Source organism: Rhinoraja longicauda, chromosome 3, assembly GCF_053455715.1.
Source record: "Rhinoraja longicauda isolate Sanriku21f chromosome 3, sRhiLon1.1, whole genome shotgun sequence".
Taxonomy (NCBI): Eukaryota; Metazoa; Chordata; class Chondrichthyes; order Rajiformes; family Arhynchobatidae; genus Rhinoraja; species Rhinoraja longicauda.
The window spans coordinates 82,284,411-82,356,499 of NC_135955.1; positions in this window are offsets into that span (position 1 = coordinate 82,284,411).

Genomic DNA, 72,089 nt, shown 5'->3' on the forward strand with positions numbered 1-72,089 from the left:
TGTAGGCGTTCTCTTTGACGAATGTACTACATGCGTGGAAATTTCTTTTAAGAAGGCCGAGCGTTCTATTTGCTTTGTTAGACACTTGACCAATATGCGCGCCCAAATTAAATCTTTGCATAATTCGACTCCTAGATATGGGTGATGGTCGACAGCAAGTAACGTATGGCTACCCATGTTGTATTCCAATAAAAGTGGTTTAGTCTTGTGTGAAACATGCATGGTATGACATTTGGTTGTATTGAATGAAATCTGCCAGGTTTCCCCCCACTCACAGAGAGCATCCAGATCCTTTTGTAGGGACAAGCTGTCTTCTGGTGCTTTAATCTCGCTATAAATGGCCTGTTTCCTTTATCATCGTTACTTTTTTGCATATCTTTCATTCATTGTTCTTTTTCTCTCCACATCATCATCTATATCTCTCGTTTTTCTTATCCCTAACCAGTCTGAAGAAGGGTCTCGACCCAAAACGTCATCCATTCCCTCTCTCCAGAGATGCTGCCTGTCCCGCCGAGTTACTCCAGCTTTTTGTGTCTGTCTATGACAGTGAACTACCTGGAGGCCTCTGGATAGCGTGGTGTGGTTAAAAGGCAGGCAAAACGCATTGTGACATCTCTTGTTATATGAAGCCCAGGACATCTTGAACCTTGTTAATGACAGAGTTTTGTGGCAGGGAGCTGCACACAATTAGGCTCCGGATCCTGTGTAGTGCTACTCTTAAGTATCTATTTATTACACTATATTGGAGTTTAATCAGCACTAAAAATTAATCCATTCAGCATTAATGAATAAAATCTTTTCTCGTGATACCTAAACTAGAATCAGATGACTTTCAATTCATGGACAATGATATAAGACTGTGGAGGAAAGATTACCTTCGCCATGGTGGCAAACTGTGGGTTGGATTGCTCACCTGTTTTAGAACATGCCTTTTGGACATATCGTCATTGTCATGCATTTACCTTCCAAGTAATGAAGATAACAAGGTCTTCCTGCTTATCTGTCATTATCTGATTTCACGGTACATTACCACCGAAAACGGTGGTCATAATGCTGTTTGTCAAGCCTGTGTGTTGACTTCAAGAGTCAAGGCCTTTGCAACAGAGTTGATATGGTTTTATTGAAAACAAACCTTTCATATTTATGCAGCTGCAGACTTACGTTTGCTTAAAGGGCAAGATTATTGAAAGAGTTGAAAAACATTTTTGCAGGCAGGACAATCTTATTTGATTTAAAAATAGCTGGTCATACAAAAGTGTAACGAATTCATAACCCCTCTGGATTCCAGATACAATATTTAATTTGCCTTTGCTGTCACAGTAAAACTACCTTCCAAAATTATGTTTTGCATCATTTTGACGATCTTGAGGACTTCAAATGAACATTTTGCCTCAGTAGGATTAGTTATATCCTTTATGGGGTTTAAATTATTTGCTGTGACTTAGACACAATAGAATTAATAGTGACAATGAGAAAGTTTTGTCTGTATGCACTTTTACGCATAGTAAGTGGAAGTGAAAGTAATGCTTACAGTAAGTAAGCAGAACAAGCAGAATTGACCCAAACCACAAAAATAAACCAGGTTGCATTTTGGTTCACACACAGTTTTTACAACCATATTGGAAAAAAATGTCAAAGGGGTAGTTTTTCACTTTGTTGGATATCATAAAATGGAAATAATATCAGGAAAAGTAGGTATCATCAGTTGCCTTACCAATGTGAGCAAAGCTGAGAATCTCCTAATAGTCAGAGATTTTCATATCTGATTCCTAAGTATCATTGACATTTAAGAGATTGGCAAATGGCTAATGTTAGTTGCTTGCTATGAATGACTGGCTACAATTATCACAGGCAATGTTTGAAGCAAACACTGAACCAGATGAAATTTTTCAGTTTGCCGCTTAATAGCCTTTTAATTTATGTTACTGGTTTGGAACAACTAATTAGTTTAAAAAAAAAGAGATTTATCTACACTTTGCAGTTCAGTAATTATATTTCAAAAGTTCCACATTTTAATCAATTCAAGACTACCATTTATAACCAACTGGCATCTAAATGAATAACCATAAAACTGTTGGACAGGTAATACGGAGCCTTTGGTTTCTGATATTATCTATCTATATATTACTGAAGCTCTCGGTTTGTTTGTGTGTTTATGTGTGTACCATGCCCTCTACACAGCCAAAACGGTACACGATAACGCAGCAATTTTAGGCCCACCTTACTCACCTTTGTCCTGGGATTCAAATGAATGTTTTTTTTTTTAAATTCCACGTTTTAATCTTTCAAAATCACTTTTTATGTTAAAAAAATCACTTTGCTATCTCTCTCTGGCAGTCACCCGCATATGATGTCACAATGGGAAGTCCGAGTCTGCGCCTACCATGCGCCGTCACCTGCATATGATGTCACAATGGGAACCCAATGCATCCATGCCTCCCGCCGCCATGCTGACTGCTGGGAGTTGTAGTCGCCGCCCGGCCCCAGCGGTTGCAGCTCGGAGGGGGGAGGAACCCGCGCAAGTGACGGGAGTGCCGGCCAAAGGGGGGGTGGGGCGATGAGAGCTTCAGGGGAGGGGGGAGGACGGGGGAGAGGAGGCGGGGAGGGAGGGGATGGAGTGGGTGAGGGGGATGAAGGATGGAGTGGGGGGAAGGAGGGGGAATGGAGTGGGTGAGTAGGGGGGGAGATGGAGTGGGTAGGGGGGAGGGGTGATGGAGTGGGTGATGGTGGGGGGGTGGAGGGGGTGAGGAGGGACTGAGAGGGTGAGGGGGGAGGGGGGATGGAGTGGGTGAGGGGGGAAATGAGGGGGAGGAGGGATGGAGTGGGTGACTGGGGGAGAGGGAGAGTGGAATGGAGTGGATGGAGAGGGAGGGAGGGGGATGGAGTGGGGGGATGGAATGGGTGAGGGGGGATGGATTGGGTTAGTTGGTGGGGGAAGGGGATGGATTGGGTGAGTGGAGGGATGGGGAACGGAGTGGGTGATGGGGGGATGGAGTGGGTGAGTGGGGGGGGCTGGAGTGGGTGAATTGGAGGGGGAGGGGGAGTGGGGGGGAAGGGGTGGGGAAGGGTGAGGGGGATTGGAGGTGGGGAAGGGTGGGGGGAGGGGATGGGTGGGGGTGGGGGAGGGGAAGGATGGGGATGGGGAGGCTGGGGGTGGGGGGATTGGAGGGGGAGGAGGAGGGGAAGGGTGGGGGTGGGGGAGTGGTGGTGGGGGGAGCGGGGGTTGGGGGAGAGGAGGGGAGGAGGGAGGGGAAGGGTGGGGTGGGGGGCAGTGGGGTTGGGGAGAGGAGACGAGTGGGAAATGGGGATGGGGGAGTGGGGGTAGCTGAGGGGAGAAGCGAGGGGGGGTTGGGTGTGGGGGGGGGTTAGGGGAGGAGGAGTGGGCGGAAGGGAGGGGGTGGGGGTGTGTGGTGGAGGGAGGAGAGGGGAAGTGGGAGTGGGGGGGAGGGGAGAGGGAGTGAGGGAGGGGAGGGTGCTAGACCAATGCAGGAGATGCTTTGGGTCCACGGCTCGCTCTGGCGGCATGGGGCCGAGGTGAGTGGCACCCTCTCCCCTTCCCTGTCTCCCCTCACCACCCCCCCCCCCCCCCACGCCCCTGGGGGACACTCCCTGCCCAGCAACGGGCTTCGTCAGCTGGAGAGGGTTGCTGGGCCCGCAGGATCGTCAGTTGAAGGAGGGTTGCCCCAGGAGAGGCCCGCAGGAGAGATTTGGACCACACAGGGCCACCCACTCTAGTTCATATATAAAATTCCAGAAACTAGCAAAAGGACGATATTCTATATATTTTAAATACCCATGTACTGCAGGATAATCTGCCGTTTACTTTGAAAAACATGGAGCTCGTCATAAATCTCCGCACAAGTGTCCAGAAGCTGCTGCACTTGGGCCGGGATTTCATATCACAAGCATTCTACTAATGACATGATTTATGCTCCATTCCTGGACCTCGACTTTAAGCCAGAGTCTTGAATGTTAAGTGAATCACAGGAGAGCGCTGCTGAGGAAGAAGATCAGCATGATGGGACAGGTGCTGGAGTTTAGTTCAATAATAATAATACATTTAATTTATATAGCGCTTTTCAGGAAACTCAAAGACGCTTTACAGAGCAACAAGACATAAAAACAAACAAACAAACAAAAGATTTGTCCAGACGGATGGTTTAGTTTAGAGATACAGCGCGGAAACAGGCACTTCGGCCTACCAAGTCCGCGCCAACCAGGGATCCCCGCACTCCAACACTCGGGACAATTTGTTTACACATACACCAAGCCAATTAATCTACAAACCTGTACATCTTTGGAGTGTGGGAGGAAACCGAAGATCTCGGTGAAAACCCACGTGGTCATGGGGAGAACGCATAAACTCCAGACAGACAGCACCCGTCGTTGGGATCGAACCCAGGTCTCTGGTGCTGCAAGCACTGTAAGGCAGCAACTCTACTGCTGCGCCACCCTGCTCCCTGTTAATTTAATTTTAGTTTAGTTTATTATTGTCACATGCACTGAGGAACAGTGAAAGCTTTTATCGTGTGCTATCCAGTCAAACGAAGGCTGTCCATGATTGCAATCAAGCCATCCACAGTATACAGATAAAGGATAAAGGGTACAACAGATAAAGGGAGAGGCCATGTTGTGGTATTTATGACCTTGTTGAATGGTGTTGCTAATGCAAGGGGTGATTGGCCTGTTCCGATTTCTGTTTCTCATTTATTTACAATAAAATAATCTTCAATTAAATGTCCTTTTAATGCTGTCATTCGATTAAAGATTATTTTGTTCCGCGTCACCCGCGGGCACCATCGACTCCGTCGGCCGTGGGCTCTGACCCGTGAGGCTCCGGCCTCAGCTTCTCCGCAGCCCGCCGGGAGGCATCTGCTGCCGTGGCACACTGGGAGGTAGATAGGGGATGTAGGTTGGCTTGGGCCAGTTGGGCTGAAGGGCCAGTTTCCATGCTATATGACTCTTCATGAGAGAGAATAGAAACATAGAAACATAGAAAATAGGTGCAGGAGTAGGCCATTCGGCCCTTCGAGCCTGCACCGCCATTCAATATGATCATGGCTGATCATCCAGCTCAGTAACCTGTACCTGCCTTCTCTCCATACCCCCTGATCCCTTTAGCCACAAGGGCCACATGTAACTCCCTCTTAAATATAGCCAATGAACTGGCCTCAACTACCTTCTGTGGCAGAGAATTCCACTCACCACTCTCTGTGTGAAGAAATGTTTTCTCATCTCGGTCCTAAAAGACTTCCCCCATATCCTTAAGCTGTGACCCCTGGTTCTGGACTTCCCCAACATCGGGAACAATCTTCCCGCATCTAGCCTCTCCAACCCCTTAAGAATTTTATATGTTTCAATAAGATCCCCCCTCAGTCTTCTAAATTCCAGCGAGTATAAGCCTAGTCTATCCAGTCTTTCTTCATATGAAAGTCCTGCCATCCCAGGGATCAATCTGGCGAACCTTCTCTGTACTCCCTCTAAGGCTAGAATGTCTTTCCTCAGATTAGGAGACCAAAACTGTACACAATACTCCAGGTGCGGTCTCACCAAGGCCCTGTACAACTGCAGCAGAACCTCCCTGCTCCTATACTCAAATCCTCTTGCTATGAATGCTAACATACCATTCGCTTTCTTCACTGCCTGCTGCACCTGTACGCTTGCTTTCAATGACTGGTGCACCATGACACCCAGGTCACGTTGCATCTCCCCTTTTCCTAATTGGCCACCATTCAGGTAATACTCTGCTTTCCTGTTCTTGCCGCCAAAGTGGATAGCCTCACATTTATCCACATTATATTGCATCTGCCATGCATTTGCCCACTCGCCTAATCTATCCAAGTCACTCTGCAGCCTCCTAGCATCCTCCTCGCAGCTAACACTGCCACCCAGCTTTGTGTCATCCGCAAACTTAGAGATATTGCATTCAATTCCCTCATCCAAATCATTAATATATATTGTAAATAACTGGGGTCCCAGCACTGAGCCTTGCGGTACCCCACTAGTCACTGCCTGCCATTCCGAAAAGGACCCGTTTATTCCTACTCTTTGCTTCCTGTCCGCCAACCAATTCTCTATCCACCTCAACACTGAACCCCCAATACCGTGTGCTTTAAGTTTGTACCCCAATCTCCTATGTGGGACCTTGTCGAAGGCCTTCTGAAAGTCCAGATATAACACATCGACTGGTTCTCCCTTATCCACTCTACTAGTTACATCCTCGAAAAATTCTATAAGATTCGTCAGGCATGATTTGCCTTTCATAAATCCTTATTAACTTATCTTATGAGAAGAACAAAGTAAGGTATTAACAGAAATATATTAGTTCATTTATTTTCTCACCAAAAGCCTTTTTAACAAAAGGGAAATGCATCTTTGTCTACTTTGTTGATTGTAAGTTGTCTTGGGAGTACGATCTTTCTTGGTACCATTCTTTCATCCACAGTAATTAAAAAAATAAATTCAGAATTCTTTCACTCCTCAATAAAATGAAAAGCTGTGCAGCACACTGCTAATCTGTAATGAGATCTAATACCGTGGAAGAATAATGGAAGCCCTGTTATAAAATGGGACCCATTGCTCTCTTCTCCTGTTATGTTCAGTCTCCTGAGGTAACCACAGCATTTATGTCAGCATTGCCAATACTTTTGAGAAATCCAATCATATGAAAATAGGTGTTTACTATCATAACTGTGTTTTATCAAAGAAAACAAATTTGCCATTTAATTGCTCATTTAGAAGGATGAGAGGGCATCATTTAAAAACATATCAAATTCTTTAGGGATTGGACAGGCGCGATGCAGCAAAAATGTTCCCGATGTTGGGGGAGTCCAGAACCAGGGGTCACAGTTTAAGAATAAGGGATAGGCCATTTAGGACTGAGATGAGGAAAAACATTTTCACCCAGAGAGTTGTGATGCTGTGGAATTCTCTGCAACAGAAGGCAGTGGAGGCCTGCTCAGCCTGCATGATTGAATGGCGGAGTAGGCTTGATGGGCCGAATGGCCTAATTCTACTCCTAAATGCTCATTTAAATGCTAATTTAAATCAGTTAATCTAAAATATTTGTTGAATTTCAAGACTTCTGCTGTCATCAGAATTTTAAAAACTTTATTTATGCAGGGCAGCTACTGCAAATTAAATATTTTCATGTCTCATAGTTTTGCTGATGTATTTCTGCAATCTATATAATTAATAAAATGCAACATGTTGCTGCACCAACAGATCTGTTGAGGCCGTAATACCACAAAGTGAAACACACTCAAAAGCATAATGCGTCCATAGCCTAGTCTGAAAAAGGGTCATAAGATCATAAGTGATAGGAGTAGAATTAGGCCATTCGGCCCATCAAGTCTACTCCGCCATTCAATCATGCAGGCTGGGCAGGCCTCCACTGCCTTCTGTGGCAGAGAATTCCACAGCTTCACAACTCTCTGGGTGAAAATGTTTTTCATCTCAGTCCTAAATTTCCTACCCCTTATTCTTAAACTGTGACCCCTGATTCTGGACTCCCCCAACATCGGGAACATTTTTGCTGCATCGCGTCTGTCCAATCCCTTAAGAATTTTATATGTTTTTAAATGATCCCCTTTCACCCTTCTAAATTCCAGTGAATATATTAACCTGGTGAACCTAGGGTGCACTCCCTCAATAGCAAGAATGTCCTTCATCAAACTAAGAGACCAAAACTGCACACAATACTCCAGGTGTGGTCTCACCAGGACCCTGTACAACTGCAGTGGGAGCTCCTTGCTCCTATACTCAAAGATAAGATCATAAGCGATAGGAGCAGAATTAGGTCATTCGGCCCATTGTCTACTCTGCCATTCAATCATAGCTGATCTATCTCTCCCTCTTAACCCCATTCTCCTGACTTCTCCTCATAACCTATGACACCCGTACTAATCAATGTTAGTTGTCAAAATGCACCTCAGGAGTGGTTCTCACCCCAAAACTATGCATCGTCCTCAGCCCCAGGATCTCGTCCATGCCATGCCCAGACAGGAGCTGGCGTGTACTCACCATCCTGTCTTCCCCTGTCTTGAACTGGAATCCACAGACCCAAGAGACTGCCTGTGGAGGAACAGAAGATGTGAATTGAAGAGTGGAGAAATAATGCCAAAGTTGTCTCCATAATTGTAATGCTGGGATGTTGTCACACCATGTTCTGCCTTCTGGTATTTTTCCCTTTGCAATACCTGTTGTAATTTTGTGTGTGAGGGAAGGAACTGCAGATGTTGGTTTACACTGAAGGTAGACAACGGCAGATGCTGGTTTACACTATTGGTGGTTTACAATTTTGTATGGCTTTATTTTGCTTATGTAAAGTATGTGTTAATTGGAAAGCATGCATACAAATCTTTTCACTGTATCTCAGTACATGTGACAATAATAAATCAATACCAATACTGTCTACAGCCCTGGTAGCTATTTGTTGGAGGCGATGCAAAGAGCTTTGTAAGGGAGATATTAAAATACAAACTTATAATTATCAGGACAGAGTGAACAGGCTGGATCTCTTCTTTTCTTCAATGAAACGCTTTTAAAATTCATGAAATGATTTGATAAAGAGAGCACTGTGAATATATTTATTCACAAAATGCTGGAGTAACTCAGCAGGTCAGGCAGCATCTCGGGAGAGAAGGAATGGGTGACGTTTCGGGTCGAGACCCGTCTGAAGAAGGGTCTCGACCCGAAACGTCACCCATTCCTTCTCTCCCGAGATGCTGCCTGACCTGCTGAGTTACTCCAGCATTTTGTGAATAAATCGATTTGTACCAGCATCTGCAGTTATTTTCTTATACGCACTGTGAATATATTTCTACTTGTGGGAAAGAGTAAAACACGAAGCTATCAATATAACATAGGCGTCGAAAAGTCAAATAAGGAATTTGGAAGGAACTCACGGTCATTACCCGGAGAGTGATGAGAATGTGAAACTTACGACTGCAGGGACTTGCTGTGGCAGGAGACAAAATAAACATTTGGAGGAAGAGGAAATCGAGGATCATGCTGATAGCTAGATAAGAAAAGATGCGAGATTATACATTGGTGACCACAGATGGTCTGTTCACTGTCTTTCATGTTCAGTTTAGTTTAGTGATACAGCGTGGAAACTGGCCCTTCAGCCCACCAAATCCGCGCTGACCATCGATCCCCCGTACACTAGTTCTATTCCACACACTAGGGACAATTTACAGAAATCAATTAAGCTGCAAACCTGCATGTCTTTGGAATGTGGGAGGAAACATGAGCACCGGATGAAAACCCATTTGGTCACAGGGAGAAGGTGAAAACTCCGTACAGACAGCGCATGTGGTCAGGATCAAACCCGGGTCTTTGGCGCCGTAAGGCAGCAACTCAATCGCTTTGCCACTGTGCTGCCACTGTAAAAAAACACCAAAAAACACTGTAATATTCTGACTCAGGATGTGGATTGCAAATAGTATAACAGATTTAAGACGACTACAATATGTTCAGCACAATAAAGAGTGGTAGAGATATTGTTTACAATTATTTACTTGTGACTGATGAATGTGGGTTATGATAGAAGAAGGTAGAAAATAAAATCAGAAGTACTTCTGTAAGCGCCATAAATCCATTCTGGAAGGGAGGAGAAAACATATGAAGTTAATTGAAACTAATGTGGAAGATGTTGAATGAAATGAACCTATTTATCTTTGAGAGACATACATAAACAACCAAGCCGTGGATTGAACTGTGCCCAATCTCTGCGAGAATTCTTCTCAGAATCAATCTGTGAAGACATTTTGTTAGAAACATCAAGCCTTTTCAAACCAAGCAGGCAGGCATCGATCTTTCAACTCCGCGATAGATAGCAACAAAAGTTAACTTATGCATGCACGGGTGATGAGCAGAGAAAGATCACCCCAGGTGACATTGCACATAACTCACTCCAGAATTGTCACTGAACAATTGTAAATGTTTTTAATGCTCAGTTCACACATCTCCTTTATCACCGAGCTCAAGTATTCGAAATAAAAAACATTCTGCCCCATGACGTTTTAGATTGTTTTTTCAAGTATTCCACATAAATCCTAATAATTGTATTCACATAAGAGGACAATGGAAATAATGCTTCTTCTAGGCTCGATGCCTTCACTGCTGCAACCTACAGAAGCTGTTAATATGTTAAAATATAAGTTAGCAAGACATTATTTCCTCTGGGCATTTCTTGAGATACATTCGACAAGGCCTGCTGAAGCACATGGTTTGGCCTGCTGAAGCACATGGTTTTGCTGGCTAATTTACCACCCCTTCTCATTCCCATGTCAATCTTTCTGTCCTCAGCCTCCTCTACTGCCAGAGTTTGTCTACACACAAACAAGAAGAGGAACAGCACCTCATATTCCACTTGGGTAGCCCACAACCCAATGGCATGAATACTGGATTCTTTTCTTCCAAATGAACCCCCCCCCCAATCTCCCTTCTCATCCACCCTTGTTTTCCCCCACTACCCACATCTCCCTGTCCATTTCTCCACCTCCTTGTGCTCATTTCCCACTCCTCACTACTCTTGTTTCCCATTTTCCTTTTATCCTCCCTCTTTCCAGTCTTTCTACCCATATCCCTCCCACTGGCTTTATATTTCACCCCTCCTCCTACTTCCATTTGTCTCCATTTCACCTCTCACCTTTATTACTATCTCCACCCATCTACTGATCACCCCTCCTCCACTGTTTCCACCTGTCACTCGCCAGGTTTTGCCTCACCCCACCACTCTTTACCAGCTTTCTCCCCCTCTACTCCATCAATCTGAAGGATACAGGGCTGAAATGTCACCTGTCCATTTCTCTTCACAGATAGATGCTGCCTGACCCACTGAGTTCCTCCAGCACTATGTTTTTTACTCAAGGTGCCAGCATTTGCAGTCTTTTGTGTCTCAATTGTTTCCTTTAATCCTTTTTACATAATAAAGAGGGGAAACAAAAAATCAAAAAACAATTCCAGTTTTAATGTGCCACGAAATTGTAAACAACTTCACCCTTGTTTTTTAAATGGATGCTTATTTTCAATTTTTCATACGGTGTTGTCATATTTTTATTAGTATGTTGCGGTGCTAACTTTTTCAAATATACAATGTTTAAGTCTTTGGTGATGTTACATGATTGAACAAGACTATCTCCTCACCTCTGCAATCCTCCTCATGACTTACAAAGCCCTCCATAACCTGGCCCCATCCTACCTGACTGACCTCCTCCACAGACACACTCCCACCCGTACCCTCCGCTCTGCTGATGCAAACCTCCTGTACCCCCCATCCGGACCAAACTCAGATCCTGGGGGGACAGGGCTTTCTCCATCGCTGCTCCCACCCTCTGGAACTCACTACCTCAGACCATCAGAGACTCCTCCTCACTCACCACATTCAAAACATCACTGAAGTCTCACCTGTTCAACACTGCCTTCAACCACTGACCGTCACCTCACCTTATTTTTCCTTTTCTGTTCGTTTACTTATTTATTTATTTATTTTCTATGTTTTAGTAAACCCTGTAAAGCGTCTTTGAGTGTTTAGAAAAGCGCTATACAAATGTAATGCATTATTATTATTATTATTATTAACACTCTTCCCCTTAATCCAGTCGGTCTGTCCTAAAGAGCTATTCCAATTTTCTTAAAATACAGTTTATAATTCCTCATGCTTTATTACCTGCAAAAGGTGTTTCATACATCTAAATCAGCCGTTTGCACAAGAAAATCAATTGGGTAAAGAGAATTATTGTGCAGCATACACGTTAACCATACTAGAATAAGAGCACTAATAGCAAACATTCATTAATTCAATAAGGAGCTTTAATTGATATCAAACACCCAGTGAGTATCTTAATTAGGCTGCAGATGGTAATGTGCCAAATTGCATTCAATATACATGTTGGAAATGTAACTGAATTACCATACTAAAAAGTCCAGCGATAAGGTCACCCAGTTGATAAAAGTAAATTGCAACTAAATACGGTGAAATAATTTTGGGGAATTGAATTGTGAGCAAACATAGTACCAGAATACTTGATTACGGTGGAAATGCTTCTGCAAGCAAGATTTGTAATTGTCCCTGTTCCTCACCATACTTTGCACAGGAACAATGAGAAATTGAAAGATGCATTAGGAGCACATTCCTGGTTTCCACATGCACTTCTGGTTATCAGGCCACTTTGGTTTTAGATGATCTGGGACAGGATCACACAGCCAGCCTCTCAGCCTTAGGTATTATTTTCCATGTCATAGTTAAAATAAGTTGATTTCAAATGCTCAGTAAATTAAAGACCTTAGAGGGCGGCATGGTGGCGCAGCGGTAGAGTTGCTGCCTTACAGCGAATGCAGTGCCGGAGACTCAGGTTCGATCCTGACTACGGGCGCCGTCTGTATGGAGTTCTCCCCGTGACCTGCGTGGGTTTTCTCCGAGATCTTCGGTTTCCTCCCACACTCCAAAGACGTACAGGTATGTAGGTTAATTGACTGGGTAAATGTAAAAATTGTCCCTAGTGTGTGTAGGATAGTGTTAATGTGTGGGGATCGCTGAGCGGCACGGACTCGGTGGGCTGAAGGGCCTGTTTCCGCGCTGTATCTCTCTCTAAAAAATCTAAAATGGCAGAACATCCACTGCCAACTTATTTTGCACCCATTTTGTTTGAGGCATCTAAATGGAGTAAACTTGAAACTTAGTTCCCTTTTCTTAAATCGGGGGTGAGAAGCCCATAGGACAAGCATGTGCAGCGATTTTTTGAAATTGTGCCTTTAATTATAGATTGTTTGCTGATTAATGTCACCATGAAAACCCTCTGGCCTCTGGATGCTTACATGTTCTAGGCACTGATGAATTCACCACAGATTCAGGAGATGAGATATGCATGTACTGAAATGTCAATCCCGTTTTACTTTTTAAACAAAAACCAAAGGACAATGTGCAAAGACAAGTTAATCAGTGTAATAGAATTTCTTGGCTTTAAAATAATTGTTAAGCAACAACAATATTGTGTATTTTGTAGATAGACATAATGTACCAAACTGAAGAAGGGACTCAACCGGAAACGTCACCCATTCCCCCTCTCCAGAGATGTTGCCTGAGTCACTCCAGCATTTTGTGTCTATCTTCGGTTTAAACCAGCATCTGCAGTTCCTTCCAACACATTGTGTATTTTGTAATTGATTTTATATTTTTAATTTCTCAATCAAATTCTCAATTAAATTATGTATTAATATATAAATGGAAGACTAATTTTAAATCATCTTGATTAGTCTGTTGTTTATGTTGAACAAGAAATGCAAGCCTCACGCACAATTGATGATTCACTGACGACAGAGAGAAACCATTTATGGATGAGACAGATCTGTGAATTGCATAATACCTTTTCTTAGTGGGTGGACTTCAAAGATCGCAGCTACCAACCTTGAAAAGGCAAGACAGCAAGTGAAAGGCAGTTCACTTGATCACAAGGACACAATAGTACCTTCTGTGCTTATAATGATCATCATTAAGACTGAATAAAATATAAATAAATTTTAAAGCATAAATTATTTAATTATGGGAGCAAATGAGGATTATGAACAGAATGGGCGACAGAGGACAGTGAAATATGATTTTAATTTCCACCCACGAGACAGGCCATAATTCACTTGCAACTCTGTCACTTGTGAATTATCAGGCTGCTTCACTCTTGGAAATAAAAATCATATTTCACTGACTTTCATCTTGTATCCTCTATATAAAAGGAACACGGGGGGTTGTTTATCTGTCTTGCTCGAGCCCTGTATTTCCAGTACTCCATGGCTTAATGGTCTGCTGTTAAGCAGCAAGGACTGTTATGTGAAGATAAAGGTGGCACAATTCATGGTAGCAGTTTGAAAAAAAAATCAGAAGTATATTCAGCATAAAGTTCTGTGCATTGAAGGCAGAAATTTGAATTAAGCTTTCATTTGAATGAGATACCAAAGAAGATCCCCGCGTGGCAGAAGCAAAAGATTCAGCAAAAGAGCATTTGTGTTCCTGCATAAAGATGAACTTCACAAAAACGTCTTTAATAACTGGGGATGTTCTCAGACCAATAGAGTCATCAAAGGAGGCAACACCATCAGTGCAAATGTTGACAGCCCATGACATAGAATAGCATGTGAATTAACCCCAAATAGATAATCCACAGGGCAGAAAATAATTTTTGTTTTGTCTAAAACTTCTCAGATGGTGTTGTTGAGAAGAATAGCACCAATAGCAGATACTGCAAAAACAAATGTAAAAACAAGGAACTGCAGATTCGGGTTTATCATAAAAAGAGACACAGAGTGCCGGAGTAACACAACGGGTCAGGCAGCATCTCTGGAGAACATGGATAGCTGACATTTCAGGTCGGGAATAAATCTTAGACACAAAATGCTGGTGTAACTCAGCGGGACAGGCAGCATCTATGGAGAGAAGGAATGGGTGACATTTCGGGTCAGGTCTGGTCAGGACATTTTGAATCCGAAGAAGGAACTCGCCCCGAATTTGCTGCCTGAGTTACTCCATCATTTTGTGTCTATCTTCAGTTTAAACCAGCATCTGCAGTTCCTTCGTACATTGGAATAAATCTTGTCAGGTCTGGCAGTTTCCTTTCCAGAGATGCTGCCTGATCCGTGGAGTTACTCTAGTACCTTTTGTCTTTCTTCGTAATCCAGTATCTGCAGTTCCTTTTCTCCATTGTTCTCAATAAACTATAAGGACACAAATTGCTGGAGTAACCCAGCAAGTCAGGCAGCATCTGTGGAGAACATGGATAGGTGACGATTTGGATCAGGATCCTTCTTCAGGCTGATTGTGGTGGGTGGGCGACTGGTCAGGACGAAGCCTGGAAAGTGCTAGATGTTCTTTACCTCCCCACATTATCGTCTATATCTCTTATTTCCCGTTCCCGTGACTTTCATTCTGAAGAAGGGTTTCGAATCGAAACGTCACCCATTCCTTCTCTTCAGAGATGCTTCCTGTCCAGCTGAGTTACTCCAGCATTTAGTGTCTATAAGTAATACATGGATACAGATAAGGGGGTGTTTGATAGTCAAACGGTTGGACAAAGTAGTATTGGAAAATACCAACGTTGTGGGATAAGGTTAGATGAGTTGCAAATTAGTTAAGTATTAGAAACCTGACAGTCAGAGACAAAAGGAAATAGTTGAATGATTCTAGTGATTCTTGATTAGTAAGGATGTCAAGGGCCATGGGGAGATGGCAGGAGAATGGGGTTAAGAGCTCAAGATAGATCAGTCACGTTTGGATGGCAGGGTAGACTGCCTTCTCCCCATAACCCCTGACACCCTTACTAACAAAGAACCTGTCAATCTCTGCCTTAAAAATATCCAATGACTTGGCCTCCACAACCTTCTGTGACAATGAATTCCACAGATTCACCACCATAGTTATCAACAATATTTTCCCATCACTACATAAACAGAATCTCGTGTTTTGATTTTATAACCAACCAACTTCTAATTTTCTAATTAGCTACAAAGTATAAAATCATAGTTTAAAATCAACACGTTAAAACTTTGAACATCTAGTTTTTTAAGTTTTTAGATTGACTAGTTTGCTGTACTGGCATTAAAAAAACAGTGTCCTTGTTAGATTACATCTGCTCTACCTTTCCCCATGCACTTAATTTATTTGTATTCATTGGTAGCCTCTTATGTCTTCCTCACAATCTACTGCCCTGCCTATCTCTGTGCTATCAGCAAATGTATTAACCATATCTTCAATACCCTTACCCAAATCATTTATGTAAATTGTAAACGTTTGATGCCCCATCACAAATCCCTGTTGCACAGCAAACAGAAAAACACTCATTTGTGTTGACTCTATTTACCTGTTAGCCAGCCAATTGTCTATCCATGTTATCTCCCACACCATGCACCTTTATTTTCTCCAGTAGACTTTGATGTCGCACCATATCAAAAGCCTTCTGAATATCTAAATATAACTCTTTTCCCAAAGCACAGGCTACTTTTTCAAGGAACAATAAATCAGTCAAACCAGGAATTCCTTTTACAAAACTATGTTGACTTTGCTTGAGTACCTTGAATTTTTGCAATTAAGTTAGAAAGCAATGCATGGATTCTACCCCACACACCAAAGTAGTGTTATCAATGGGTTTATGATTTTTGTAGAAATAAATCCTTAAGATCTTTACATTTTATTATATTCCAGTTCACGTAAAGTGATATCTACATTTGGACCACTGAGTCTTTTTTCATTTCTCAGTATTTCTAATTTCTCACCATTTAGCACTCTCTGAGATGTTTTAGTTAGGTTTGAACTGGTCGATCTCCCCCCATTTTATTTGCAACACTTTTTATTCATTCATTTAATGTATCATTATTCCCTTAAAGCTTTCTGTTCCATGCACACTATTGACTGCCTATCACCATCAGACTGGCAACATATTGGCATCGATAGTATGACACAAAAAGCTGGATTAGGCATCATCTCTGGAGGAAAGGAATAGGTGCATTTTGGGTCAGAACCCTTCTTCAGACAGCATTGATAGTATAATGTGATTTGACGGTATAGCATCCAAACAAACCCCTTTTTTTGCATCTCAGTACTTGTGAAATTAATAAACCAATACCAATACCAAGAACTCACTATTGCTTATCCAGGTATTGACTTGTTGGGTTGAATGTCCTTTTCCTCTACGATACCAATACTATATATTGCATTCATTAACAGCTGAGCTCCTAGTGCAGATTCCCATGGTAAACTATTAATCGCACTCGGGCTTAACATTTCAGGCTGAAGATTATTCATCAGAACTAGAAAAGGGGTCTTCAAACTCAATGGTTCAATGGTGTTTTTATTGTCCTATGCATCAAGCGCTAATGAAATTCTTTATCTTACAAAAAGTCCAGTAGATTATTGACATATCCCTGAACCCGATTAGGAAGTCTACAGAAATAGTCTACTCAGCTTTCATGCAAGAGGCACCATCTTTTTGGCATCATTTTCAAAATCCTTGCTCTATTTATAGTTATTGAGTGATACAGTGTGGAAATAGGCCCCCTCGGCACAACTTGCCCACACCAGCCAACATATCCCAGTGACACTAGTCTCACCTGCAGCATTTGGTCCATATACCTCCAAACCTGTCCTATCCATGTACCTGTCTAGCTGCTTCTTAAATGTTGGGATCGTCCATGCCTCAACTACCTCCTCTGGAAGCTTGTTCCATACATCCACCACCCTTTGTGTGAAAAAGTTACCCCTTAGATTCCTCTTAGATTTATTCCCCTTCACCTTAAACCTATGTCCTCTGGTCCTCGATTCACCTATTCTGGCCAAGAGACACTGTGCATCTACCCGATCTATTCCTCTCATGATCTTATACGCCTCTATAGGATTACACCTCATCCCCCTGTGCTCCAAGGCATAGAATCCCAGCCAACACAACCTCTCATTATTGCTCAGACCCTCCAGTCCTGGCAACATCCTCATAAATCTTCTCTGTACCCTTTCCACCTTGACAACATCTTTCCTATAACACTGTGCCCAGAACTAAACACAATAGTTCTGATGAGCGGTGCCCGTTCCTGGCATGTCCCTGAAACGTTAGCTCTACTTCTCTTTCCACAGATGCACGTTTCTACCATTTCCTCTTTAGTTTAGTTTAATTTCGTTTAGAGATACAGCACGAAAGCAGGCCCTTTCGGCCCACCGAGTCCGCGGCGACCAGCGATTCCCGCACATTAACACTATCCTATAGGATATATACCCAATAGGGACAATGCCTCAGACAATACAACACACGATGCCTCAGAAAAGCCACCAGCATCCACAAAGACTCTTCACACCCCTGCAACAGTCTGTTCGAACTCCTTCCATCGGGCAGACGATACAAGGCCTTCTACGCCCGCACCTCCAGACTCAGGAACAGCTTCATCCCCAGGGCCATAGCTGCTATGAACCGGTCCTGCTGAGCCGGATGGCCACAACGCATAGATCAACTTGCACTTTACCCTGTCTAAAAACTGTTACAATTGTTTCGTTTCGTTGGGTTGCTGTTAATTACTTAAATTATTGCATCGTATGGGAGGCGCATTCCCAATCTCGTTGTACCCCTGGGTACAATGACAATAAAGATATATTGTATTGTATTGTATTGTTTACATTTACCAAGCCAATTAACCTACAAACCTGTATGTCTTTGAAGTGTGGGAGGAAACCGAAGATCTCGGAGAAAACCCACGCAGGTCACGGGGTGAACATACAAACTCCGTACAGACAGCACCCATAGTGGGATGGAACCCGGGTCTCCGGCACTGCATCCACAGTAAGGCAGCAACTCTACTGCTGCGCCACCGCGCCAAATTTCTTATTATAGTTTTAGTAACACTCTCGCAATAGATTTTAAACATCCTCCTTTCTCTCTCTTAAATAATAACGTGACATTATCAATTTTCTAATCCTAATAGACATTTTCTGGGTCAAGAGACGTCTGGAAGATAATCGTTGCATTAAAAAATATACTTGAGATTTCAATTTGCTCAGTTATCTGTAAATGATTGACAAGGTCAACCACCAGGACATAATGATACCTTGAGTCTTATTACTCTCTTTATTGTCTTTAATGCATTGATATTAAATCTGACCATCTGGCCATTTCTTCCACTTGAATTATTTTAACTTTTCTTCACATCTCTTTATTCTCATCTTCTACTATCCAACCCCAATTGAAAAGTATAAGCTGATCTACTGATTTTCAAATAGAAAAACAGATACAGGCACCTTGCGTTTTATGCATGCTTGATTTACACAACTTAGAATAAAGGGCCTGTCCCACTTGGGCGATCTTTTTGGCGACTGCCGGCAACTGTCAAAATCGTAGCAGATCGCCGAACCATTCTTTTACCCGACGACAATGACCACGACAATGCCGAGTCAGGTCGAGATTACACCGTCTTCTGAAACATCGCGAAAATTCCCACGCTGTCAATGCTTCTCAGGCGTCCTGGTTTTCGCTGAAATCACTGACAAGTCGGTAAGTACTTGAGAGTTTTGACTATAACACCTTGTATGGGTTACTTAAAAACCAAGCTTCACTGTAACAAGGAATAAACCGGATTTACTTCCAGTTGACTAATAGCTGTATTAAAAAATATAATTTTAAAAGTGGTTCAGTGGATTTTTGTGAAAAGTGTGTGGGCATTCTTTGAAATTGTACGGGTGATGCATATCTGGGTTCTGAGTTGAATATCTGGGTTTGGAGCCCACTTTAAATGTAATGGCTGAGGCCAAAAACATCGCGAAAATTCCCACGCTTTCCTGACCGTCAAACTGTCGCCTCCAATCTACCTGTCAAATGTCCTGACGGTAAATAAATTGGTTAAACACAAGCATTTTATGTTATTTTGAAATGACTTTACTTATTTTAATATTATGTGCTTCTAAATGCATCTTAAGAGAATCTATCAAACCTGGGGACAGCATGCGACAGCGCCCGCAATAAGCTACGATGTCTGGCGACTGTCGCCGAGAGATTTCAAACCGTTTGATTTCTCGGCGACGTGCCGAGATCCACTACGATCTTTGGAAGACTCCTCACGATCATGCCCGTGACACCCCGGCGAAAGTTCGGTGACAGCCTAGTCGCCGGCAGTCGTCTTAAAATCGCCTAAGTGGGACAGGCCCTTAAGGCGCTTGTTTAATTACTACTGAGGTTTAATTTACATGCTCCTATTTTTGGAATAATGCATTCAAATTTATGCCTAGCACCGTATAGCAAAGTTGTCACGTGCAGTGCCTGGAATAAGTCTGATTTACGGGCTTTTTGATTTATACGCTGCTTTTCAAGTGCGTAACACGCAAAGTGCCTGTACAGTGATAGAGTTAGCAAGTTAAGGGAATTATATTTCCTGTGGCTTTGTAGTTTTGTTATAACCGTCATGATAATACTATTTAAATAATGTGTTGTAAACAATAAGTTTGCACTATCTTGAGGCTAAACATAAGTAAGTGTACAAGAAATGCAATTCCCTGCTCCTGCAATAAATAAATCAATGTGCAAAATATCAATTTATTAGGATGACCTAAAGCTGATGGTTTATAAGATCAAATATTTATTTGTGGTGCCTATTTCTAGAAAACATTTCCAGAAGTGTAATTGAATTGGCAGTGAGTCAAGATTGTCAAATCTTTACATGAATATAATAAAACTTTGTTGAATGTCTCGCCCTGCAGTGGTAAAACGTAGTGATGTAAATTTCTATCTAGGACCGTGAAATGTGTTTAATCCAGGCGTACACGATGTACCATGCGTTTGCTTTTATTTCCACTATACTTTCAACAGAGAACTTCTGCCTACATTTACTCATGCATGAGTCTGTTATCCTCAACAATCTTGTAGTGTGGTTTTAATGTGACTCGAAACCTCAGCTTCAAAACCTTTCCTTTTATAAACTATCAAGGCGTGGATGACTATCATTCCTGGCTGGATTCATTTTTATGGCTGCGGTAAACCATGAATCGATCCCATTGCTGGCAAATTTGTATTCATGAAAGAAATCTCTGTGTGCGCTTTTAGAAAGGAAACTGTATGTGGAATGAGCACCAACAAATACCTAAGGGAATGGAAAACTTCAACTTTTCTGGAGGCGTCCAGTAACTGCAGGATGCAAAAAGAATATAAAACATGATTTCAAATGTTATCTGGAAGACTGGTAGCAAATAATTTCTTGTACATAGTTTTCTGGATGGAATTATTGGATCAGAAAAAATAAATTCTCGAATTTAATGGTAGACACAATAATGTAAAACACTGGATTCCAGAAGTGGAATGTTTAATGTTTCTATGACGAGGGGCAGCAGATTTGTATAGTCACTAGGGGCAATTTAAAATGGCCAATTAAGCTACCGACTCACATGGGATACTAATCAGGACATCAGGAGGAAGCCCTTCACAGTCACAGGGAGAATGCCACAAACTCTTTGAAGCACTTCCCTCTTGAAGGTGACTCTGGACTATCAAAGCAGCCACAGCCAGACATAAAAATAGCTTTTTTCCCCACGAGTGGTAGTTCTACTCAATAACCAAAGTCTGTAGTTTAGTTTTTGCTCTGGTTGATTTTCACCCACATGTTTAGACCGTAATGCTGTATCCTTATTGTTTTGATGTGCTTATGCTTTATTCATAATTGTTAACTGTATGTTTGTGTTGTCATTTGTGAGCGGAGCACCAAGGCACATTCCTTGTATATGCTCATACTTGGCCAATAAACCTATTCATTCATAAACACACGTATAAATTCCACACAAACAGCACTGGAGGTCAGGATTGCACATGGGCTGTTAGAATCATTGTTGCAACACCTCCACTATCTGCATTAACTGTCATATCTGCATCTATCATAAATACCTCTCCAAGATGAAGACCATCATGCAATAGAAGTATATTGATGTTTCTACATTGTCATTGGATCAGATATGATTGAACATATCTTGGCTCAAGGCATTTAGAGCATACTAAGGCTTGGGTAAAAACATATCACTAAAGATCTGTCCTGGACCCAGCACATTGAGGCAATCATAAAGAAATCAATGCCTCTACTTTTTTTAGAAGATTGAGGAGATTCAGTATGTCAATGAATACTCTCTTGACCTTCTACAGGTGTACAGTAGAGAGCATATTACCCAGTTGAATCACAAACTACCTGGTTCGGCAACTCGAAATGTCCAGGAATGAAGAAGATTGCTAAAAAGTGGTGAGCATTGTCCAGTCCATCAATAGTAGTGACCTCCCCCCCCCTCCCCCCCTCCATGACACACTGGTCAACCTGAGGAATAGCTTCAGCAACAGACTGGTTCCACCAAGGTGCAGCACAGAACGCCACAGGAGATCCTTCTTCCCTGTGGCTATCAAACTGTACAACTTCTCCCCCTTCTGTGGTGGGGTAAACTGACTCCCTCCCCCCCCCTTCCCAATCTTTGCACATCTGCAATCCTTTCCACTCGTCACTTTAATTTCATGTTTCATGTATCTTGCATTTTATGACTGTTGGCAGATCAATTTCCCTCCTGGGATAATTAATGTTCTATCGTATCGTATCGTATCGTATCATGTCTTATTGAAGGGATCTTCAGGAGTCGCTGCCTCAAAAAGGCAGCCAGCATTGTCAGAGACCCACACCATTGTGGCCCCACTCTCATTTCACTCTTGCCATCAGGAAGAAGGTACAGGAGCCTGAAAACTGTAATGTCTAGGTTCAGGAACAGCTTATTCCCTGTAACCATCAGGCTATTAAACACAACATTCTACAAATAAACTCTGACCTACATAGAGGGTATTATTTTAGTCTTTGTGAGTGTGTGCGTGCGTGTGTTTATAATAAACATGTCAATAACAAACCTGAACCTAAACCTAAACCTGAGGTTGACCACGTTGTAAAATTCTGTGCATTTATAGGGGCCCCAAAAGCAACAGTCACTGCCTGTACTGTCCACCTAAGATGGTGCAATGTTCCATCAACAATCAAAAGCAGGTGATCCATTAACCTTTCAGATGACTGTGCTGCTAACACGTTTAATGCACAATTACATGCAGATGGCCAGTCGAGACCCATAATTAAAACATGCAGGATGCAATGCATGCCCTGTAAATCAGGCAATAGTTCCCCACCAGTTTTGGGTAAAACTGGTCACTGCTGCATTGTATTAAAGTGTGCTTTTCCACAAAGAAAACATAGATGCCACCTTCTCTTTGCCTTTTGATTTTAACTTTCATTGAACTACAAAAGAAAATAGAATCAGATGTAATTGGTGTTTTCAACACATTCTTACTCCAAACGCTTCCGCTTGTAGATGTATTTCTTGAAGGACAGAGGCACACTGCTGACTAACACCTCCTTAAGTTTTCAACGCACAAGAAGTAATGTGAGAGGCAGTGGTTTGTTGGAGATAGGCATGAAACAGAATGACAATTTTTCTCGTGTTTCATCATTCACGTCTGACAGTTTGTTAGAACAGTTCTTTGTTCACCCACTATTGGGGATAGCATCTGATGTGCTGTGGATCCAATCAGCTCAAATAACTTATTAGGGCGATTGAAGGACTTTGAACAAGGAAGATCTGAGTAAGTGAGGAAACGTGAGCATCAAGGGATCAAAGATACCAAGGAGGAACTAGCTGTGAAAGGCAAACAATACATAAATTAAACAGGGGGAAAAAACAGGAGAGTATAGGGCTTGTAAAGAATGAGCGCCCGGTTGGGAAGTTTTTGAAGAAAATAATGAAAAGGACACAAGGGAAGTTTTGTCTGGATGCAGAGAAAAATCAGTCTCATCTACCACAGACAGCCAAACTAAACCTCTCAGATGTCTGCCTATATCCACTGTAAAAATTATTTCCATTATTTCCATAGTGAAAATTACACCCACTATTTTCATGAAACATTTATGAGATTTTTTTGTTTGAGGCGGCACAGTGAGAAAATTATGGTGAAATGTATTGTTATTTGAATTTTTTTCTTGTTGTGAAAATAGTAGTAACACGGGCATGGCTGCAACAATAGACACACAATGCTGGAGTAACTCAGCGGGGCAGGCAGCATCTCTGGAGAGAAGGAATGGGTGACGTTTTGGGTTCTCGAACCAAAACATCACCCATTCCTTCTTTCCAGAGATGCCGCCTGTCCCGCTGAGTGACTCCAGCATTTTTTGTCTATTTTTGGTTTAAACCAGCATCTGCAGTTCCTTCCTACACATGGTTTCAACAATGCTGGCTGTGTGTGAGTGGCCAGTCAACACTTTATAAAGAGTGGATTTATGGTTTAGAAAACATAGAACATAGAAAACATAGAAAAATAGGTGCAGGAGTAAGCCAGCATCGCCGTTCAATATGATCGTGGCTGATCATCTAAAATCAGTACCCCGTTCCTGATTTTTCCCCATATCCCTTGATTCCTTTAGCCCTAAGAGCTAAATCTAACTTTCTTGTGAAAACATCCAGTGAACTGGCCTCCACTGTCTTCTGTGGCAGAGAATTCCACAGATTCACAATGTTCTGGGTGAATTTTTTTTCCTCATCTCAGTCCTAAATGGCCTACCCCTTATTCTTAAACTGTGACTCCTGGTTCTGGACTCCCTCAATATCGGGAACTTTTTCTCCTGCATCTAGCCTGTTCAATCCCTTAAGAATTTCATATGTTTCTATAAGATCCCCTTCTAAATTCCTGTGAGTACAAGGCCAGTTGACCCATTCTTTCAACATACGTCAGTCCCTCCATCCCGGGAATTAACCTGGTGAACCTATGCTGTACTCCCTCAATAGCAATAATATACTTCCTCAAATTAAGAGTCCAAAAGCGCACCCAGTACTTCAGCTGCAGTCAATCCAGGGCCCTGTACAACTGCAGTAGGACCTTCTTGCTTCTAAACTCGAATTCTCTCGCAATGAAGGCCAACATGTTATTAGCTTTCCTCACCACACGATGTACCTGCATGCTTACATTCAGTGACTGATGCACAAGCACATTCAGGTCTTGTTGTACCTCCCCTTTATCTAATCTGACACCATTCAGCTAATAAACGGTCTTTAGTTCTTGCCACTAAAGTGGGTAACCTCACAATTATCCACATTATACTGCATCTGCCCACTCACCCGAACCTATCCAAGTCACCCTGCAGCCTTATAGCATCCTCGTCACAGTTCACACTACCACCCAGCTTTGTTTCATCCACAAACTTGGAGATGTCACATTTAATTCCCTTGTCTAAATCGTTAATATATATTGTATATAACTGGCCTCCTAGCACTGAGCCTTGCGGCACCCCACTAGTCACTGCCAGCCATTCCGAAAAGGACCCGTTAATTCCTACTGTTTGCTTCCTGTCTGCCTACCAGTTCTCTATCCATGTCAATACCCTACCCCCAATATCATGTGCTCTAATTTTGCACACTAATCTCTTGTGTGGGACCTTGGCAAAGGCTTTTTGAAAGTCCAGATACACCCCATCCACTGGCTCTCCCTTATCCATTCTACTCGTTACATCCTCAAAAAATTCCAGAAGATTAGTCAAGCATGATTTCCCCTTCATAAATCCATGCTGACTGACTGATCCTGTCACTGCTTTCCAAATGCGCTCCTATAACATCTTCAATAATGGACTCAAGCATCTTCCCCACACTGATGTAAGACTAACTGGTCTATAATTTCCCATTTTCTCTCTCCCTCCTTTCTTAAAAAGTGGAGTTACATTGGCTATCCTCCAGTCCACAGGGACTGATGGATCACAAGAGTCGAGAGAACATTCGAAAATGATCACCAATGCATCCACGATTTCTGGGGCCACCTCCTTGAATACTCTGTGATGCAGACCATCAGGCCCTGGGGATTTATCTGCCTTCAGTCCCATCAGTTTACCTAACACCATTTCCTGACTAATGTGGATTCCCTTCAGTTCCTCCCTCCTATTAGATCCTCGGTCACCTAGTATTTCAGGGAGATTGTTTGTGTCTTCCTTAGGGAAGACAGAGCCAAAGCACTTGTTTAACTGTTCTGCCATTTCCTTGTTTCCCATTATAAATTCACCTGTCTCTCGTCCCTTCCAGCTTTCTTCTCTCCCCCTTTACACGATGGTCTTACATGGCACCTCTTTCAATGCTTAAGATAATGACAAGAGTACGGTGGGAAGTGGCGCAGCGATAAGAGTTGCAGCCTTACAGCAAATGCAGCGCTGGAGACCCAGGTTTGATCCTGACTACGGGTGCTGTCTGTACGGAGTTTGTATGTTCTCCCCGAGACCTGCATGGGTTTTCTCCGAGATCTTTGGTTTCCTCCCACACTCCAAAGATGTACAGGTATGTGTACAGGTATGTAGGTAAATTGGCTTGATAAATGTAAAAAAAAATTGTCCCAAGGGGGCGTAGGATAGTGTTAATATGCGGGGATCGCTGGTTGTTCCAGACCCAGTGGGCCGAAGGGCCTGTTTCCGCGCTGTATCTCTAAACTAAAGTAAGCTAAAGTAAAAGTAGAGCATACAATCATGGGCATAGTTTTGTATGAGTCCAAGCAGCATATAATTTGTATGAGCCCAAGCAGCGTATAATTTGTACAAGTTGTATTCTGAATTCCTAAAGTAATGGGAATTAAACTCTGGCAATCAGAAATAAAGAATATATTGAAATATGGCAATTTACTGATGAGGTACAGAGGTTATTGTGTGTGTAAATAGATTAAAACAGCTGTGCACATTTTAAACATGTATTTATTTTATTATCTCTATGGCATTCAATTTCATCATATTCAATTGTTAATAGTATTCAGGTGGAGCTCGGGAAACGTAAAAATAAATATGTTATTATGTATCTACATTTACAGTGATGGATATAATTCCTTATGATGTTTCGCTTTCAAACCATTCCAATCTTGTAAAAACCACGCTCACTTTGACCACCAATTTAAACTTCATTAAATCGTTAATGTATTCCAGAGTTTTATAAATTATTGTGTAAACAAATATCTTATTTTATGTCTTAAGCATTTTACATTTAATCAAGTTATTGCATGTGAGGTGTCCCCTTTCCAAATGCCATACAGTGCATTCAGAAAGTATTCAGACCCCTTCACTTTTTCCACATTTTGCTACGTTACAGCCTTTTTTTAAAATGTATTCAATTCATTTTTTTTTATCACCAATCTACACACAACACCCCATAATAAAAAAGTGAAAACAGGTGTTTAGAAATTTTTGCAAAGTAATTAAAAATAAATAACTGAAATAGCACATTTACATAAGTATTCAGACCCTTTACTCAGTACTTTGTTGAGGAACCTTTGGCAGCGATTACAACCTCAAGTCATCTTGGGTATGACGCTATCTTTCCCTCCAATTACTGCATCTTTTAAGAAGCACTTTCCATAAGCTAAAGTACTGTTCGATTCCCCTCTACTCCATTGAGGACATTGGACTTTGTGTATAAGAAAATAACTGCAGATGCTGGTACAAATCGATTTATTCACAAAATGCTGGAGTAACTCAGCAGGTCAGGCAGCATCTCGGGAGAGAAGGAATGGGCGACGTTTCGGGTCGAGACCCTTGTGTAATGGACCAACGTGCGGCAATGCTAATGAGAACTATATTCTGCACTCTCTATCTTCTCCTATGCTCTATTTATTGTACTGGAGTTTGAATTAATTTTACCAATGTATGGTGTATCTGCTCTATTTGCATGCAAACAAAGCTTTTCACCGTACCTTAGTGCATGTGACAATAACAAACCTATTATGTAAAATCCAAACATGATATAGACCATGAGCAAGCAGGTGTGCAGTTTAAATAGGCCTCAGGTCACACATGGGGTGAAGGGTCTGTTCCTTTGCTGTATTGCTCTATGTTTTATTCGCATGCTTTTGCATAAAAAGATAAAATAGTTTTTTGTACAAACACATTCAGATGGACAGGTGTCAGAGGTTATGGGGAGAAGGTAGGCGAATGGGGTGAGGAGGGACAGGTAGATCAGTCATAATTGAATGGCGGAGTAGACTTGATGGGCCGAATGGCCTAATTCTACTCCTATTCCTTATGACCTTGTGACCCCTGGAAGTTACCAGTGTATGGTCCAATCTGAGGCATAACTGTTCACCTCCAGCTTCTGCTTTCTGTTCCTTGAACAGTTTTATATTTATGCCACCATGTTCCCTTTAACTCTTTGTACTTTTATGATATGGCTAATTTTGCAGCCAGAATTACAACATCAATTTGCCACCAACTCCGGAATCTTCTTCAGCAGAAGCTGGGATAAAATTTGAATGACCAGCTGATGCTTCCAAATTTGGCATGAACAATGTCTTTCTCACACTTCCAAAAGATCACTATGATAGGATATTCCTGCAATATGTTTTACTTTACAGTTCCATTTTGTTGTGACCTAATAACGTGTAATTTTGATGTAACTCTGCAGAAGATCATTCTCACTTTTATCTAAAGTTCTCTTTCACCTTCACTTCAGGGAAATCTGATGTTCATCTAGGAACTTACATTTCTAATTGCTTTAAAATGTATTGCATGATTAGCCTATCAGCAAATTCAATCCACCTGCTCAGGCTCATTTGGATAGATTAACATCCATTCTTAATTACTTTCATCTCACAATCCATTACAGCAATGACAATGCCCAGAAATTCTGGCACGTCGTGTTGCTTTTCCTTTGGTGCTGCTTATCTGAAAGTTATTTCATACATGAGTGGCATATGGTTGTGGCCAGAATATAGTCTGTGTCGAATTGTGTTGTTCTGGAAATTTGATTATCATCTATGGTCGTGAATTGTAATTGCAAATCAAATGACATCATTCCTTCTCTGCGGCAACTGTTTGAAAGTGGAAACAGACTTTGTCATTGTGACACAAACAGGATGTTTGGATTACTTCCCTGTGCTTTCAGCACAACATCACCTAATTCTGTTCCTTTCTCAGTTCATCTGATGTGAAAAGACTCATCCATGCATTTGTCATCACTCGAATTGACCATTTCAATTTCCATCTAGTGTACTTCTCCCCGTCTAATCAGGTTTAGGTTTGTTATCGTCACATGTACTGAAGTGCAGTGAGAAGCTTTGTTTTAGAAAGATAGAAACATGGAAAATAGGTGCAGGAGTAGGCCATTCGGCCCTTCGAACCAGCACTGCCATTCAATATGCACGGTAGCGCAGCGGTAGAGTTGCTGCTTTACAGCGAATGCAGCGCCGGAGACTCAGGTTCGATCCTGACTACGGGTGCTGCACTGTAAGGAGTTTGTACGTTCTCCCCGTGACCTGCGTGGGTTTTCTCCGAGATCTTCGGTTTCCTCCCACACTCCAAAGACGTACAGGTATGTAGGTTAATTGGCTGGGTAAATGTAAAAATTGTCCCTAGTGGGTGTAGGATAGTGTTAATGTACGGGGATCACTGGGCGGCACGGACTTGGAGGGCCGAAAAGGCCTGTTTCCGGCTGTATATTTATGATATGATAATATGATCATGGCTAATCATCCAAAATCAGTACCCCGTTCCAGCTTTTTCCCCATATCCCTTGATTCCGTTAGCCCTAAGAGCTAAATCTAACTCTCTCTTGAAAACATCCAGTGAATTGACCTCCACTGCCTTCTGTGGCAGAGAATTCCACAGATTCACAACTCTCTGGGTGAAAAGGTTTTTCTCATCTCAGCACTAAATGGCCTACCCCTTATTCTTAAACTGTGACCCCCCAACTCTGGACTCCCCCATCGCCAGGAACATTTTTCCTGCATCTAGCTTGCCAATCCCTTAAGAATTTTATAGTATACTAGACTAAGTGGACCCGTTGGGACCAAATCTCTCCTGCATTGGTTCAGCAAACTCTCCTCCCCCACTCCCCCTCCCCCCCCACTACCCTTCCCCTCCCCCTCAACTCACCCACTCCAACACCCCAACCCTGCTATCCCCCCTTCTCCCCTCCCCCACACTCACTCACTTGATCCTCCCTCAAACCCCCTTATCCTCCCCTCCCCCCACTCACCCACTCCATCCCTCCTCAACCCCCCTTATCCCGCCTCCCCTCACTCCCCCTCCCTCACCCACTCACCCACTCCATCTGCCCTCAACACCCTAAAACTCTCCTGCATTGGTCTAGCACCCTCCCTCCCCCTACTCCGCCCCCCCCTCTTCCCCCCACTCACCCACTCACTCACTCCATAACCCCTCACCCCCCCTTATCTCCCCCCCACCCCCTGCTCACCCACTCCATCCCCCTCAACCCCCCTCCTCCCTCCCCCACTCACCAACTCCATCCCCCCTCCATCCCCCCTCAACCCCCCTTATCCCCCTCTCCCCTCACCCCCTCCTTCACCCACGCCATCCCCCCTCAACCCCCCTTATCCCCCCACTCCCCTCTTCCCCCTCACCCACTCCATCCCCCCTCAACCCCCCTTTTCCCCCCTCCTCCCCTCCCCCCTCACCCACTCCACCCCCCCCCCTCAACCACCTCCTCCCCTCACCCCCTCCACTCTTTGAGGCTCTCCGGCCCTTCCACCCCTTCCCTTCACCCCCTCCTCCCTCCACCCTCCCCCCTCCCCCCTTCCCCCTTCCCCTCCCCCACCCCCTGCCCCTCCCACCTCCCCTGCCCCCCTTCCGCTCCACCCTTACCCCCCACTCACCCACTCGATCTTCCCTGAACCCTCCTTAACCCCCCTTCCTCCCCTCCCCCCACTCACCCCTCCATCCCCCCTCAACCCCCCCTCCCCTCACCCCCCTCCACTCTTAGGGGCTCTCTGGCACTGCCCCCCTTCCCCCCATCCCCTTCCCCCCTTACCCTCCCCCCCTCCACCTCCCCCACTCCCTCTCCCTTTCCGGGGCATTGGGGATGGGTGGGAGCAGGGACTACACCTCCTGGCGGGCAGCACAGCACACACACACAAAGCTCTCGGCGAACGGCGGCGATTTTATTGGACCCTCTGCTGCCGCTCTGCACCATGGGATGAAGGTCAAGCACAGGGCACACTGGGACGGGCGCCGGCCCTCCTGGCGGAAGGTGAGGGGGCACACTTATTAAAGATAGCGGCAGCTCGTCAGCTCAGCAACCCCCCCCCCCCATTGGCCGCCACTCCCATCACTCTGTCGGATCCCGTCCCCGGCAGCTATCGTGAGCCCCCCTCCCTCAATGGCTGCCACTCCCGTCACCCTGGCGGGTCCCATTGTGACGTCGAACGCTGAAGCCGGCTAGCGTAAGTTTTAAAGTTAATTTTAAATTTAAGATGTCTATAACTTAAAAAATATAAGACCAATTTGAATAAAACTTGCATTAGGGTGACCCCAGGACAACAGTGAGTAAGGTGGGCCTAAAATTGTCACGCTATCGTGTGACGGGGGCACAAAGATAAGGCAGGATCAAACAAAGCGTTTTAGTAATATATAGATGTTTTTATAAGATCCCCTCTCATCCTTCTAAATTCCAGTGAATATAAGCCCAGTCGACCCATTCTTTCATCATATGTCAGTACCGCCATCCCGGGAATTAACCTGGCAAACCTATGCTGCATTCCCTCAATAGCAAGAATGGCCTTCCTCAAATTAGGAGACCAAAACTGCATGTTATCGAATCAAATCCGATTTTCCATACATAAATACAACCAGTTCAAACAAGTACAATAGACAGAGCAAAGCGGAAGTGCAGAATAGAGATCTCAGTATTGTAGTCCTTTTGTAGCGCATCAGCCCCTTAGACAAAGTCTAATTTCCACAATGGGGTACAGGTGATTCAAAAGTATCTCAGTTTATGCAAAGATCACTAGAAACCTGATAAGGGGGAAAAGCTGCTTCTGAGTCTAGTGTGCTTTCAAGCTTCTGTACCTTGTCCTGCACGGGAGCAGGGAGAAGATGGAATGACTGGGCTGGGACAAGACTTTAATTATGTTGGCTGCTTTTCCGAAACAGCGTGAAGTGCAGATGGAGTCAATGGTGGAAATTCCGCTCTGTGTGATGGACTTGGCTACATCTACAATTCTCTGCTATTTCTTGCAATCTTGGACAGAGCTATTCCCAAACCAAGCGATAAAGCAACCCAGCAATATGTTTGGTAAACGTATACCCATCTGGACCTGTGCCGACCTGATGCTTTAACTAACATGATGTGTAATGGACACATCAGACCTGCACTTGCTTACGCAATGTTTGCTCCTGGTTATATGTAGATGTTTTTATAAGATCCCCTCTCATCCTAAATTCCAGTGAATATAAGCCCAGTCGACCCAATGCAAGGCATTTTATAGCTCTCTCCCTTGTTTTTCATGATCTTGCTGCGTTTGTAATTTTCTCTAGCTTTATAATGCTTTCCATCATCTTTGATTCTTGTCTCTAACCCATCCCTCAGTTTAATTACTCTATCGTTGATCGTTGTGCGTAAGTTCTGGAATTTGTTCCCTAAATCTTTCCACCTCTCGGCATTAAGTTGCCGTTTAAAGCCCTCCTGTTTGTTCAAGCTTCCAATGATCCGCTCCATGGCTCCTTATTTCATCGGTATTCATTTTTGATTGATAATATTCCTGCAGTGTTTTACCCTGTTTTCACTATGTTCGGCTCGGTGTCGGTTAGGTTCCGTTCGGTTTGGTGTCATGTGTCCAGTCAAAAGCTTTTTTGTTGCATGCTATCCAGCCGGTGGAAAGACTAAAGAGTCATAGAGCCACAGTGTGGAAACAAGCCCTTTAGCCCAACTTGCCCACAACAGCCAACATCTCCCAGCTATACTAGTCCCAGCTGCCTGCCTTTTGTCCATATCCCATTCATGTACCTATACATGATTACAATCAAGCCATCCACAGGGTACAGATACGGGGTAATGGAAATAACTTTTAGTGCAAGTACTGATACAGGATAAAGGGAATAATGTTTAGTGCAGTTCCCTTATCTCTTCTGAGAAAGTGTTGAGTCTTTGTTAGAAATGGTGCAACTATTGCATAGCACTGCAGGGCATTTTAGCTGCCTGATATAACTTGCAATGGGTTACAGTTTATGAGTCCTTTTACACATTCCAAGGAAATAGCACCTCTCTACCCTGTTTCACTGCTTGCAGAAGGAACTCACTGGGAGCAACAAATTATGAGTGCTGTAAGAACTTGCAACTAACCCAACAGCGACCGAGACAACTTTTATCTTGACAGAGACAACTTTGTCAGCCATCTTGCTGCAATTTGATTTCTCCTTAAGATTGCAAGTAGAATCGTAAAACAACCAGGCATTCAGCAGTGCAGAGGCTTTCTTCCTTGTATGTGTGTGTGTCAAATGGGCGGCACGGTGGCGCAGCAGTAGTTGCTGCCTTACAGCGAATGCAGCGCCGGAGACTCAGGTTCGATCCTGACTATGGGTGCCGTCTATATGGAGTTTGTACGTTCTCCCCGGGACCTGCGTGGGTTTTCTCCGAGATCTTCGGTTTCCTGCCACACTCCAAAGATGTACAGGTATGTAGGTTAATTGGCTGGGCAAATGTAAAAATTGTCCCTAGTGGGTGTAGGATAGTGTTAATGTGCGGGGATCGCTGGGCGGCGCGGACCCGGTGGGCCGAAGGGCCAGTTTCTGTGCTGTATCTCTAAATCTAAAATCTAAAATCTAAAATGCTGTACATGTAAATTATATATGATACCTACTTGTAATAAATAAGTCACTTGAACTGAGAAGAACCAGAGTGGCAGGGTGGCGCAGCAGTAGAGTTGCTGCCTTACAGTGCCAGTAGACCCGTGTTCGATCCTGACTACGGGTGCTGTCTGTACGGAGTTTGTTCGTTCTCTCCATGAATGCGTGGGTTTTCTTCGGGATCTTTGGTTTCCTCCCACATTCCAAAGACATACTGGTTTGTAGGTTAATTGGCTTGGTATCAGTGTAAATTGTACCCAGTGTGTGTAGGATAGTGTTAATGTGTGGGGATCGCTGGTCGGTGCGAACTAAGTGGGCTGATGGACCTGTTTCCGCACTGTATCTCTAAACTAAACTAAACTAAACTAACGAAAGAATAGTTGGATTAGGTACATTTCCACATGGACATTTTCAAGGGGTTTAAAATTTGTCATGTGAATTGAGGAGTAATGAACAGACTGTCATGAATGTTTGGAAATATCAACTGGATGTGCTCAAATGAAAAGTAAATTCAGGGCTGAGAGTGATAGAATTTTGGTCTCTAAGAAAATAGAGGGAAGAATAGCAAGGTGGGTACAAGGAGCTGGCAGAGCCATGATCCATTTGAAGTTTGATGAGACTATTCTTCATCCTATTTATTGCGCTCTTATGTTCTCTTATGTTCTCTTACTTGATTTCGATTAACTATAGACAACCCTAACAGAGATAAAGGGAAGCAATTATGCCTTATCATTAAACTTTATATGGTGTATAATCTGCACTTGTTGCAAAGGAGATCAATTATGTCTTTGATATGGGAATTTATATATCTCCAAATTCTCTTAAATTTTCAAACACTGAAATTTGGAAACGGCACAGAACAATGGCAGTCAAGTTGAGTTGTACTAAGTATGCAGACTTTACTAATCTTGCTGATTCTTATCAAATAATTCATTGTTTTTAATGAATTTAGAATCTCTTTACATATGATGTGGAAATACCCACATAGGGACATAGGGATTGGCCAGGTAGTCTAGAACCCTCGGATTGGTTTACGGTCACGGGGTGAGGGAGCGCGGGGTATTTAAATGCCTGGCGCCAAACTGTAGATAGAGATTAGATTAGTTCGCGAAGTTAGTGTTAGTCCAAAAGTAAGTGCGTGCGTTTGTCACGGGTTTTACCGACAATAAAGTATTTGAATAATACCGCTCGTTTGGACTCACTACATTGGTGACCTCAAACGTAAGAAGCAAGCAGCAACATGTCGCAGGCGGGAGCGAGCGCGGGCGAGATTCATCTACCGCCGTTCTGGGCCCATCAGCCGCACCTGTGGTTTGTGCAGGCAGAATCACAGTTCCATCTTAAAAAGGTGGAGGAAGACCAGGAGAAGTACCACCACCTGGTGAGCTGTCTGCAGGCGGAGGTGGCTGCGCGGGTCAGCCGATACCTGACCAGCCCACCCCAAACGAACCAGTACGTGGGGCTCAAGAGGCTCCTGCTGTGGACCTTCGGCTGGGCCCAGAACCAGCGGGCTCTGAAGCTCCTCCATTTGCCAGAGCTGGGGCAGCGGCTGCCGTCGGAGTTGATGTCCGAGATGCTGACTTTGGCGGGCGACCATCAGCCATGCATGATATTCGAAGCGACCTTTCGGGAGAAGCTACCTGGGGACGTCAGGTTGGTGTTGGCGGACGTCTCTTTTGAAGATCCGGTAGCATTCGCCGAGAAGGCCGACACGCTCGTTAGGGAGCGCAACACCCGAGACGGCTCCGTTAACCGGGTCTCGAAGCCCAGCGGCAGTCGGGGGTGCGGCCGGGAGAGCGATGCATCGGCCGCTACTTCGCAGTCGGCCCGCCAAGAGAGGGCGGCGGCGCCTGTTCATTGGCAGCGGGCTCGACCAACAGAGCCGGATAGGCGTGGCTGGTGCTCTTTCCATCGGCGGTGGGGCAGCGAGGCACGAAGCTGTAGATCCCCGTGTTCGTTTCCGGGAAACGCCTGGACCGATCGACTGTAGAGGCAGTCTCGATTGGCCGTAACTACCGCCTCTACGCTACAGATCAGAGTACCGGGATCGTTTTCCTAGTGGATACGGGAGCGGTTGTAAGTATTGTGCCCCCCTATGACTGCGAAGTTCGAGTGGGGGGGAAGGGCCCGCCCCTAATTGCAGTGAATGGTAGCTCCATCCGTACATATGGTAAAAGGACTATGTCCCTGTCCTTTGAGTCCAGGACTTACCGTTGGGAATTCATCGTTGCGGATGTGGGCCAGGCCATATTGGGTGCAGATTTCCTATGGGCGTTTTCTTTGGTCGCAGACGTCCGAGGGAGGGGCCTGCAACCCTCGGCTGATGTACGGCCTCGGGGTACTGGACCAGAGGTTTCTACAAGCGCCGCCCCACCCAGCCTAGTAATCCAGGCCATTACCACGGCTCCCGGTCAGTTCGATGCGGTCCTGGCCGACTTCCCGCAGCTCCTCGTCCAGCGTTTTGATTCACCTTCTGAGAAGCACGGGGTCGTCCATTTCATCCCAACCGAGGGGCCGCCGGTTTTTGCCCGGGCACGGCGCCTCCCACCCGACAAGCTGGCCAGGGCGCGAGAGGAGTTCCTAAACTTGGAGAGGTTGGGAATTATTCGGCCTTCGAGTAGTCCGTGGGCCTCCCCCTTGCACATGGTTTCCAAAGCGTCTGGGGGGTGGAGACCATGTGGTGACTTCCGTCGACTCAACGCGGCAACACGGCCGGACCGCTACCCGATTCCACACATTCAGGACTTTTCAGCTAGCCTGGAGGGGGCTACAATATTTTCAAAAATTGATTTGGTGCGGGGATACCATCAGATCCCGGTCCACCCGCCGGACATTCCAAAAATGGCGACCATTACTCCGTTCGGACTGTTTGAGTGGTTGCGTATGCCTTTCGGCCTTAAAAATGCAGCTCAGGCATTCCAGCGTCTGATGGACCGGGTGGGTCGAGGGTTACCGTTTGTCTTTATTTACCTTGACGATATTTTGATTGCTAGCCGTTCGGTCCAGGAGCACTTGGTCCACCTCCGCACGGTGTTCCAGAGGCTGCAGGACCATCGTCTGATTCTCCATCCGGACAAATGCCAATTCGGCCTGTCGGCGGTGGATTTTTTGGGTCACCGGGTTACTCCGGCCGGTGCCACTCCTTTACCAGCTAAAGTGGACACGGTCCGCTCTTTCCCCCGCCCGACTACCATCAAGGGCTTGCAGGAATTTGTGGGCATGGTGAATTTCTATCATCGGTTCGTGCCTGCAACAGCTCGGGTCATGCGCCCCCTCTTTCAATGTCTCGCGGGTAACCCCGCTGAGTTGGTATGGTCCGTAGCTGCGGAGACGGCTTTTGTTGCGGTCAAACAGGCCCTCGCCAACGCCACCATGCTGGTGCACCGGCGCTCCTCCGCCCCCACAGCTCTGACGGTGGACGCCTCAGATGTGGCGGTGGGTGGGGTTTTGGAGCAGCAGGTCGACGGTAATTGGCAGCCTCTGGCGTTTTTCAGCAGGCAGCTCTCTCGAGCGGAGCTCAAGTACAGTGCATTCGATAGAGAGCTCCTGGCCCTTTATTTAGCAGTCCGCCACTTCCGTTATTTTGTGAAGGCCGTTCTTTCGTGGCCTACACGGATCACAAACCTCTGACATTCGCTTTTGCTAAGGTTTCTGATCTGTGGTCGGCTCGCCAGCAGCGGCACCTAACCCTGATTTCGGAGTTTACGACCGATGTCCGTCATATTGCGGGTAGGCTGAATGCCGTTGCTGATGCCCTGTCCCGGCCGGCCATTCCCTCCGTAGCCATGGTGGGTAACCAGGTGGATTTCCAGGAGCTAGCGGAGGCTCAGCGCCTAGAAGGGACTGCCGCGGTGTACGCCTCCACAACTTCGGGACTGCGTTTGGAGCAGGTGGCGTGTGGCCCCACAGGTACCAAGTTGTGGTGCGACGTTACTCTCCCACGCCCTCGCCCGGCGGTGCCTGCCGCTCTGCGGCGTAAGGTTTTTGAGGCCATTCATGGCCTGGCACATCCGTCCATCAGGGCGACTTCAGCCATGGTGGCTGACCGGTTTATCTGGCATGGCCTGCGAAAGCAGGTGGCAGCCTGGGCACGCGCCTGCATTCCGTGCCAGACCTCCAAAGTCCATCGTCATGTCCAGCCCCCACACCAGAGATTCGAGGTTCCCCCCGTCCGTTTTTTCCACATCCATGTGGATTTGGTGGGTCCATTGCCCTATTCTAGGGGTTACACTCATCTACTGACGGTGGTTGATCGGTTCACTCGTTGGCCGGAGGCGCTCCCGTTGTCGGACACCTCGGCGGCCTCCTGTGCACGGGCCCTGGCGTTGCATTGGGTGGCTCGTTTCGGGGTCCCGGCTATTATCACTACAGATCGGGGAGCCCAGTTCACCTCGTCCCTCTGGGCCGCGCTGGCACAGCTGTATGGTTCTCGATTACAGCAGACCACCGCCTATCATCCCCAAGCCAACGGGATGGTAGAGCGTTTCCATCGGCAGCTGAAGGCGTCCCTCTGTGCTCGCCTGACTGGCTACGTTTGGGCTGCCCAGCTGCCGTGGGTCCTCCTCGGCATTCGTACGGCCCCGCGGGCTGAGCTGGGCACATCTTCGGCCGAGCTCATCTATGGTTCGCCCCTGCGGGTGCCGGGTGACATTCTCCCTTCCGCTCCCGCCTTGCCGCCATCCGTCACGTCAGTCTTGGGCTCCCTCCGGGAACGGGTGGGTTCTCTGGCTCCAGTCCCGACCTCTAGTCACGGAAGCACAGCAGTTCACGTTCCGTCGGAATTGCGGGGCTGTGATTTTGTGTTTCTTCGGAAAGATTGCCACCGCCCCCCTCTCCAGCCGGTTTACCAAGGCCCGTTCCAGGTGCTCAAAAGAGGGACTGTAACCTTCACCTTGCAGGTAGGAAATCGTTAGGAGCTTGTTTCAGTGTCCCGTCTCAAGCCGGCCCATTTGGACCAGGACCTCCCCGTGTCGGTGGCTCAGCCGCCGCGCCGGGGCCGGCCTGTGGCCGCTCGACTGGTCCCGCCAGCGGCGCCCTGTTTGCCACCTCTTGGGCCTCCGCCGCCTATGGTTGGGCCCGGGCTGCCGTTGTTGATCAAGTGCCCCCCGTCACCTACACCCTCCGTTCCAGTGGACCCCCCATCGCCTCCAGCGGTGGCGTCCACCCCGCCTCCTGTCACGCTGGGGGTATCGGTTTCCCCCCTCCGTACACGTTCTGGGCGGGAGGTTTGGGCGCCCGTGAGGTATGGTTTCGAGGGTTCTGGGGGGGGGTCGTGTAGGGACATAGGGATTGGCCAGGTAGTCTAGAACCCTCGGATTGGTTTACGGTCACGGGGTGAGGGAGCGCGGGGTATTTAAATGCCTGGCGCCAAACTGTAGATAGAGATTAGATTAGTTCGCGAAGTTAGTGTTAGTCCAAAAGTAAGTGCGTGCGTTTGTCACGGGTTTTACCGACAATAAAGTATTTGAATAATACCGCTCGTTTGGACTCACTACAATATCTCCAAATTCTCTTAAATTTTCAAACACTGAAATTTGGAAACGGCACAGAACAATGGCAGTCAAGTTGAGTTGTACTAAGTATGCAGACTTTACTAATCTTGCTGATTCTTATCAAATAATTCATTGTTTTTAATGAATTTAGAATCTCTTTATATATGATGTGGAAATACCCACAGGACATGTTCAAAGCAAGCAAAATAATCATCAGAAAAGGGAAGGTCATTAGTTTCTCAGATGTGTGTGGTCAGACATAATCTGAAACAGGCACACTATATTATTACAAAGTCATTTTTTTACTCAAAACAGAGGTCACAATTAAGTACAGTGGCGAGGAATTTAAGCAGCGGAGCTGAATAAAACAAACAATGAACCATTTCCTGCATTGCAGAGGTATCTGGATTCCTACATTGTTAAGCAAGGTTCTTAATATGATTTTTAGTTATGAAAAAAACGTACCATGGTAGTTAGGATTGTGTGTAACCTTCACCAAAACTCATCTATCCATGATTGGGATAACATTCTGACCACTTAAATGTGGAGCATATGTTATCTTGAGATGAACAATGGTTCTGAAGTGAAGCATGTCAGACTGAAAAGGTGGTAGGGGTTGGAAAAGCCAGTGATGGTGGGGAATGCAGTGTCATGCAACCTTGCAATTTTGTGCATATCTTACATATTGTCAATGTTTTTCAATACTTCTGCTGCCACATGAGCGTGGCGGCCCTGGGACGTTCGTAACATAAAGCACGGGGTCTATTTTGTGAATGTACTCTTCCATGCTGACCTTCACCCATCCATGCCTCACATTGGGAAATATTGGGCACGATATCTGTGGTAGTTCATTAAAAACAACAGAAAAGTAACAAAAATGTGTGAAGATTCTCACAAAGCACTTCCAGTAGGCAACGTTTTAGTTTATTTTAGAGATACAGCTTGGAAACAGGTCCTTTGGCCCACCGAGACCATTGATTTTGAGATTCTATCACAATGATGGGCTTCAAGATGTCAGACATCCGTCTAAACTAACATGCTCAACTTTGCTGCAGTCTCCCTATGCATTCCAGCAATATTTCAAACATAAAGACACAGAGCACAGAAACCGCCTCTTTGACTCACCATGTTCATACTGACGAACTATTCATCTGTACTATTTCCATTTACCAGCCCTTGAACGATAGCCTCCATTCTACAGTGTTGTTCTTTGTGGTGCCTGGTAATATTTGTTCCAGTCACGGTCATTCATGAAAACTATTAGCTCTGTTTGTAACGCCAATTAAATCAGATTTGAGTAATGCGATTTATTCACAAGATTCTGGATAGCCATGATTTTTATAAAATCTTATCTGCCTTCCAAGGATTCCTTGTAAAAAGAAAACAGATACGTTTTCATAGAAACCTCAAACTTGTCGACGACCTCATAAATACAACTGGACTCTAAGAGGTCTGAACAGATTAGATGCAGGAACGATGTTCCCGAGGGTATAGAGTTCAGGGCCAAGTATCAAAATCTAACTAAGTCATTTAACACAGAGGTAAGGAGAAATGTCTTCATCCTGAGAATGTTAGCTTGACGTTAGCCCGTAGAATTCTCTATCAGAAAAACCATTAAAACCAATTCTTTCGATATATTCAGACAGAGTTAGATATTGTCCTTAGCGCTTGGGGTGTCAACGGATAAGGAACATAACTGGAAGTTGCCAATGAATTTGGATGATCAGCCATGATCACATTTAATGTTGATGCAGGTTTGAAGGATTGAATGACTACTGGACTCCTATTTCCCACATATCGATGTTATAGTGTGTAGGAAAGAACTGCAGATGCTGGTTTAAATCGAAGATAGACACAAAATGCTGGAGTAACTCAGCGGGACAGGCAGCATCTCTGAAGAGAAGCAATGAGAGATGTTTTGGGTCGAGACCCTTCTTCAGACTTGGTGGACTTTAGTTAGATTGGTGGACATGAAAATCATTTACTTATTAAACCAATGAAAAAACTGGTTTTATTGCATGACCTCTGTAGAACAGACTCTACATAGTTTATTAATCGCAATGCAGAATATACTTCTCAGTCATTATGGAAGTCTATGCTACTGTGTGACCAGTACCTGGCTGACAATTAAACGTTTGAATAACTGACCTGAAATAAAGTTTTATTTTGCAATGGCTAATCGAATCTGGAACATACTTTAATTAAGAGAAAGACATTTGACATTTTATGGGGCAACAACGGCCAGTAAAGATGCACTACAATGCAAAAGTGACTGTTTTGGAACACAGGCTGTGAAAATTGGAGATATTGAAAAACACAGGGAAGAGGCTTAATAAAGATCTTGTGCTTATGACGATGTTCCTTTAAGAAAGAGAAAGCTGAGCTTCAGAGAAATGTTATAATTCTTGCACTACAGAACCCAAACATTTTCTTGGTAGAATGACATGATTTCAATAATTCTACTTTAAAAATGCCATTACCTTCTTTTATGACAACTTTCTGCCACTGTTGTTAAGATGTGGGTATTTTTGTAAGCTGAAAATCCTTTCTATACCTGAAAGGTTAATGCAAAAACTGACTCCAAGTAAAGATTGTAAATGAAGGTACAATGGATGTGCAATGGAAGAGGATCATTGCAATTTGTTGACCTTTATTTTTGTACCATCTCCAGTGTTACGTTGCAAATTTCTGTCTTCGGTGATCCAATACAAATCATTAAAATGTTTTGGGGAAACTGGCTCAACATGTGTGAGATGAGTGATGTGCCTGAGAACTGTTGCACATGTTTCATCTCAAATTTAAAAAAAAATCTTTGGAACATTAAATGCTTAACAAGGTGGAAATAAGGTATGTAAAGGTTAATGGGATTTCTCTGCATGCAAAAGGAGCATATTTCTGACGACCGGCACTGTGGAATCTAATTTTTGCAGATACGAGGCAGGCTTGCAGTTAAAATCATTACAGCACTTTCAAACCTAAAAGTCTTCATCTCCTCTTGTACAACTTTCAAACGTAGCAGCACGGAACATTTTGCAGGTGGAAGTATAAAACCTCAGGCTGGTATTTATTTAACATTATTCCTTTAATTATATAACCTTTGCAAGTAATCTTGGGCCGATGTATCACATTGTTGCTCAATGCAATGTATATTAACTGCAGACTTGAAGGTTCAGGGAATTATGAACAATATTTCTCTACAAAAGACAGAACCACTGAATGGGATAATAAATAATTACAAAGCATTTAGCAAAATGTCTAAGGCAGCACATTTCTTTAAGGAATATGGCAAGTCCTTTATTTTTCCCCATATCACAAAAAAACCCACATTTAAATCAATAAAGAAAACCAATTCTGACAACTGCTGAACTGCTGGCAGCTCCAAAGAAACCAAAATTTGATATAGCAAGGTAGATCTGACAAGTCATTCAATTCCTTTCAAGTTGTGATCAACATTTCCTTCTGAAAAATAAACATGACTACACTTTTGTACAAGTTATCTCACCCTTTTTGATCCTAGAAACCTCATATTTAAATCTCTCGTATTGTTGAGATATCTGCCAAAACTAAAACGAGTTCGGAAAATTCGGAAGGTGTTCTCATAGAGTCAAAGAGTCATGCAGCACAGAAACAGGCTCTTCGACCCAACTCGTCCATGTCGACCAAGATATCCTATCGAAGCTTGTCCCAATTGACTGCATTTGGCCCATATCCCTCGAAATCATTCCTATCCACCAACATGTACAAATGTGTTTTTATGTGTTATGACGATGCTACTTTCTCTGACAGCTCAATCCTTATCCTCACCATCCACTGTGTGAACAATCTGCCCCTCAGGTTCCGATTGAACCTATCCCCTCTCTCCTTAAACCTATGTCCTTTGGTTCTTGATCCACCTGTCCTTGGAAAAAGACTGTGCATTTACCTATCGATTCCCCTCATGATTTTATACATCTGTGTAAGATCACCCACTAGCCTCCTGCAGTACCATGAATAAAGTCCTAGTCTGCCCAACCTCACCCTGCAGCTCGGCCTTCAAGTCCTAGCAACATCCTCGTAAATCTTCTCTGCACACTTTCCAGCTTAATGGCATCTCTCTTGCAGCAGGGTGACCAAAACTGAACACTATAATCTAAGTGCGGCCACACCAACATTTTGTGCAACTTTCCTGCACAGACTTGACAAATTCCACCCTATTTAGGCCCTTGGCACTTTGGCAGCCCCCTTCCACATTGGAAAAGTTAAAAACCCCTAATATGACAACCCTACTAGCCTTGCAATGGTCTGCAACCTCCCCACATATTTGTTCCTCTAATTTTCATACACAATGTGTGGCCTTTAGTACAACCCTAGCAAGATGATTAGCCTCTTTTTATTTCTCAGTTTCACCCAAAAAGCCTCACAGGACAATCTTTCAGTCATATAACACCTTTTTTTCATCTCTGTCTAGCCTCTCCTCTCTCCCATCTTGCTTCACAGCCCCATCCCCACTAGAATCAGTCACAAGAAGGGTCCCAACCCAAAATGTCATCCTATCCATGTTCTCCAGGGATGTTGCCTGGCTCGTTGAGTTATTCCAGCACTTTGTCTTTTCTAAAACTCTTATTCTTGCTTTGGACAGGTTGAGTGAGTGGGCAGATGCATGGCAAATGCAGTATAATGTAGATAAATGTAAGGGTATCCACTTTGGCAGTAAAAGCAAGGAGGCAGATTATTATCTCAATGGTGTCAGATTAGATAAAGGGGAAGTGCAACAAGACCTGGGTGTCCTTGTACACCAGTCACTGAAAGTAAACATGCAGGTACAGCAGGCAGTGAAGAAAGCCAATGGCATGTTGGCCTTCATAATGAGAGGATTTGAGTATAGGAGTAAAGAGGTCCTTCTGCAGCTGTATAGAGCCTTGGTGAGGCCACATCTGGAGTATTGTGTGCAGTTTTGGTCTTCTAATTTGAGGAAGGACATCCTTGCTATTGAGGCAGTACAGCATAGGTTCACAAGGTTAATCCCCAGGATGGTGGGACTGTCATATGAGGAAAGATTGGAAAGACTGGGCTTGTATTCACTAGAGTTTAGAAGGATGAGAGGGGATCTTATAGAGATGTATAAAATTATAAAAGGACTGGACAAGCTAGATGCAGGAAAAATGTTCCCAATGTTGGGGGAGTCCGCAGAACCAGGGGCCACAGTCTAAGAATAAAGGGGAGGCCATTTAAAACTGTGAGAAGAAACCTTTTCACACAGAGTTGTGAATTTGTGGAATTCTCTGCCACAGAAGGCAGTGGAGGCCAATTCACTGGATGAATTTAAAAGAGTGTTAGACAGAGCTCTAGGGGCTAGTGGAATCAAGGGATATGGGGAGAAGGCTGGCACAGGTTACTGATAGTGGATGATCAGCCATGATCACAATGAATGGTGGTGCTGGCTCGAAGGGCCAAATGGCCTCCTCCTGCACCTATTTTCTATGTTTCTATCTATGTTTTCAAATACCTCAAAGGCCTCTCATTTTTCTCTTTCTGTAAAATCACATCTGTTTCTATCAGTTTTCAAAATCTATTTTCTCCTCCGTCTCTGATCTTTATGGCAGACTTGATTTTATTGGAATCTTTCACCAGAGGTCGTGACCTCAGTGTCCTGGGCCCGAATTCTCTCCAAATTTCTCCACCACTGGCTCCACCTATGGTTCTTTTCTTGAAAACTCTCTCCTGGTCCAACCATTTGGTCTTCTGCTGCAATATTTCCTTTTGTGCATCAAATATTTATTTAATAGTGCTCTTGTAAAGTACCTTGTGTCATTTTGTTACATTAAAAACACTTTTTAATATAAGGCCAGGGAAATGGATATGGTAAACTCTAATAGCCTTCACAGAGATGCCCAGACATAAAGAATGAATGAAACAATAAACAGGATGGCACGGTGGGGCAGTGGTAGAGTTGCTGACTTACAGCACCAGAGGTCTGGGTTCGATCCTGGCTACCGTCTGTACGGAGTTTGTACGTTCTCCCTGTGACCATGTGGGTTTTCCCCAGGTGCTCCAGTTTTCTCCCAACATTCCAAATATGTACATGCTTGTAGGTTAATTGGCTTCAGTAAATATTATAAATTGTCCCGAGTGGGTAGTATGGTGTTCGGTGGTTGACACGGACTCGGTTGGCTGAAGGGCCTGTTTCCGCGCTGTGTCTCTAAATTAAAACTAAGTTAGAAATTTACCCTTAAAATGAAAAATGCCTTTGAAATAAATAGAATTTTTAAAAAAAATCATTAAAACAATCACTAAAACAAAATGAAAAAGGGCAGGAGCATTCAAGATAGTAATTTTTACAAGTCCGGTGCAGGGACCAAAGCACGTGGAAGATGATAAGTACATAGAGTTCCAGATAGGTTTTAGAGTGGACATTGATAGGTTCTTGATTAGTAAGGGCATCAAAGGTAATGGGGAGAAGGCAGGAGAGGGGTCAAGAGGGAAAAATAGATCAGTCATGATTGAATAGACTCGATGGGCTGTGGATCCTAATTCTACTCCTTTATCATATTGTCTTATGGTCTTATAAATGTTGCATAGTTGTATAAACAGTAAAGATGGTCACTGTATTTTTAAATATGTGAAATTTTGTGTGTATGGGTGATTGTTGGTCAGCGTGGACTCGGTGGGGTGAAGAGCCCGTTTTTACGTTGTATTTCTGAACGAAACATTTCACAGTGAAGATATTATGTATGTTTAATGTCAGAAATCCCAGTGGAAGCTGTTTCCCCATCTAATGCGTGGATGAATCTTGGACATTACCAGCAGCTAATGGTAGCATGACCTCGAAAATTGCTGTTATGTTCATTGCAGTTTTCTGTTCATTAAGTTGTCCATTTTCCCTTTGGTGTTTTCCACCTTTAAGAATGACTAGACCACGTGGATCCATTGGGCCCAAACCTCTCCTGCATTGGTGCAGCATCCTCTCCTCCTCCCTCTCCCCCTCTCTTCCCCCCTCCCCCTCCCCCTCCCCCTCCCCCTCCCCCCTCCCCCTCCCCTCCTCCCCTCCCTCCTTCCCCCTCTTCCCCCCTCTCCCACCTCCCTCCCTTCCTCCCTCCTTCCCCATCCCTCCTCCCCCTCCCCACCCCCTTTCCTCTCCCCTCCCACCCTCCACCCCTACCCCCTCGCCTCCTCCCCCCTCCCTCAACCCCCCTTATCCTCCCTCCTCCCCCCTCCCTCCCTAGGAGATAGATTTAAACTTTAAAATGTGAATAACTTAAAAAATATAACACGGATTTCAATTAAACCTTCCATTAGCACCAAAGGAATGACTGTGAATAAGGTGGGCCTAAAATTGTCGCACTATCGTGTACCGTTTTGGCTGTAGTTCTGGAACAAACAAACAAACAAACAAACAAACAAGAGTTTTAGTGTATAGATGAGTTGACATACTTTGCTTTCAGCACTGTACAAACTATTCTCAAAATCTGTAGTACATCCCTAAGAAGAACGTGAAATAAGATTGTACCATATCGAGCCATTTGTTATAAATTTGCTGGGGCTTAAAGGTTACTGAAATAAATGACTGTGGGTATCTTGTTACTTGATGACCAATGGTCATTACATGACTGCAAGGCCTAATTTATTCAAATTTTACAAAATCACCATTGGAAACATGATACATGTCTCTTCCTGGCCTCCACCTGCGTCGTTTATGACAGATAAAGGACAGCATCTGGAAGTGGGTCCATAGATGCATTTCTCTGTCTTAATAACCAAATGTGAGCACCCTTCTTCACTGAATTCTTTCTATATTTGTGCTGATAATATTCTATATAATAATTCCGATAATAATTATTTTAATAATTCTGATTCTATAAAATAATTCTGATATATAATTCTGACAATATTCTATCATCAGGCAACAGAACTATTCAATCTCACAAGTGGTCCTGAGCTACTCTCTACCTCATTGGAGATCCTCGGACTATCTCTAATCAGACCTTACTAAACTTTATCTTGCATTGAACATTATTCCCTTTATCATGTATCTGTACATGGCTCAATTGCAATCATGTATTGTCTTTTCACTGACTGGTTAGCACATAAAAAAAGCTTTTACTGTACCTCAGTACACGCGACACTAAACTAAACCAAACTAGACTAAATAGTGTATGGGCAGAAAAAATTGCCATCAAATTTGGTCTCATTTACCATTGTTGCAGAATTTGCTTTGATAAACTAAGTAAAAGAGAGTCTGAAGAAGGGTCTTCAGTCTGAAGAAGGGTCTCGACCCGAAACGTTACCCATTCCTTCTCTCCCGAGATGCTGCCTGACCTGTTGAGTTACTCCAGCATTTTGTGAATAAATCAATTTGTACCAGCATCTGCCATTATTTTCTTATAAGTAAAAGAGAGCTCCAATCATCTATTAATGAATGGTATAAAGCGAAACATTAGCTTCCCACAACTCTTACTTTCACTCACATTACATTGTTTACGTGGCTAAGAATGAACTTAAAACACAAATAGCTGTAAGGCAGAGATACTGACTTTCATTAAATCCAGATGGAAATTATATTACCTAAGCCTATGGAACTATTGTGCTGCTCTTTCCCTGTGAGATCTTTCTGACCTGATCAGGAAAGAAAATGTCAATGTTCCAATTTAATCAATGGGGAACAGTGGAACATTTAAATAAACGACCATGATGGATATTAACCTGACTTTAGATTAATTCTTAATAAATCCTAATTGAATACACATTGACCCGCTAATACTGGAACTGAAATTTGCCAAGAGAGTTTTTTATTTATACAACTCAGTAAAGGAGATAAGTCACATTAATTTGAAAAAAGCACAGTTGTTTAAAATATATACGTTAATTATTGCCTAATTTAACATCGTAAAATACACTTTTTCACTTATATTTAAATTACTTACATTTCCACCTCTTCCCAGATCATTTTCAGTCACATCATTAAAGAAAAATGGGATAACATATTGCAAAAAAAAGAAATATTATGAACAACTATTCATATAAATAGGAACAATGAATAAAATATGTAAAAAGGGCAAAGCCATCGTAAAATACTCAAAGAAACATAAAGGAAAGGTCAGATAGGAAAATGCTTTCCATTCCTTTATTTTGCTTAAATGTAAGACAGATTGCAGTACTTCTAGATGGTCAGTGATTAGCACAACTCAATTGTATCATTAAAATGCAGCCTAATTTAAAATCTGATCATTTTCTGGCTACATAGGAAGGTTTAAAATAATTATGAAAAAGATATGGATCACTCTGAGGTAAAAGTAGTCAATTTGAGAAATGGCGCTTTCACTGGGATTAGAATAATTCTGGATAAAGTAAAATTAGATTCAGCGATTGTTAAGTCATGGGCAGCCTTTAAAGAGAAGTTGGTATGGGACAGTTCAGGTATATTCGCACCATGAAAGGAGGAAGGGTAATTAAAGCCACAGCTCCTCAGATGACAAATGTAATGAAGACAGAATGACATAAGTAATAAGTAAATTAAAATAAGACATGTGACAGATGTCAACCTGATAACACAAAAGAGAACCAGGGTGATTAAATAAATTTTAGATGACATGTAAAAAATGTATAAGAGAAGTTTGGAGAGAGTACATGAAATGATAGGTAGGAGACATAAAAGAGAAATTAAAAACTGTCTTTTGATATTATAGATAGTAAATGGGTAGTAAGAGAAGAGATGAAGCTGGTAAGAGATTTAGAAACATAGAAACATAGACATTGAAAATAGGTGCAGGAGTAGGCTATTCAGCCCTTCGAGCCTGCACCTCCATTCAATATGATCATGGCTGATCATCCAAAATCAGTACCCTGTTCCTGCTTTTTCCCCATATCTCTTGATTCCGTTAGCCCTAAGAGCTATATCTAACTCTCTCTTGAAAACATCCAGTGAATTGGCCTCCACTGTCTTCTGTGGCAGAGAATTTCACAGATTCTCAACTCTCTGGGTGAAAAAGCTTTAAAAAGAATATCTATTCATTGTGGCAGAGAGTATCGCCAAGGTACTATATATCTACATCATATCTCAGCTCCAGAGGACATAGGTTTAAGGTGAAGGGGAAAAGATTGAATAGGAATCTGAGGGGTAACTTTTTCACACAAAGGGTGGTGAGTGTATGGAACAAGCTGCCAGAGGAGGGAGTTGAACTTGGACTATCCCAACATTTAAGAAACTGTTAGCAGGTATATGGATAGGATCGGTTTGGAGGGATATGGGCCAAACTGGGGCAGGTGGGACTGGTGTAGCTGGGACATGTTGGCCGTTGTGGGCAAGTTGGGCTGAAGGGCCTGTTTCCACAATGTATCACGCTATGACTCTGACTCTATGACTCGCTTTGCCAATATAGAAGATAATGCTGTAGTTTTAGCAAAGGAAGATGTACTTGAGATATTGGATGGATTGAAACTTGATCAAGGTTCGTTATTAAAATGGTTAGCTGTGCTTAAAATGGATGGATCACCTGGCTCAGGAAATATGGTTCCAAACATTTTTTATGGGTATGGCGCTTGAAGACTGAATAATTGCAAATTTTACATCCTTGTTTACATAAATGTGTAAGGATAAACCCAACAGCTACAACTAACCTCTTAGAAATATAATTAAGGACAAAATTAAAAATCACTGGAAGAGAGTTTGTTTATGAAAAATCAATGTGAATCATGTTAAAGGCTAATTATTTAACTAAATTGACACTGAGTCTTGAAGATATAGAGTCAGAGTCATACAGCGTGGAAACAGGCCCATCGGCCCAACTTGCCCATGCTGACCAACATGTCCCATCTCCACCAGTCCAACCCGCCTGTGTTTGGCCCATATCCCTCCTAACCTGTCCTATTCATGTATCTTTGCAAATGTTTCTTAAATGTTGAGATAGTTCCTGCAAATATAGTAGAATGTTGAGGATATGCTAAAAATGAATATCCTTTTTGGATCAGTATAAGGACATCATCTATTGTCATTCTTCATTGCCTTTGAGAAGATGTTGGCGATCTTCCTTCTTGAACCATAACAATCTTTCTGATTATGATACTCCCACCATGTGGTTGGGAACTGAGTCCCAAGATTTAAACCTAGTGGCACAGAAGAACACACGAGAAAATAGAAGCAGACATTCGTGTGAGATTTCAATGCCATTCAATCTGATCTTTGCTAATCCGATCTGGGCCTCATTTCCTCTTCTGTGCCAGTTCCACCAGGACAACGAAGGACTGTTGGTACAATTCCAAGTCAGGAACGTGCATGAGTTTAAGTGGAACATGTAATTGACAGTGAAGCCTTGTGAAGGCTGAATCCATTGTATCTTTCAAAAGAGAATTGGATAACAAATTGAGGAGAATGCATTTGCAGAGATACAAATAGGGGGCAGGGTGTGAGTTCTTTTAAACTGATCTGACATGAACTCAAAAGATCAAATCATTTCCTCCCAAGATGTAAGTTTCCTGAGGATCTGTGATTCTCCCGGCCTAATACGCTGTTAAATAGTTCAAAATGAATGAATGAATGTTTATTGGTCAAGTATGCATATACAAGGAATGTGCCTTGGTGCTCCGCTCACAAATGACAACACAAACATACAGTTAACAATTAAGAATAAAGCATACACACATCAAAACAATAAGGATACACCATAACGGTCTAAACATGTGTGTGAAAATAAACCAGAACAAAAAAGAGACTACAGACTTTGGTTATTGAGTAGAACTACCACTCGTGGAAAAAAAGCTGTTTTTATGTCTGGCTGTGGCTGCTTTGACAGTCCGGAGTCGCCTTCCAAAGGGAAGTGCTTCAAAGAGTTTGTGGCCAGGGTGAGAGGGGTCAGAGATGATCCTGCCCGCTCGCTTCCTGGCCCTTGCAGTGTACAGTTCGTCAATGGGGGGAAGGTTGCAGCCAACAACCTTCTCAGCTGTGTGAACGATCCGTTGAAGCCTCCGGATGTCGTGCTTGATGGCTGAGCCAAACCAGACCATGATGGAGAAGGAGAGGTTGGACTCAATGATAGCAGTATAGAATTGGACCATCATTGCCTGTGGCAGATTGTGTTTCCTCAGTTGTCGCAGGAAGTACATCCTCTGTTGGGCCTTTTTTGAATGTGGAGTCGATGGTGGCCCCCCATTTAAGGTCCCTGAAGATGATGGCTCCAAGGAACTTAAATTACTTCACAAATGTGACTATGGTGTCACATCAAAGGATCTTAATTAAGAAATGAGAATGTTGGAATTAACAGGGGAATTCAGAAGGCAATTTTTCATGCAAAGCATAAGTTCCTTGAAGTGCTTCAGGTGAGGGTACTGAACAAATAATAGAATATAGGGTGTCAAAATGGCTGCAAGTGGGTAAGGGGAAGGAAAGGTAATGTGGCAGTATAGAAGGACTGGGTCAGGGAACAGTTGAGTTACATACCTTTTCCAGGAATATACTTACTTTTCTAGTTTGCCCCACCCTTCCCCCTCTCTTCCTCCTCACCCTCTCCCCCAACCTGTTCCCACTTCCTTTTTGGTTTTATGGGCAGCAGCACAAAATTAATAGCTTGATCTTTGCCTAATTCTCTGCTGTAGTTCTGACATAAATTCTGCAATAAAATGACCTTTTCCTTCGTTTCCCTGGGACTTCTGCTGATTTGCAGCAGAAACCTCATGTAGCAATTTAAAAATCCTCACTGGCCAAGCCGGGAATTGAGTGTTTATAGCTAAATTAACATATTTGTTCGGCGCCACAAAGGAATGACAACATTTTAAATCATATTGACGGCAAAGTGAAATAATTGTATTTCTTTGATGTCAGTCCTTTTTATTAGTCATGATCAATCTTCTGTCCGGCCATCTTTGAGCAGCCCGATAAAATTAATGATTTCTAATCAAATACTCCTTTTGAATACCAACAGTCAATACCCAGTTATGTCTGAATCTGCAGTTGTTATATAAATATTTTTTATTTCTGTCAACTCTCGTCGTTAATTTGAATTACTTTCAGTATTAAGTTAAGAAGATGGCTCACCACAGTTCCTCAAGGGGAATTAAGGATAGGCAATATATTCCACCTTCTCTAGCAATGGCCTGGCATCATAAAATGAGCAATAATAAACATCTTCTTTCACATCTTTGTTGTAGCTGTCAGCCAAAATAAAGAGCTTTTAATAAAATGGATGTTCCAGATAAACCTACACGCAGAAAATCAGAAGTGCATTTTTTGATCTGCCGTTCACATTTTAATTTTTGAAGCACTTTGAATTGTGGTAATTGTGAAATCCGATCACAGCAGAATGACAAAAAAAGAGCCTCGAATGATGAATTAATCATAATTCCCACATAGATATCTTTTCTGGGACCATTAGTAGTACTCTACTACACTCAATGATCACGTTGCCCCTGTTATGATTCACCTACATTCCCCCTGTTTCGCTGACACAATACAATAGTGTGCCTGTATCAGAGCCATTCAGTAAATATTCAGGAGCTTCTTCCTGGGTAGTGTTGAGTAAATTAATGTCCACTTTTCTATCCCATGCTTTGAATGGGATAGAATTTTGTAGTTATGATGTACAATGTTGCCTGCGCTTATTACCATCTTGCTAATTTATTGACTACATTGACTGTTGCATATTTAAAATTCTGCTGTCAGTGTTGACTTTAATATTTTCGCTTCCGGGCTTACTTCTCTTTACAGTGTTGTGGAATGTATGTGCTATTGTATATACCAAAGATAGACACAATGGAACAACTGGAACTGGAACAACTCAATGGGTCTGGCAACATCTCAGGAGAAAAAGATGTCAGGAGTCCCCATCGGACGCCAAACATCCTTTGAACCACCTCGCCCAGGATTCACAGCAACTGGGACCTCAACGCCTGTCACCTCGTCACTCTTTCTCTCGTCATGCAATGACCCTCTGTGGCTCCGGTTTCAACATACTAGGAGCATGGAGAACCAGCTGGGAACAGACATCGCGACCTCCTCAATTCACTGTCGCACCGAACACCACAGCCCCACTCGGCTCAGACATGCCCCGCAAAGCGTGGGTCGCCCTGAACCGGCTCCGCATAGGGGTCGGCCGGTTCAATGCCAACATGCATCGTTGGGGGTTGCGTCCATCAGCAGCCTGCGTGTGTGGAGCAGACCAGCAAACAGCGCAGCACGTCATTTTCGACTGCACTGTCCTCCGTCCCCCTGGTGGACGGGTAGACCTCACGGCCCTTGAAAACAGCACATTGCACTGGCTACAGCGCCTGGAGGGCATTACATCATTTCTGCTGCCTCAAACGCAAGAAGAAGTAGGAGAAAAAGTATTGGTGACATTTTGGGTCGGGAACCTTCTTCGGACTCTATTTCTCTCTTACAATTTTCTTGCATTTACTTCTCAGCCAGTTCTGACTCCTGATGGAATTTGGTTGTAAGGATGGTCCTAGTGTGCACTTGGCCTTTCTTCCTGCACATAAAAATGAGTGGGTTATTCATTCCTTGATTCTGTTGTGTTGCTTAATCATGATCTCATGCAATAGTCATCTGCTTTATCTTCTGGCAGAATTAACTGTTGTTAAATGATCCGGAACAGGAACCCAGCTTATGTTCATGCCTCTGGCTACGGGAAAATTGAAACCATATCTAGTACCTCACTCTCCTTCAGTTAATCCTTTGGATCTTCAGAGCTGCCACTGTCATTTTACACATTTATCTGCGTGTATAACATACCAACAGGTCTTGACAATTGGTGCAAAAAGACTTTGGTGTAAATTGGTGCAAAATAACTCCTGACCTTGGATCATCCAGATGTGCTCTATGGTTAAAGAAAGTTTTTTTTTAAAAATGTGGTCACTGTTGTTGTGCAGAAAGCATGTTCCACAAACAGCAATGTAATAATAACAAGATGATTGGTTTTGTGATGTGAATTGAAAACAGAATGTAATCACTGTTCAAGGAAGGAGAGAAAAAAGAAAATGGGAAACTATAGAACATATAGTCTGACATCAGTTGCTGACAAAATGCTGAAATGTATTATTAAGGCCATGTACTCTTTAAAAATCATATGGTGATTATATAGGGTCAACATAGTGTTTTATGCGGGAAATTGGATTTGACAAATCTAATAGAGATTTTGTTTGAGGACTTAGCCAGAAGGGTATTTGATTGAAACTGGCGGATGTTGTTATCTATATCTAAATGTATTGTGTAAGATATCTCCTAAAGCAAATGCCATTGGGGCTGTGAGTAATATATTTATTGGGGGGTAATCATTACTTAAAATGCAGAAGAATGAATAACCATTTCTTTTTTCAGGTTAGCAGACTATAACTGGAAGGCTACAACAAAGATCAAGCTATTCACAATGACTGATGAAAAGGAAAAAATGTAATACTAAGTTTACTGATGACACAAAGTTAGATATGAAAGGAATCCGTGAGGAGGTTGCAAAGCCTCTGAAGAATAATTTAAAGAGATTAAAGAAGTTGAGCCAGAGGTTGACAGACGGAACCTAATGTGGGACAAATGTGAAGTTATTTGCCAGCAAGAAGAATTGAAACAGAAGATTTAAAACAAAAACAATCAGTGAGCATAAAAGACACTGGGTGAAAAGTTAAACTTATGTCCTCTGGTTCTCGTTCCCGACTCTGGGTAAAAGATACTGTTTATCTACCCTATCTATTCCCCTCATGATCTTATACACCTCTATAAGATCACCCCTCATCCTTCTGCACTCTAAGGAATAGTCCAAAGCTGCCCTATAGCTCAGGGCCTCAAGTCCTGGCAACATCATCGTAAATCGTCTCTGCACTCTTTCCAGCTTAACAAAGTCTTTCTTATAGCAATGCGACCAAATCTGATCACAATACTCCAAAGGTACTTCAGAGATGCTGGCTGTCCCGTTGAGTTACTCCAGCATTTTGTGTCTATCTTCGGTGCGAACCAGCATTTGCGGTTCCTTCCTACACAATGCTACAAATGTGGCTTCACTAACATCCTGCACTGACTGTTAAATAGCATCCCAACTTCTATCTTCATTACCCTGACTGATGAAGGCCGATGTGCCGAAAGGCACCTTAACCACCCGATCTACCTGTGATGCCACTTTCAAGGATATATGTACCTGCACTCCGAGATCTCGCTGCTCTACAATACTCCCCAGAGCCCTGCCCATTCACTGTGAAGGTCTTGCCCTGGTTTAACCTCTCTGGTTTAACAGCGGGGGGCTGCTGTGATCGATGGGGAGCCCCATGAGGGGCCACCTGCTGTCTCATGCAGTGGCGGGCGTGGTTTGCCGCTGCGATGAAAAACAGACTGATCAATCACCATTTTGTAACTTTGATGGCGCCAGAAACATGGTGACTCATTGTGTACTGCCTAGATGAGGTCTGCTGTATGATTTTACCTGAATGTGTGCAATAGCAAATAATTTCACTCTACCTCGGCACATGACAATAAAGTATCATTGTCATTGAACTGATTAAATCCAGCTGTACCTTTTTATAACCATCTTCACTCTCTACAATACTATCCATGTTAGAGTCATCTACTAATCATGCCTTGTACATTCTTATATATTTCTTATGTTTTCTCATGCTCCGAGGGCTAGATTGGCCTGGAACCCAAGGAGAACTCTCTTGGTCATCAAAATAATGATTGGAATTTTTAATACACGCACGGGATTTTCAACATCAGCTGGATCGTTGGAGGAATAAGATGTTAAACTAAAGCCCTTATTGAAAATCCGGCGCGTGTATTAAAAATCACCAACATCAGCTCTGCACTGACGTGTTAACATATATTTTGTGCTCATGTCTCCAGAGTGGGATTTAAACCCACATATTCTGCCTCGGAAGTCATAGCGCCTATATTAAAATTAACGACAAAAGGTACATTTATGCAGATCATAAATAAAAATGTGAATTTTATCGCAAACAATCTAGCTGAAAATGTGATTTTCAGTGCATAGAAATCCAATTATTCCATATAACATACAATCTTTGTTCTATTTGTACTGTAGGTGGCATATTTGAGAACTAAAAGCGACTTTATTTCGTAGATCAAGATGCGTTGATACAATCATAATGCTAATGTAATCTGTAAATTGTGGAAACAAAAAAATAGAATTTTCAAACAAAGTAGTAATAAGATAATAAGTGTCTTGTCATTGTTGCAAAACATCAATGAAGGGTAATATATGGACTGACCATTCAAGTCTATTCCATCAGAGAATCATTTATATCCAAACTCCATCCACCCGGCTTGGCTCCCTCAATAGCCTTGGCTGGCAAAACTCTATCAACCTCCCAAGAGAACCAGTGAACATAGGGTTAAGGTGAGGGGGGAAAGATTTAATAGGAACCTGAGGGGCAACTTTTTCTCACAAAGTGTGAACAAGCTCCACTGAACAATCCATCTTTTTCTCCTAGATTCTCTCTTCAACTAAAAAGAGTATTCTCTATTATAAAATTATAAAAGGACTGAACAAGCTAGATGCAGAAAAAATGTTCCCAATGTTGGGGGAGTCCAGAACCAGGGGCCACAGTCTTAGAATAAAGGGGAGACCATTTGAAACTGAGGTGAGAAGGAACTTTTTCACTCAGAGAGTTATGAATTTGTGGAATTCTCTGCCACAGAGGGCAGTGGAGGCCAAATCACTGGATGAATTTAAGAGAGAGTTAGATACTTTGGGGGCTAGTGGAACCAAGGGATATGGGGAGAAGTTGGGCACAAGTTACTGATTTTGGGTGATCAGCCATGATCACAATGAATGACGGTGCTAGCTCGAAGGGCCGAATGGCCTCCTCCTGCACCTATTTTCTATGTTTCCATGTTTCTATGTTTCTATCCAACTTTTTCAAAAGTGCTAATTAAACCATTCCTAATCAAGGAAATGTGACTCTGGTTTATGTAACTTTCCTCAGAAGTTAATGTTTGGAGCATGGTAACAATTAGGAGACCTCAAAATAAAAGTGGTTTGTTTATTTTAACTGATAAATTGAAAAAAAAATATTTGTTTAGGTTTAAATTACTTAAACAAAACTGGAAGGTGAATTCTGATGACTCTATTCCCTCCATTGACAATCACTACAAGATGTTTCTCTCCACGTTTTGGGTTCAAATTCATTTAAATGTTTTTCATTTCTGAGTCATTCCGAAAGCTATTCCAAAGTTTTATTTATTTTCATCAAAATCTTTGAAACTGTGTGAACAAGGAATCTAATGGAACAACATTTTGTTTGTAAATGGAAATGTCTTTATAGTTTGCAGTTTATATTTAAACTTAAAACTAAGGTTGGCAAACTTTAGGAATTAGAGATACAGCGGGGAAACAGGACCTTCGGCCCACTGGGTCCAAGCCGAACAACGATTCACCCCGTACACTAGCACTACCCTACACACTAGGGATAATTTATCATTTGCAGAAGCCAATTAACCTAAAAACCTGAATGTCTTTAGAGTAAACTGAAGGAGGAAACTGGAGCAGCTGTACATGACCTACATGGTCACATGGAGAACGTACAAACTCCGTACAGACATCACCCGTAGTCAGAATCGAACCAGAGTCTCTGGCGATGTAAGGCAGCAACTCTACCACTACGCCACCATGCCACTCCAAAATATGCATAATTTTACAAGAACCAATTCTGATGAAGAACCTTCAATTTGAAGAATCAGTTTTGTTTCTCTTTCCACAGAAGCTGCCTGATTTGCTTAATGTTTTGTTTTTATTATCATTAAACATTTTACCATAATGTTTAAGGCAGGAACTGACTGATCACAGGAGAAGTGATGGAAGTGGCTAAGAAGCCAAAAGGTCCAGTGGATGGAATAAAAGGAAACGCTGAGATGCGCGCCAGAAAGCAAGAGGGGTTTTCGGGATGACAGATTCAAAGTCATCTCAAACCACAGATGGACAGAAAATGCTGGGGTACCTCAGCGGGACAGACAGCATCTCTGGAGAGAAGGAATGGGTGACCTTTCCCGTCGAGACCCTTCTTCAGACCACATTGTTTTGCTTCTTATGATGTTCTCCCTTGCTCTAATCAGCACTGCATCTTGCTCTTTCCCATGTACATAGCTCTGAACAAGATGGAATACTGCCAACCCCCCCAAATCTCCATTATGAGTTTGCAAATTACAGTCTTTGGGTCTCATTTGTTAAATTCAACAATTTTAGATAACTTGCTTTTTCAGCTTGGGTCAAAATTGGTCTGATTCTGCTGTAAGCTTCTCAATTTTCTCCATTCCACTAACCGTGCCTCTTTCAAAGACGCTAGCCTCAACTCTCAATTCTTCCCTGTCCACCACACCTGCTCCTAATGTGAGGCTAGACACAAATGCTGGAGTAACTCAGCGGGACAGGCAGCATCTCTGGATAGAAGGAATGGGTGATGTTTTGAGTCGAGACCTTTCTTTAGGCCTTTCTTCTCTCCTTCTATCCAGAGAAGGACGCTGCCTGTCCTGCTGAGTTACTCCAGCATTTTGTGCCTATCTTCGGTGTAAACCAGCATCTGCAGTTCCTTCCTACCCGAGATGAGAGTTTCCTTTCCAGGACATCTGCGATGTCCTCATTCTTCAATAAATGTGGTTCCCCCCCCCCCCCCCCCCTGCTGTTATAGATGGATCCCTCACAAGCGTCTCCTATGTATCACGTAGGTTTGCTCTTGCTCCCCTTCTCCCCAGAGGAACAAGGATAGAGTTCCCCAGTCCTCACCTTTGACCCCATCAGGTTCCGTATCCGACACATTATGCTCCAACATTTTCATCACCTCTAACATGATCCCATCAGCAGTCCCATCTCCCCAACTCCACCCCTTTCTGCCTTCCGCAGAGACCGTTACCTCCGCAACTCTTTGCTTCACTCATACCTTCCAACCCAAAGCACCCCCTCCCCAGGTGCTTTTCCCCATGACCGCAGGAGATGTAACACCCGTCCCTGTACCCCCTCCCTCAACTCCATCCAGGGACCCCAGCAGTCTTTCCAGGTAAGGCAGAGGTTCACATGCACACCGCTGCTAATCTCATTTACTGTACCTGCTGATCCCACTGTTTCCGGCACGGTGGTGCACCGGTAGAGTTACTGCTTTACAGCGCTTCCAGCGCCAGAAACCCGGGTTCGATCCTGACTACGGGTGCCGTCTGTACGAAGGCAGTACATTCTCCCTGTGACTGCGTGGGTTTCCTCCGAGATCTTCGGTTTCCTCCCACACTCCAAAGACGTACAGGTTAATTGGCTTGGTGTAGGTGTAAAATTGTCCCTAGTGTGTGTAGGATAGTGTTTCGGTACTGTATCTCCAAACTAAAAACTAAGCCTGTACATCCCCTACTGCCAGAGTGAGGCCTTACACAAACTAGACAAACTTCATCTCTTATTCTGCTTGGATAGCTTACAACCCAACGGTTTGAACATTGAATTCTCCAATTTTAGGTAATCTCCAACAAACTATCTCCCTCCTCTTCCTCTCCTACACCCTCCCATTTTCCTGCTCCCTCTCCCCCTCCCTCCCCTGTGCCCATCTTAATCCACACCTATTTCTTGCACCCCCCCCCCTCCACCCCACCCCACCTACATTCCTTCCTCTGGCTGCAAAATTCGCAGCTATTCAATCCTTTTGATTTTCATCTTGTTTGTTCATCTCTGGCCTTTGTCCAACCATCAATATTCCCTTCTCTCTGTCCCTCCCACACCCTAATCGTCAAACTAGTTGAGTTTCACTGACTGTATAACTCGTTGTCACCTAGCCCACAGGCAACAATGGATCATTGTGGGCTCCATCTTTCCTTGATCTTCATTATTTTTTGCATATCTTTCATTCATGTGTTCTATATCTCTGTATTACCATCTATATCTTTCATTTCCCTTTCCCCTGACTCTCAGTCTGAGGAAGGGTTTCGACCCGAAACGTCACCTACTCCTTTTCTCCAGAGATGCTGCCTGACCCGCTGAGTTACTCCAGCATTTTGTGTCTATCTGCCTATCAACTGCCCCACCCCACTCCTCACCCACGAGCCTGTGTTCACCTATTACCTGCCATGCTTTGTTCTGCCCCTCTTCCCTTCCAGCTTAATTTATCCCCATGATGTCATTGCTATGCAATATTTATTTTTTAATTAACATTTGAAATTGGTGCAAAGATGTGCAATATCAGCTCGAGAAACCGCAATAACTTACATTTCATTGCATTTTTCACTTTCAGTAAAGTAAGAAGCAAACTCAGTATTAAGTCACCGATCATGCATAAATTGCAATGTTACTGCTGGGACAATGATTTTTATTACCGCCTCATTGTAATACCTGATTAATTTCTGTTCTGCTGTATTCAGGATACAGTGTAAAAACATATTCCATCTCCCCTATATTTTCTGTTCTTCTCTGTACAGCTGCTGTGAAGATGCTTTTATTAAGGTTGTGACGCGCTCCTATTAGTCTTAACAGTAATAACATGGTAGATGAGATGTCTGAAACAGATACCATTGGAAAACACGGGGACTGTGTTTAAGTGGGCCAAAGTGGGAGAAAGCTTTGGCAGGATCATAATTGGGCATGAGGGCAAAAGCTGGGAAACACAGCCAGCACACCAAAGCTGAGGGAAATCTAATTTCTAACTGCTGTTCAACAACCTGTCTTTGTCCAAAGAGCTGCCTGTCAAAAATCCCCCTTACTTGTATACACCTTTTACCTGCAGGGCTTTGGCCTGCCTCTCCTCTCTTCCAGCACCCCCCCCCCCCCCTCCCCCCTACACCGTCTCTCCCACCTACAGTCAGTGTGAAAATGGATTTCAGCCCAAAACGTCACGTTCTCCACAGATGCTGCCTGACCCCCTCTACTCCAGCACTTGGTGCCAATTTAGCTGATGGTTTTCTGCTATAGGATTTGTCAAACCTCTCACTCAGCAAAAAATCAGTCTAAATATATATTTTTAAAAAGAGTTTAATAAAAATGCCTATGACAGCAGATTGCAGAGGAGGAAACATGGATGAATGATATTGAGAAAGACGGCTACATCAATAGAGGTGTCCTGTGGTACATGCAGGAGGAAAGGAATGGCAGGAGAGAGGGGAGGGGGGTCAATAAGAAGTTTAGAAATTGAGGAATAAAGCTGATTGGGCGTGTGAAAACAAGTATTGGAATTAGAAATTTAACGTTCTAGTGCAGGTCAGATTGGTTGCTGAAATCTAAAAACAAAAAGAAAAGAAAACTGTTTTTTTTTGTAGGAAAAATAGCAGTCACTGTGGTATTTGTGAATAACTATGCAAAACCTATCTTTTGATCGACAGTAAATCCTCTATTTCATTAAGGGTCCCTATATTTGAAATACAATAGCTCATTTTCTGGAATTTGATGTCAAATAAAATGTGAGAAATGAAAGGACGATGTTGAAACAATAAGCCATATAACTCCAAATAAAGCCACATAAAGTCTCCAGAGTCAGTCTGAAGAAAGGTCCCGATCTGAAAAGTATTCTGCCCATTTCCCTTCCACAGATGCTGCCTGACCCGTTGAGTTCCTCCAACCGTCTGCTTTTTGCTCATAGTCTCCAGAGTGTTTATTCCAGGGCACAGCTGAGAAAACAAATTTGTTGACAGAAGCATGCTCCCTGGCATCAGTCTTTGGAATGAAATGGAATACCTTGAACAGAAGAGGGCAGTAAGAACAAATGGACCATGGCAATAATTTGAACTACAGTTTCCATAGAAGTTATGTTGCAAACAAGGACTCTAAAGGCTACAGGTCATGGTAATGATAATAGTTAAAAATCAGCATATGTATTCTGGGTTTCACATTTCCTATATCATTATTGTATGAGACTATTTTGGTCAGAAATACTTGATAAATAATTTAATTAATTAATAAACCTATTACATAGGTTTAATTAATAAACCTATCTAACATCGAGTCCCCCCAGAAATGTCACTAAGCTAGATGGCACTTTGACCTAATTTTCCTGAATGTTATTTGAGATTGACTTGACATAAGGAGCTTGATGCATGGACTCACACATCAAATCAATGATGGTCGTTCTTATTCTGTCCCATTAACTTCTGAATTTAGTTTAGTTTAGTTTAGAGATATAGTGCGGAAACATGCCCTTCAGTCCACCAGGTCCGCGTCGACCAGCGATCCCCGCATATTAACACAATCCTACACACACTAGGGTAATTTTATAATTTTATCAAGCCAATTAACCTACAAACATGTGCGTCTTTGGAGTGTGGGAGGAAACCGGGGCTCCCGGAGAAAACGCACGCAGGTCATGGGGAGAACATACAAACTCCGTACAGACGGCACTCGTAGTCAGGATCGAACCTGGGTCTCTGTCGCTGTGAGGCAGCAACTCTACTGTTGCGCCATCATGCCGCCCATAGTTGACATAATCTATGACCACATCCCCGAGATGTCATTGCTATAATTCCTCTCTCCCAAGTTAATCTGATCTGTCTGACTCAATTATTTCTACCGTAAGCCAGCCCAATTCAATTGCCTCCAACATCAAATCTGTGTACTCTCAAAATAAATACTTTCTGACCATAACTGGATTGTTTTCAATTTATGTTAACCTCTTTCCAGATTTTACTTTCATAACAAAAGGCCAACATGTAGTTAAAATTTTTAAAATTCCATTGCAAAAATTGCAGAAGCATTATTTTTACATTACCTTTCAAACATCGGTTTGCTTTCAGAAAGGAAAGCATAGATGCCTCTCCACTAAGTGTTTTCATTGGCTTAATGGAACATGAGAACACAAGATGGGACTTCATTCTTGCTCATCTACACCAATATGTGCACTATAGCAGTGACCAGATGGTCTACTCTGCCTCCAAAGTTGCAAAGTATTGAACTTAATGGAACAACATTTCAGAAGCAGAATACATATGGTTCAATGGTTCAATGATTCAATGTTTCAATGATTTCTTTATTATCCCATGTACAGTGAAACACTTTTTTTTCCATACAGAGGATCAAGGCTATCACCATACATAAGCACCATCCTCCGGTTTGTTCTGAAGTATAGAGCAGTCCACAGACTCTATATGCACGAATCGCCATTTCAGTGCCATTTTACTGTCCCTACTGCTGCTAGCCACATAGGCCCGTTACAGCCATTGCATCCATTCCTGTCGGCCCACGAACCATTGTCCCTTACCTTGCACGGCCCTCTTCAGCCCTTGTTTCCCGGGGGAGCCTCCCACAGCCGACCTTGAGGGCGCAGAAGGTAAGGCTCACTGGGTCTTCTTACTCAGAAGGTCATACGGTCATAAGTGATAGGAGCAGAATGAGGCCATTCGGCCGATCAAGCCTACTCCGCCATTCAATCATGGCTGATCTATCTCTCCCTCCTAACTCCATTCTCCTGCCTTCTCCCAATAACCCCTAACAACTGTACTAATCAAGAAGATTACTGGGCCTTTTATCCAGCGTCCGCCACTGTTGCCACCTCCTCTCTGATTCCTGGTCTTCAAGGGCTCGCTGGGGTTCAGGTGGATTCCCAGCTCCTCAGCAGGTGAGCCAGCCTTGCTGTTTGGAGCTGCGGCACGCCGGGACCTTCTCGACACAGAACTGCTACCAAGCAGTGAGGTCGGTCCAATTGTCTATGGTTCGCTCGTAGTTTAAGATGAGATGAACTGTGAATTCGTAGAATAGCCTGTGGAGCTTTAGCTCAGAATAACTTCTTGTTTCCATGGAGCATAAAATTTTGCTTTTGATTTGTTGACTCTTTTTGGTCTAGCATTATGTTGATTACTAGGCATTATTTTGCAAGGTTTCATATGTTCATAAGTTCTAAGAGCAGAATTAGTCTATTCGGCACATCAAGTCTACTCCGGCATTCAATCGTGGCTGATCTATCTTTCCCTCTTAACCCTATTCTCCTGCCTTCTCCCCATAAGCCCTGACACCCATACAAATCAAATAAAAATTGAGAAATATTTAAAGGGTGTTAAATATTGAAAACGTTCAAAATGCCATTTTGTTACTTGGTTATAGCACCTTATTCATATGCTGTTTGCCTGAAAATGTCTCCAGTGTGATTGTGACAGATACCAAGTCGGAGATGTTAGCATTAGGGGAGGCTATTCATTCACCCTTGCCTGTGTTGAACTTTGACCTCTGCTGGAGTTTGATTTCATACTTGGCAATTTCTTCTTTCTAACTTTCTTACTAGATTAATTTTATTTTTCAAGCTTTTTGAATGTTCTAAAGGATTCTGCATCAATTGTTTCTGGCGAAACCTTGTGCATACTGACAACTTTTTGCATGAAAACATTTCTTCTTATCTGCTTTGAGATCCAAGCCTATTCATTTTGGTTCGTCTAAGAATAAATTGGATTCATGTTTACTTTATTCATTCTGTTTTATCATTTTGATTATCTATTAACCATACTTTAACATTTTCATTTCATGCTTTCTTTCTCATTTTCCTTGATATATCGGGAGTACTGTATTTGGAGATATATTTTGCAGCACTGTGACACTAAGGCCGTACTGTGTTCAGTTTTGCCCCCCCCCCCCCCCCCCCCCACCCCCTGCCAGAGGACAGATGTCATTAAGCTGAATAGAGTGCAGAGAAGATCATAAAGTCATAAGGTCATGTGATAGGAGCAGAATTAGGCCATTGGGCCCATTATGGCTGATTGAAATCTCCCTCCTAACCCCATTCACCTGCCTTCTCCCCTGACACCCCGTACTAATCAAGAATCTATCTATTTCTGCCTTAAAAATATTTATTGACTTGGCCTCCACAGATTCACCATCCTCTGACTAAAGAAATTCCTCCTCATCTCCTTCCTAAAGGAACATTCTTTAATTCTGAGGCTATGACCTCTAGTCCTAGACTCTCCCACTAGTGGAAACAGAATGATTTATGAAGATGTTGCCAGGACTCCAGGACTTGAGAGGTTGAGCTACAGGGTTATAGGAATATAAGTCAAGTCAAGTCAAGTCAATTTATTTGTATAACACATTTAAAAACAACCCACGTTGACCAAAGTGCTGCACATCTGACTAGGAAAAAAAAGAAACATACAGTGGCAGGCAGCCAAACACAACGGCGCGGCCATCTTAAGGTTGGGCGGACTAGGACTTTATTCCTTGGAGTGCAGGACACTGAGGGTGATCTTACAGAGATGTATATCATCATGAGGGGGATAGATAGGGTGAATGCACAGAGTCTTTTACCCAGCGTAAGGGAATCAACAACCAGAGGACACAGATTTAAGGAGAGAGGGGCAAGATTTAATAGAAACCTGAGGGACAATGTTTTCACACAGAGGGTGGTGGGTATATGGAACAAGCTGCCAGAGGAGTTAGATAGAGCTCTAGGGGCTAGTGGAATCAAGGGATATGGGGAGAAGGCAGGCACGGGGTATTGATTGGGGACGATCAGCCATGATCACAATGAATGGCGGTGCTGGCTCGAAGGGCCGAATGGCCTCCTCCTGCACCTATTTTCTATGTTTCTGGGAGGTAGCTGAGGCAGGTACGTGGACAGGAAAGGTTTTGAGAGATATGAATCAAACGTTGGCAAATGGGACTCCATAACTCGGCATAGGGGCGGCACAGTGGCGCAGCGGTAGAGTTGCTGCCTTACAGCGAATGCAGCGCCGGAGACTCAGGTTCGATCCTGACTACGGGCGCCGTCTGTACGGAGTTTGTACATTCTCCCCGTGACCTGCGTGGGTTTTCTCCGAGATCTTCGGTTTCCTCCCACACTCCAAAGACGTATAGGTATGTAGGTTAATTGGCTGGGCAAATGTAAAAATTGTCCCTAGTGGGTGTAGGATAGTGTTAGTGTGCGGGAATCGCTGGGTGGCGTGAACCCGGTGGGCTGAAGGGCCTGTTTCTGCGCTGTATCTCTAAATCTAAAAAAAAATCTATACTCCATACCTTTCCCAAAAATGTGAGTCAGAAAAGCAGCTCGCTAGGTGAGCTAGGTTTTAAGAAAAAAACATTATTGCGCACGTCTACTTTTTCTTGGAAGCTGAGATTAGGCAATGTGACCCAAAGAAACGATCTGCTGATTTTATTTTACTCTTGGAAAGATCTGAGATGGTTGAATTGGCAGGACGGCAGGAATTGTGACAACTTCTGATCTACCTTGATTGACGCGTGGGAGCCTATGCAGGTTGCTGCCACAAGCTTCATATTGTGAATTGTCCATGCACAATGTGGGCAGGATTTTCATTATAGAATTCCTTCCTTTTTCAATCTTCTTCTGTCTTCATAATCAAGTCAAAACTGGGTCCTACATGGAACATTAAGGTTGAATCAGCTCTGGGAATGGATCTGCTGGCTCTGGCTGGACCAGAGTTCCAGAGCCTCGCTGCAGAGTCAAATTTGACCCACTGATCGGTGCAGAAGTCCCAATGATGTCGTGATCAGCTGCCTCACCCGGCCTAGGCTCCACAATTTTGGCGGGTCTTCAGGGGGGTATTTCAAGTGCGCTCTCGTTAAAAAAATTCCGGATTAAAGGAGGTGTCGGACCACCAATTGCCGGAAAATTGGTGGAGGACCTGTACTCATTTTCCAATCCCAACTGCACTGAGGAAATTGAAAAACAGCATTTTACCAAACTGCCTTGACTGTCCAAGTAGCCAGGTGTCAAGAGCTGAATTGCAATGATCCGAGAGTAATTGATTAGATAGCTCTCCATGCTGCAGTTGGTTCTTGCCCTTGGGAGATTAAAATGTACAGGAAGGATACCTCGTAATTCTTCTCTGAATGTGCAGAGTTAACGTGTTATTCTTTGCCTCTGAAATTCATTTATTTTTACTTCAATGAAACTGAATTTCGGAGGTGGGATAAAAAGCATTGACAGTACACTAAGGCATGTTCTGCACTCTGAATAAAGGATGCATTTCTAGACATATACATTCAAAGGCAGGAGTGTCTCTGGAACATCTCTGTCCTCAGCTATGGTAACTTTACCTGATGTGCAAGCTACAGTGTTAGAGCGAAGGCAGTTTTGAAGGAATTCCTGGCCAACAGCTTTTTATAATTGCCTATTACATTTGCAGTCACTCTCCCTTTTAGGACTCAGTTATGAGTTATCGTAACTGATTATGCATGAATTTCTGATCTTCAAAATAATGAGTTTGGCAAGTACCTAAAAGTGTTATCTGTGGTGCAGACAAGGAATTAACCTAGGTCATATACTCTCAGAAGCTCTTCCAGCTAAATCGACACTTTCCTTTAGAGAAGTGAGTGAGATTTTTACAGTTGAAGCATGGTAAATTATGTATGAGACAATTTGATGGATGTTTGTTAGCTTTTCTATTGAAGCACACACTCAAAACTTTTAGTTACAGTTGGGCCTTGATATCAGAATCTCTTTGTTAAAATAGATTTCCCTTCACGTTTCCCACTGGCATTTCTGAGCGTAATTGAGTGTGCATGGAGGGCACTTTTGGTTTTCCTGTTTGTCATAGTTACAACGCAGAAATCTTGTTCCAGCAACTAGAAGTCATAGTTTGGAAAACATCCAGTAGGCAGCATGCAACGTTGATTAAACCAACAAAACAAAATATATTGGTCATGTAAAGTTAAGCCAAGCAAAGCAACCTGGTTTGATGTTTGTGAATACGTTTCTTGTCCTGTTGACTGGAAAAGATTTTGCACCGGAAAATGAATAAATGTGATACATATCCTGCTGCATTGGGACCATAGTTGGCATGTATTGCTTTACTTTATCCTAATTATCTTGCATTTTTCCAAGATTTGCAAGATGAATAGTGAGCGATTTATTTCAGGAATAACATTTCCTAGCATATTAAAGTAAACTACACAAAATGCTAGAGTCACTCAGAAGATAGACACAAAATGCTGGAGTAACTCAGCGGGACAGGCAGCATCTCCGGAGAGAAGGAATGGGTGATGTTTCAGGTTGAGACCCTTCTTCAGACGAATAGAAGGATCTCAACCCGAAACGTCACCCATTCCTTCTCTCCAGATTTGTTGCCTGTCCTGCTGAGTTACTCCAGCATTTTGTGTCTATCTTCGATTTAAACCAGCATCTGCAGTTCTTTCATACACAAAGTAAACTATACCTTTGATTTGAGATTTTGATTGTTATGTTGGAAATCTTGCTAGCAAGAAGCTTGCCAAATATTAATAAAAAATAGAAACTGCAGCTTGAATGATCACATATACTGAATTTAGCAGCATTACCAGACTTTGAAAAAATGTTTTCATTTGTGATTCTCAGGGTTTCACACATTGTACAGAATTGAAGAAAACTAATGCAAATGACACTTCCATTTAAGGATTATGCACCATCAGACACAGACCAGACTACCCACCATTGACTCCAGCTACACTTCACACTGCCTTGGAAAAGCAGCTAACATAATCAAACACCTGTCCCATCCTAGTTATTCCTCCTTCATTCCTGTTGGGCAGAAGATACAGAAGCTTGAAAGCCTGCACCACCAGACTGAGCAACAGTTTCTGCCCCTCTGTCATCAGGTTTCTAAATGGTCCTTCCATATGCTGGGGTACTGTCCTATTCACCTTTACCCCATTGTGGCGATTGGACTTTGGCTACAGAACTAGTGCACTACAATTCTGAGAATTATATTCTGCATTCTTTATCTTTCCCTTTGCTCTAGCTGTGGTTCTTGATTTGGGCTTGATTGTATTAAAGGGCCGAATGGCCTACTCCTGTACCTATTGTCTATTGTCTATTGTCTATTGATATTTAATGCCAATATTCTGTGTGATGATAGAAGAGAAGGGTAGACTGATGGGACTTGGGTAGACTGATGGGACTGAAGGCTGATAAATCCCCAGGGCCTGATGGTCTGCATCCCAGGGTACTTAAGGAGGTGGCTCTAGAAATAGTGGAAGCATTGGAGATCATTTTTCAATGTTCTATAGATTCAGGATCTGTTCCTGTGGATTGGAGGATAGCAAATGTTATCCCACTTTTCAAGAAAGGAGGGAGAGAGAAAACGGGTAACTATAGACCAGTTAGTCTGACATCAGTGGTGGGGAAGATGCTGGAGTCAATTATAAAAGACGAAATTGCTGAGCATTTGGATAGCAGTAACGGGATCATTCCGAGTCAGCATGGATTTACGAAGGGGAAATCATGCTTGACAAATCTACTGGAATTTTTTGAGGATGTAACTAGGAAAATTGACAGGGGAGAGTCAGTGGATGTGGTGTACCTCGACTTTCAGAAAGCCTTCGACAAGGTCCCACATAGGAGATTAGTGGGCAAAATTAGGGCACATGGTATTGGGGGTAGGGTACTGACATGGATAGAAAATTGGTTGACAGACAGAAAGCAAAGAGTGGGGATAAATGGGTCCCTTTCGGAATGGCAGGCAGTGACCAGTGGGGTACCGCAAAGCTCGGTGCTGGGACCCCAGCTATTTACGATATACATTAATGACTTAGACGAAGGGATTAAAAGTACCATTAGCAAATTTGCAGATGATACTAAGCTGGGGGGTAGTGTGAATTGTGAGGAAGATGCAATAAGGCTGCAGGGTGACTTGGACAGGTTGTGTGAGTGGGCGGATACATGGCAGATGCAGTTTAATGTAGATAAGTGTGAGGTTATTCACTTTGGAAGTAAGAATAGAAAGGCAGATTATTATCTGAATGGTGTCAAGTTAGGAGGAGGGGGAGTTCAACGAGATCTGGGTGTCCTAGTGCATCAGTCAATGAAAGGAAGAATGCAGGTACAGCAGGCAGTGAAGAAAGCCAATGGAATGTTGGCCTTCGTAACAAGAGGAGTTGAGTATAGGAGCAAAGAGGCCCTTCTACAGTTGTACCGGGCCCTGGTGAGACCGCACCTGGAGTACTGTGTGCAGTTTTGGTCTCCAAATTTGAGGAAGGATATTCTTGCTATGGAGGGCGTGCAGCGTAGGTTCACTAGGTTAATTCCTGGAATGGCGGGACTGTCGTATGTTGAAAGGCTGGAGCGATTGGGCTTGTATACACTGGAATTTAGAAGGATGAGGGGGGATCTTATTGAAACATATAAGATAATTAGGGGATTGGACACATTAGAGGCAGGAAACATGTTCCCAATGTTGGGGGAGTCCAGAACAAGGGGCCACAGTTTAAGAATAAGGGGTAGGCCATTTAGAATGGAGATGAGGAAGAACTTTTTCAGTCAGAGAGTGGTGAAGGTGTGGAATTCTGTGCCTCAGAAGGCAGTGGAGGCCAGTTCGTTGCATGCTTTCAAGAGAGAGCTGGATAGAGCTCTTAAGGATAGCGGAGTGAGGGGGTATGGGGGAAGGCAGGAACGGGGTACTGATTGAGAGTGATCAGCCATGATCGCATTGAATGGCGGTGCTGGCTCGAAGGGCTGAATGGCCTACTCCTGCACCTATTGTCTATTGTCTATTGTCTACAACATTTCTCAGTACAAAGCAAAATGTACAATGGTAAGGGAATGAAGATAACCTCTGATATGTAACCTCTTTCCCCTTTGTACTTGCTTTAATAGAGTCACGTGATATTTATCTGTCATTGGTACACAAAATCTGGGAAGTCGCTGGTAACAGCAAGTGCAGGTGTTTAAGTGGAATTGCTCAGCATCAGATCAATTAAAATATTAAGATAAAACTAGAACAGGGTGGACCCGTTGGGCCCAAAGCTCTCCTGCATTGGTACAGCACCCTCCCCTCCCCCACTCCCCCCCTTCCCCTACCCCTCACTCACCCACTCACCCACTCCATCCCCCCTCAATCACCCTTATCCCCCCCTCCTCCCCTCACCCCCCCCTGACTCTTAGGGACTCTCCAGCACTCCCCCCTCCCCCCACCCACCCCATCCCCCCTCAATTTCTCCCCTCCACCCCTCCCCCCCTCCTCATCCACCCATCCACTCCATCCACCCCCCCCATCTCCTCCCTCCCCCCCCTCCTCCCCCCCCCCCCCCCCTTCTCCCTCCCTCACTCCACTCTTCAGAAACATACATATAAGATGAGCTGGGCGGGAGCAAGGACTACACCTTCCGGGGTGCTGGGGCCGGGCGGGAGCGGGCAACCTTACATAAGTATTAGATCAACGGGCTGCAACTGCGCAGATACGGACGCATTGGGTTCCATCCCCTCCTCATTGGCCGCCACTCCTGTCACTCTTGCGGGTCCCACCGCCCTCCGAGCGACAACCCTTCCCCAACTGCGCACGCGTGGATGTGACGGCCATCTTACATAAGTATCAAGTTTTAAAAAGTGAACGGTGGCCATCTTACATAAGCACCACGGGAGGAAGGTCAGGCATGGGGCACGTTGGGACGAGCACCGGTCCTCGTGGCGTGGGGGAGCGCATTTATTAAAGTTTGAGCTCGAAGGCTCAGCAGCAGGGGCAGCTCGTCGGCTCAGCAGACCCCCCACCCCTCATTGTTCACCACTCCCTTCAATCTGCCGTGTCCCACCCCCGGCGGCCATCAAGGGCACCCCCCCCTCAATGGCCGCCACTCCCATCACTCGGGCGGGTCCCATTGTGACGTTGAACGCGCTGACGGCCAGGGGAAATGGTAAAGTGTTTTTTTATACTTTAAAAACGTGATTTTTTAAAGTTTATAAAGTGAAAAAAAGTTAAAATATAACAACCATATGAACCAAAAGACAATGGATTAAGGAGGTGCTGAAATTGTTGCGCTATCATGTACCGTTTTGGCTGTAGTTCGGGTACATACTATCTGTATATATACGCATATGTATACGCATACATAATATGAGAGTTAGAGTAATATATAGATAGATAGATTAAATAATACAGAGGCAAGCATCTTGGAACTGGATCCCGATCTTAATGAGGGACTGTTTCTAGCAGGTGAGTTATGGTGCCTAATTTTAACATACCTACTTTGCCAAAATTTAAGCACAGGATATTTTAAAACTGAGGCCACATTTCATTTCTGATTGATAACTGTGCGCATTTAGAGATAGGAAGTCAGCATTAAGCATGCAACACAGTCGCACAGCAGTAGAGCTACTGCTTTACATCAGCAGAGACCCGGGTTCAATCCTGACCACGGGTGCTTGGCTGTATGGAGTTTGTATAGTCTCCCCATGATCTGCGTGGGTTTTCTCCGAGATCTTTGGTTTCCTCCCACATTCCAAAGACGTACAGCTTTGTAGCTTAATTGGCTTGGTTATGAATGTAAAATTGTCCCTGGTGTGTGTAGGATAGTGTTAATGTATGGGGATCACTAATCGGTGCGGATTCGATGGGCCGAAGGGCTTGTTTCTGTGTCGTGTCTCTAAACTAAACTAAATAAAGCAATAAAAAGTTATGCAGCCAAGAATAAATTTATCTGTGGGATTAACAAATATATCTAACTATTAATTACTAACTATAGTCTTTGTGAGTTGACTTGGTTCATTCAGTGCATTCCCAGGCAAAGTTTAACCCCATTGTGAAAAAAACCTTTTGTTACTCATGAAAAGCTTAAAGGCTCCAAGTAATGTAAATTGTGAACTATCTAAATGTGAAGCAAAGAAGCAAATTCTAAAATACAGAACTCAAGCTTAACCTTCCTGGGTGGAAACCAAATTTCT